The 72,089-nt window shown below is 45.9% G+C and overlaps 2 protein-coding genes across 3 annotated transcripts; both read left to right on the top strand.

Annotated features, from left to right (window-relative positions):
- Positions 1-35,350: 35,350 nt before the first annotated feature.
- arglu1a (arginine and glutamate rich 1a) lies at positions 35,351-42,767 on the top strand. 2 transcript variants are annotated; one of them, XM_034109763.2, is made up of 4 exons: positions 35,351-35,957; positions 37,593-37,851; positions 40,646-40,729; positions 41,348-42,767. In XM_034109763.2, exons 1-4 carry the CDS (start codon positions 35,638-35,640, stop codon positions 41,510-41,512), a joined length of 828 nt encoding a protein of 275 aa, XP_033965654.1. In that variant the 5' UTR covers positions 35,351-35,637; the 3' UTR covers positions 41,513-42,767. The 2 variants fall into 2 exon arrangements, with proteins under 2 accessions (XP_033965654.1, XP_033965655.1); XM_034109764.2 differs by having other exon boundaries at positions 35,356-35,957; positions 37,626-37,851.
- Positions 42,768-45,739: 2,972 nt separating this feature from the next.
- On the top strand, positions 45,740-70,790 carry efnb2a (ephrin-B2a). The gene is made up of 6 exons (XM_034110122.2): positions 45,740-45,833; positions 45,958-46,532; positions 57,167-57,450; positions 66,881-66,973; positions 68,110-68,220; positions 70,258-70,790. Exons 2-6 carry the CDS (start codon positions 46,420-46,422, stop codon positions 70,662-70,664), a joined length of 1,008 nt encoding a protein of 335 aa, XP_033966013.1. The 5' UTR covers positions 45,740-45,833; positions 45,958-46,419; the 3' UTR covers positions 70,665-70,790.
- Positions 70,791-72,089: the final 1,299 nt, after the last annotated feature.

Raw genomic sequence — 72,089 nt, 5'->3', positions numbered from 1 at the left:
TAGATTCTGATTAATTTGGACATTCCCGAGGTTCAATCATTTTCACTAACAGACCGTTGCTTAGGGGGAGGATGAAGGGACCAAGTTCAGTCATATCAATCCACAGGAAGAAGTCCAGTAAATGTATTGTCAGCTGTGGACAACAAACGTTAGTTTTCATCCATCAGGAAACACCATGAAGTAGGAAGTAGTATAAAGTAAACAGGAACATGGTATTGGCTCTGGCATTGTTTACAGACTTGGACAGCTATAAAACATCTTGATCAGTGCTGGCGTCATTCTAAGTTACGTTGCTGTCGCCGCAGTTATAAGAAATATGATCAGTTTTTAATCAATAACATAATTTAATATCAACAATATGTCAATATGTTTTTTCTTTTTAGTATGTACCCATGTAATACGCGGGATAATGTGCGGTGAGGCAGTCATGGAAAAAGAACACCGACCGCATCGGAATGCTGCTCACCATGTCGATCTTACCCTATTATCTGCTGAGCTGAAGACGTTTTTTATTTTCATTAGCTTTGTGTCTTTTGTCAGAGCACAACCAAGCCCCCAGGAAGTGCGCCGGACTCTGTGCCCAAAATTCGTTGTGTCCAAACGGCGGTACTGCAACTTCCGTATCAGTCCGTGACGTCACCCGGCCCAAAAATACTTTTTCCCATTGACTAACATGGGGAAAGAGACGTCTATAAATCAGCAGATAAAACTAAATAAACTACCCAGTATGAACTATTTTATAGCCCTTATTAGAATCATTAAGTGCTTAACGTTGTAAAATGCACTAAAAGCCGAATCTAGATTTATTTTCTCTCTCCATTCATTCTAGTGAGCCGAGAGTGGGAGCTCGGGGGGCGGGGCTTAAGGGGCGCATGCTCTGTGAGCGCACATACGGTTCTTCTGCTCTGACAGCCAGGCATGATGGGTAATCTGTGACGTTTCGCTCTCTCAAAAGTTGGGCCATCCATGAGCACAACAGATAGACCTGTTTTCTTCTCATTTATTTAGCAGATGAAGCACGGCCTGCTGCTAAGGCAGCAACGTAGGCGGTGAAAGTAAACAAATCTCTTAATTATTCAAATTAAACTTTTTTCCCAAGAGCCTTTTCTTTTTTGGATTTGGAATTCATAGCTAGCATGGGACTCACCGCTATTTAAGTTTGGCAACATGTACAGGATAATTCTTTCTAGATTTCCAATAATATACTCCAACGGCACTTATCTGGTGTTACGATGCCGTTTTAAACACATTGCACGGTCATTTTTTGCTGGTTTTGAATCAGCCAAGTCAACAAGGTTGTTTTCCTTCCACCATTAGGGTGCTATAATATCCGTACTTACACTGCTACAGTATGCCAAGCTATTGATGAGCAACACAGGTTTGACAACAGTTTCCTTTTTTTATCAAGACAATGCCGACAAAAGGTAAGCATTGAAAAATGAATGACATTTATTTCATGATGAACCCTAAACACATCCTAAAACTAGGATTCAAGCTTTATTTGCTAAGCTAATTGCTAGCCCCCGTGAATGCTAAATTCAACTAAATCCCCAAAATGCTAATGTGTTGTGTTGGCCTGTCTTTGTGGCCAATAGAAAACATGGCCACCCACCTTGAGGAAGAGCAGTGCCTGGTCACGGTGAGCCTCTGAGGGGATGCAGATGTGAGCTGCTGGCTCTCGGAGTGTTATCTCAGCAGCCTCCGTGTTGTGACAGAGGACAGTGTCTGTCTTTCTGCAGGGACAGGACATACCATCCCACACAGAGCGGGGGTGTAATCACAGAGAGGTCAAAGCAGGGTTCTGTGATTGGGGAGCACTCTTTAGTGTTTGTCTAGTAAATGTGGCTGGTTAATTGTTTGTGAGGAGGTCACTGCCAGGTTGTGAAAACAGGACATTTTTGGAGGAAAGTAACGCTGTGCTGATCAAGCAATATGATGGCACAGGAGGAAGGAGGGTTTAGGTAGGCCTTCTCTTTTGCCATTTAATAGAACTCCGGAGTATGCCCAGGGAATCAGGTTTGAGAATTTCCCGGAGTCTCTCTTTCACACATGTGGCACACAACCGGAGATGATCTGTATCAGAAGCTTTCTCACTTGCTAAAATACCCGTTCTGGTTTGGTTTGCATTGGTGTGCAGAACCTCAACATGACACGGTCACATTGCCACCTTGTAATTGGACATTAACAACAAGTGCCTTCATGTAAATGACTGTTCTTCCTCACCCTCGGATGTTGTTTTTCTTCTGGGGTCCCCCATGGATGTATGCAGAGAACTGGATACAGTGTCGTAGGTGTGACATCGTTCATTTCTATGAGAGTTGCTTGGAGGCTCACAAGCGGAAAAGGCCAATGGAGTGACTGTAGATTCAGAAAATACCCAGATCATCCGATTTCCCCCTAAGCCCCGCCTCCATTCTCCTGCTCTTGGCTCAGTCAAATGAATGGAGACGGAATTTAAGGTTTTTAAAAAATTACATAACGGACGATGTAGTACCACTGTTTGGCCACTACAGCCATTCCAAAATTGGATTCAACTTCGTGGGGGTTTCACCCAAGTCGCACAGAAGAATTCTACAGAGAATCAGCTGCATGACACAGACTTAGGGAGCTGCAGGGCAATGTGAGGTCAGAGTGATTCGAACATTTGCACTATCACACACAGCTCCTACGGGTAAATGCTCGATCATTTCAGGGTTATAATGCATGGGTGAAAGGGGCTTTAGGATTGTGTGTGGGTGTGTGTGTGTGTGTGTGTGTTTGTGTGTGTGCAGGTATGAGGATGTGTCGTGATGAATGCTCTCTTTATCCTGATCAGTCTTCCTCTCTGGACAGCAGATTGATCCGCCTCTCTATCGATTGCAGCTACTTCTCCTCTGCTTGTCCTCCCTTACCCACAAATCCCTCCTTCTTGCATCATCCGTCACCTGTTCACACTTTCCCACTCTTCTCACAATTTCTACCTTCATCTCTCTTTATCCCTTTCTTGCTGTTCTGATTTGCTGATTTGGTATTATTTTTCCCACGCATATTTCTCTTTTCCCCCTCATTACTCTCTCATATCTCTTTTTCTTGTCTGCCTTCATCCCTTTCTATTCATCTCTGCCCACCTTAGTTTCTCAGCGCAGCCTGAAGTCAGATGATTGAGCAGGAAAACCTCCATCGCCAACTCTAAGGAAATCAATAATGTGACTGAATTCCAGTTGATGTGAATAAAGGCAGCTCTGTGTTCAAGCTTCAGAGGAAGATTCCAACGTCATTTAAAGTTAACATCTTTTAGTATTTCATCAGTTTCCAATAATGACTAAGTCTAATGAGAACTAGAAATCACCAGCTAAGAGTTAAGGCAGCAGCTCACATCTAATGTGTGCAGTCTTGGTAAAGCAGTTCATCCTGAAGTTTAGAACCAATCATTGGCAATGCTGTCAGAAGAGAGGGAACATGTGCAGCTCCAATTTTATGAAACGGAAAGGAGTACCTAAATAAATCGAATTAACTTTAAGTGTACCCTACACAGCTCTTCCTTTGTCATTGCAATTTCTCAACCGTATTACTTCTGTAGTCTTACACATTAAAGGGGCCCTGTTGTGCTTTCTAGGGTTTCCCCTTCCTGTAGTGTGTTGTCTAGGTTTTACTGCATGTAAATGTTCTGCAGGGTGAAATGTGAAAGTGTCCTCCAGAAGGAGTTTCTCTCCTCCACACTCCGTCTGAAACGCCTCCATTGGAGTCCTTTGTTTACTTCTGTAACAGAGTGGCATCATGTTGTAACACTCCATCTTCTATTGGCTCGTGCGACAACAGATTGTACATGGTTTGCTCAGGGCCGGCACATTTCCGACTCATCCCTAAGCGGTTGACCAATCACAACAAAGCTGGCCAGCTAACCAATCAGAGCAGACTCTGGTAGAGGTGCTGCAGTAGTAAAATAATGAGCTTTTTGAACATTAAAGCATGGAGACATGTCCCAGTCGAGGCACGGACAATTAGCATAATTAACCTCTTTAGCCGCAGATCAGCGCTTAAAAACTTCTGACCAAACAGCGACTGCGTTTGCAAAGATCGATTTGTTGTTGTTGTCCTCTATGAAAGCTCAGCTAGCCTCAGTGACAGATACCGGCTGATATGTGACACATTGATCTCTCAGGGCTTCAGGACAAAGGCCCGTCAGTGGTTTGCCGGGGCAGGAAGTGCTTTGGACTAAAGCAGCAGCTGGTAAACAGTGAGGCTTTACTGTTCTCTGCTAGAGAGAAAGTACACACTGCGTGCAGAAGTTAAACTCAACTTCACACACTAGCTGCAAGAGTTCACAAGTGCAGCCACCTGAGGGACTGGCCGGCTGACCCTGCTATCAGAGAGGTCCGTGATCGATGTTTAGAAAGTGGCAGCAAGAAAATAAACTAACCTAATGCAACTGCGTACTATGGACAGAGCGCAGGCGTTCCTCCTCCTCCTCCTCCTCCTCCTCCTCCTCCTCCTCCTCCTCCTCCTCCTCCTCCTCCTCCTCTTCGGACGTGTAATTAGCTAAAGCTTTATTGTTTAATGATATCAGACAATGATACTACAGATTATTCAATTATTAATTAAATATTTCGTTTTGTTATTGCATTCATTTGTATAGTACTGTATCATGTCTGTATCACCTTTTGTTTCATTTGTATTTTCTTTGGTTTTACGCGCTCGGAAACAATAAATAAATTAAACTAGAGCGCAACCACAAAGTATACAAAATAACACATATGAAGTCAGGCAACACTTACCAGGCACAGCGTGATGCTGTTTACTCTTACCACGACCAGCCGTTGCTGTTATTGACTGTTTTGAAGAGCAGCTAGTCTTCGTGTTGTTGTCCTTCTTCTATTACAGCAGCTATCGGGTAAATCAATATATTGGATACACAGGCTGCAATGACTATTACAAGTAAGATCATAATGAAAAAAGGCCTTGAGTAAACGGTAGGCTAAGCGCCGGTGGCCGGTGGGAGGGGTATGAGAATCCCACCAGCACTGAGAGGGTCCAGGGACCACGCAGCGGACATGAGGCTTTAGACCCTCACACTAATGACTGGGCGTAGAGGTGAGGAGGAGTGAGAGGAGATACAATACACACACACATTCTCTGTGTGTGAGTGACAGAAACAGATGTTGGTTCGTCCAAGGGGAACCCCCTGCAGTGATGGGTGTGGGGTCTCCTCTGGTGGTCGCCATCACCACTGGACACAAGTAGTCACTTCAAACAAATAGAAAACTGGTACACAAACACAGAGCTGCACACACACCTGATTCCCTGCCCAGTCATTAGTAAAGGCTGGTCCGAATGTATCAGGCCACAAGTTATGGTTCAGTACGAGGTGGCTGTGAATACGGCTGGGGGGGTGAGGTCAGGTTCTGCTCCTCTTTGAAGATGCATGATGCCAGGCCAGATGGCAGTACCCAATAGCAGGTACTGAGTGCTGCCGGCCGTGACCACACTGCGTGATTCTAATGATGGATAATGCGATAATGCGATGTTGAAAGTGTGTGGCATCTCCACTGCATCGCTAATGAGGCTACGGCACATGTTAGCATTTCCCACTGCTGGACCGTGTGATGGTGACAGCAGGTAAGAACACTTGTGAATTCTTGAGTTGAGTCCCCTATCAGAACTACAAATCGCTTGAGTTGGAATTCAAATGAGTGGTGCAGAAAATAGTCTGAAACCCTGAAAAGACTAAGTATGCTACCAGTTCCTGTTCCCAACGTTTTTTGTTAACGTATTTGTGGTTAAAATCCTGTTACAATATATATATATATATATATATATATATATATAACTGGAGGATGAAACCCTCTTTAATTGTCACACATGCAGAGCACAGCACACACAGTGACATGTAACCTCTGCATTTAACCCATCCTAGTATTAGGAGCAGTTCATACTCCAGTTGTGAATGTCCAAAGCTTCTATTACCTCATTCACACCAACGCAACTCCGGTTCAAGCTCCGTGCTAGAGCTTTTCAGGTTCAGAACCGGTTCTTCGGTTTCCGCTTTTCACACTGCCCAGAGTCCGACTGGTGCCGCGTCATTGCGTCATCGTTTGCGTCATAACGTAACCATTTGCGTGCCTGCTTCATAAAGCCAAAGCGCGCGGAAACCCCTCACAGCTCACACCGACAACAACAACAACAACAACAACAATGGCCGATTGTGCTCCAGCTTCCTCTGCACCTCTTCGGAAGACCAGATTCCCAGTAGGTAGCTGGTCTCTTCAGTGGACCACTGCTGCTTGTTAAGTTTCTCCATCGTTGTGTACAAACTGGATACAACGCTGGCTTTTTGTTGTTGTTCAGGAGTTGACCCCGCCCCTTCCCTTGCCTCGACGTAAGCGTGACGTATGTGGTGCTTTTGCTCTGTCCGGAAGAAATTTGGTGCTTGAAACGAACCGGATTCCGGAGCTAAGAGGCTGCTCCGCTGCGGTGTGAACAGGAAAACCCGGTGCTTTTCAAGCTCCAGCTCCGAACCGGCCCTGAGACAGCGTTGGTGTGAATGAGGTATGAGTGTCACATTAGCTGTATTAAAGGTCCCATGTCATGGCCATTTCTACTGATCATAATTCCATTGTTCAGGTCTACTAAAATAGATTTATAATAATAATATTGGGAGGGATGCAACCCTCTTTTAATGGTCACACATGCAGAGCACACAGTGAACTGCTTTTAACCCATCCTAGGACCAGGAGTCTAGTACTAGGAGCAGTGGGCAGCGATTGCACAGCGTCCGGGGAGATTATATTGTTCAATTTTCCAAACTCACATTGGTTTCTCGTACAGCATCTCTGTAAAGTATGTGTATTCACCGGTATTCACTCTGTCCTGTGAGCCCACTGTGCTCTGATTGGTCGGGACGTTGAGAGGCAGCAGATCGCAGCAACGAGCCTCTCGGCGATACAGCGAGAACAAGCTAAACTCATCCTGAGCACACACAAACACTCACAGCCGAAGTAAAAACAATAAGTGTGGCTTGATATTGAGTAAGAAAAAGGTTTATAACGCTGTGAGAACGGGTCTGCGGAGAGCATTTCTCCGCCATCCCAACTCTCCCGCTGGTCCAAACAAAGTAGGAACAGCATCGTTCTTCAGCCCTACGCTGTACATATCCGGCATGAATCCTGAAAGGTTTGGGAAGCTTTGTTTCGTGAAAGGCTGGCAGAGGGTGTGGCCTCTGGGTATCCCCACGTCAGAGTACACAGGAAGAAAATGTTTTACTCCCTACAGGGTGTACTTTGAGGGGTTGTGACTCTGCAGACCGTTTACATGCATACAAACCTTCACAACTCACAAGGGGACGGTAATAACCGGAAAAAGCATGACATGGACCTTAAGCTTATCTGTGGTGACGTGCAACTCTGATGTAGTTATTTCATAGCCTAACGTTAGTTTTTACTTGTGTGGAAAGTGGTGTTAATGTATGGAGAATATCCTGCTGAACAAAAAGTGGTATCATAAACATGTATTTGCCACAGAGCTTATTTTCTGCAGAAAATCCTGTCAGATGATTTACAATAATAACTACTGGCCAGTTTGGTTGGTTGGTTTCATTAATTACTCAAATGGAAAACACTTTCAGTCAGCACAACGCTAAACTAGTTTGTAGAGGTGTGTAGAGGGACTCAGCAGTGTTTACTAGCCTTCTAGCTGTGGCCATGTATTTACAAACACCTTCTCTTTGAGGGGTCCAACAGGACTAGGGGCGGTGAAACTGAGAACTACTGGTCTGTGAAAATACTTTTTACTGCAGTATACTTCGCAGGTGGGTGCTCCAAAATTATATTGACTCCGAACGCATGCTCACAAAGATCTTAGTTTCCACTTGTAGTTCTTTATTCCATGTCCCTCGAGGCAGAGTCTGGTACCTGCTGGACGTCCTTAGCAGGTATGTACCAGCCATCATTATCAGGCGGTCCGTCAGAGTGTTAATGACAGGGCGCTTGTTAACTGCTGGTTTCACACCTGTGGAATGTTCCGGCTGGGCCAGATAAGGCTTTATCTGCCGGGGCTGCGGGGGGGGGGCGGGCACCGGACACTCCCCAGGGGCTGCGCTGCTAACCTGGGACATGAAAGTGGCTCAAGGGTCAGCAGGAGGTCACATACTGGAGTACGCAACATGAATATGTGCGGGTCGTCTTATAGTTAAACAAGACACCAACCTGGGGGGCCGGGAGGAAACAGTTGAAGACCACAGCAGATAGCAGTGACAAGGCAGCAAAGATAATGATAAGAACAATAATAACGATGAGAATAATAATAATATTTAGAAGCTTTAATTGTATAGCACTTTTCATTCACCAGGTGCAGCTGAAAGTGCTTTAACAACATGGCACACATTAAAACAGAGAACAAGAAATTCACTTCAGGTCAGCATAGCAACACAGAGTTTAATGAGGAGGTAAAAGGTATGAAACAATTATAAATACAATTAAATCCATAATGACCCCTCAGTAAAATTAGGGGAGACATAAGAAGAATAGATACAATACTTTTTTTTAAAAGAAAAAAGTATCAAATATATATTAGTTAATAAGGCAGATGAAAATGGTTGTCACCAAATCATATTGCATCTCCATTCATACTTGCAAAACAAACCAAAACAACAATGAACTAAGTGTTTCCAAAGATGTTTGGATTCTGGGGTATTTTGTAGCTCAAATCAAATGAAAAAACGAATCTGAAAAGATGTGTCTTCAGCTGGCGTTTATGTCCACAACAAGATGGCAGAATGGAAGTTTTCAGTGTGTTGGAAATAAAAGGACTTCTTGAGGACCTGCTGATTCTGAGGCACGGCTGAGAGACGGAGACAGCTGTCCCAGACCTGGCATGCTGGTACCACCTAGCAAGAGGCTACGCCAGGTCACCGCCAGCAGAGACACACACTCACACACTCCAGATGGTGGAAGTGTATTTACAGTAGCTGCCTGCGTTCCAGGGAGACTTAGCTCGCTAATGACATAACTTTGTGTTTGTGTTTGCCAAGAGTGTACAACAAGAAGTGGCCAAATATGCATTTTCGATCAAAGGCATGATGTGGTTTTTATTTGATTAAGACTTAAAGTGATAAATGGCCACATTTGTTTGGGAGACATTTGTCATTTTTCAACATTATGTTTTTGTGAAGGCAGGGTAGTTGTACTGCATACATGAGGAGATTGACTCTGTGTAAAAGTGTGTATGTCGAGTTCATAAGGAGTTCTGAGGGTTGATTCATAGGAGGCTGTGTGTGTTTGTGTTTGTGTGTGTGTGTGTGTGTGTGTGTAGAGCTGCAACGATTAGTCGTCTTTGGATTAATCCGTCAACAAAAGCCATTATGGACACCTGTTAAAGATGGAAAAAGATGAATCAATCACAAGCAACGTTCATGAAAATACTGTTTTTGGCCTCTTAAATATGTACTTTTTTTGTTTTGTATAAGTTAGCAAATATCAGCAGCAGATACGTCTAGTATAAAAATAATGATGGTTGCAGCCCTTAAACAGTGTAGATGGAGATGTGGATTATTCATCTGTGTGCGTCTGAGAGTGTGTACGTGTTGGTGTGACAGCGCTAAACCCCAGAGGGTGTCGTGGTTTTTTCCCTGGGTGTCATAAGGCCACTGGGCGTTCCCAAATCAGGCTAGTACACATAATGAGCAGCTGTCACAGCACTCATCCAGCTCAATACAGCTGTCAGTCACAGCAGCATAAAGTAAGAAAAGGATATATGGAGGGGGAGGTTTGGTTTTCAGAGTGTGTGTGTGCCGGGAGTAGAGGTGAGGTCTTTGGATAAAAGTGACTAATACAATTCTTGCGGCAAGCTCCTGGGGAGGCACTGGGCACCTCTGAGGACTCGTGGGAGAGGTCTAGTGGCAGCGTGTGAGAAACCGATGCGAGGTCTGAGGCACAAGAGTTGATTTGTCAGTGGTTCTTTCTGTGGGAAATATGTAAAGCAGACATTTCTGAAATGACTGTACACCACACAGCAAGTTTGAAATGTTCCAGCTTGTACCCAGCCACTGCAGTCTCTCAATAACAGGGTTTTAAGGCATTTCCAGGGAAGGATGCACTTCCATTGCCTTTAGCATACATCTTGGTCTGTATTTCAGCGTAATGCAGTCAGAGAGAGCCACAAAGCGCACACACACGCTGCATGAGAGAGAGCGCTGTGAGCTGGAAAGTCATGATATCGAGGATTGACAATGTTTGCCAACGTACCAGAGCACAAGCACTGTGATCTAGTAATTTATCTAAAGAAAAGACATTCATTTAATATTTCTTTAAATGCTATTGAGTCCAAACTAGTGAACAAATAAAGATTAAAACCACATTTAGGTTGAAATGTCTAAAAAGGCTTGATTTTATGTATAAAAAAGTGTATTGACTTCAAAGGTGTAACAGATGTCATGTTTAAAATAGATTTTCCAGAAATTGGGCAAAAAAATATTTGACATAACAACACAAATACTATGAGTTGTAAACATCTATATTAGTGATGTTACCGAGAACCGAGTCGTACTTGGTGAGAGCCGTTCTTTTTATCGATGGTTCACTGCCTGCCATAACTCCACTCGCCTTTACGGGAACTTGCTTTCCTGAATGCACATTTGCCGTAGATCAGCGGTTTTCGCAGCGTGAGAAAAAAATATAACGAGAAACAGTGAAATCTAGCTCGTTAACTTCAGCTAACTGTATGTGACACTATTATTATTATGCTCCAGTAATGACACGAGGCTGAGGTCTTGATTTAAATACGGGGTTTATTCTTGTGGGACCTATTCCAACCCGTGAGAACTGGGTTGTAAGACAGAAAAATATAAAAGCTAAACAATAAATAAATATGGAATATATACATATGTCATCACTGTTAATACCGCTAAATAAAACAATAAATGGCACACATATCCCACACAGCATGTAGCACAAGCTAACAATAGCATGTAGCACAAGCTAGCGCATAGCATACATATAACCTGCAGCTCAACCACACACATTCAGACAAACAACCAGCGCAAAAACGTACCTCGTAGGCTGCTAGTCATCTAGAGGGGCTGATATCTTTAACTGCATTTTTCCTTAGTTTCCTTAGATTGTCTTTACATTCTGCGTTGCTCTGCAGTTGCGACTATCAAGTGCGTCGACTAAACAAACAGGTGTAACACAAAATACCGCAGATTAGTTCCGCCTCTATTAATGTTGCACATAAAAGATAGGAACCACAAATACAACGTGGAACAAAATAAACAACAAGTGAAGACAGTTACACTCACCTTCCCACACTTTCAAAACCCCTGCCGTAGACGATGGCATAATGCACGCTGCTTCAGTCGTAGTTTGGCTGGCTAAGAGATGTAGCAAGTTATAAATGTTTCTGTGAGTAAAAGTAGATTCCTGGCATTACAGTCAATCATTATCCCGGTGATTATTTTGCAGATAAACCTATTAAAAATCCTTAAAAGAAAAACGGCTCTTTTGAACAGGTCTCGGAAAAAAATGGAGCCATAGAATCCGGCTCCCTTCAAAGAGCCGTAATTCCTATCACTAATCTATATCTGCTGGGATCTAATGCTTTGAGCTGCATTCACATGATTCACCATTAAATCAGTAAATGTTGCCCTTTGTGCACTATTGCCCCTTTCACATCAATGCGGTTCCAGGGCCGGTTCGGAGCTTGAGCCTGACAAGCACCGGTTTTTCCTGTTCACACCGCAGCGGAGCCGGCTCTTTTCCCCGAAAACCAATTCTTACCAAGCTCGAAAATTGTCTCATACGTCACGCTTACGTTGGAGGGGGGCGAGATTAACCTGAGTTTATGGCGAGTAGGGCAAATAAAAGTTGTAACAAGCAGTAGCGCTGAGCAAAGTGACTAGAACGCAACTGCACACTTGTAAAAAAAACACACGTTATAAGGTCAGGCAACACTAACCAGGCTTCGTATGATTCTGTTTATTTGTACCTTACTTTGACCATCTGTTCACTGTTATTGATCATTGACTGTGGAGAGCAGTCAGAAGTTTTGCTTTGTATTATAGCAGTTATCGGATGGAATTAATACATGGACTATGTATAGGTAAGTAGAATCATAATGAAAAATACGCCTGTAGAAAACGGCTTATTCCACAATAGGATAGCAACAAGTAGTCAAGATTGTCAGTTTAGCTTCGGTTGCTATGCTAACATCACCCATTTTATACCAGAGAAACTTTCATAACAGCGTTGTGATGCCAAACAGCGTAAATTCAGACTGAAACACATTCACTTAAGGGGAATTGGGGATATGTATCAGCTGTGTGACAGTCAGACAGTGAATACTTTAAAGCGGCCACTGCCGGGAGCTAACGGGAGAATAAACTCCTGTGGAAGAGCAGCCAGCACTGCAGCGGTCGGTAAATGCCGCTGTAACACATTAATAAACAATGAACCAAGGCACTCTGGAGAAAAGTATAAGGTTGGAGAAGTCGTTATTTAATTTAATCTGGCTTCGTATGATTAAAATCAACACGATCATCGACCATACGTAGTCCCTCATTGTTGTTGTTGTTGTTGTTGTGAGTGCCGATGGGGAGAAAATAAGCGACGTAAACGGTGACATCATGACGCAGCAGACGCAGCACCAGTCGGGCTCTGGGCGGTGTGAACAAAACGGGGCTCAAAAGAAAAACCGGTTCCGAACCAGAAGAGCGCAAGCACGGAGCTAGAACGGGAGCTGCGTTGGTGTGAAAGGGGCATATGAGGTTGGGCGCAGAGCAACGCCGTGATAACAGTTATTTAGTTAGTTAGTTAATTATGTTTCTACGGTTAAGCCCCCATGCTAACTTGCGGTGCTTCATAGAGCTGTCATCCGATTGGTTGCGTGTCAAAAGGTCTGCGGTAAAAGAGGTCAGAATTGAACTAATTTGAACTTAAGCGCAGCACTGGACCACAATTTCAAGTGCGATGCCGGAGGATAGCACTTTCACCGCATCGCTGTCCCCATAGAAACACAACGTCAGCGCAAAACAGTTTCACCGCGTAACATGTTAATGCAGCTTAGCATGCTGATATTGCTTTTTCTCTCTTCAGTAGAGGCCCCGTTTTTTAATGGAGGTTTTAAATATATAGTAACAGCAAATAAAATGTTGTGCTTGTCAGACAGTGTGCAGGTTATTTTCGTTGACCTGAGAGCAGCTGTTACTGTGAACCTGTCCCTCAATACTTTTACGTAGGAGTGAACATGGATAACTTTGCAAACATGAGAATTCACCTACTTTCCCTAACATCAAACATCCTCTTCTACGAATTCTCCGGAGTACTGTTTTTACAGATCTACGCTTTTCCTTTCCTCTTCCAATTAACAGTCTTACGCGAGCAGGATGGGCGCAGAAAGGAGGCGCGGGTTTAGGAGATTTTACCCTCAGAGTCAGGGGTCAGCTGAGTTTAGCTGCGCCCTGGAGAGGGAGCGAGTGTTTTACCAGAGTCTGATGAAAGAAGCCACCTCTTGCAGGAGAGCCTCGCTCATATTGAATAAGAATTAGGGCGGGGGCCCATCCACCTCTATTGTCTTGATAAAAGAAAAGCTTGTCTTTCATGTGCTGCAGTTAGCAGGCCTCTGGGTCTGCTGCTATCAACCTGCTGATCTCTGTGCTGCTGCAGGGAGGGACTTTGAAATGCTGTAGCTGCATGCTACTGATACGATAATTACCATCAAACTGAGCTCTGTCCGAGTAAAGACTTGACAGGAAACCTTCATGCTAAACTTTCATTGTGCCTTTTGATGGATTATCACTCAAACGTATTAACACGGCCCCTGGTAGACCACCACACACGCAACAACTCACTATATAATAATAACAACAACAACACTGTTTTGCAATCAGAATCGGAATTCCTCAGAGTCAGAGATAATTTATTCGTCCATATGCACAGTCAGCTGTAACTAAGTTTATTTCTGTGGGACTAATAAAGAAATTCTGATTCTGACTAAGTGAATTTTCCCTCACACGTAATGCCTCTTTTAACTCAGCCTGCAGATTGCTGACAGTTCCCCAAGCTCCGTGTTTCCATTTGTCCCTGTGTTCCTGCTCCTCTCTCTGCACACGTATGGAACTCATTAAGTCTTTCTCTCCACCCATGTTTCCCAAAACACACCAGCGTCACGGTCCCCTTATCAAATTAGTCCTCGCATTTCTTTAACCTGCTGGGAGCACAAGATGAGTGGAATACTGCATTAGGACAATTCATGTGGGGTCACTGAATAACTGCCAAAGTGATTTTCAATTGCTTTCCTGTGATTGTCTCAATGCTTAGCACTTGCATTGTCTTCTTCTTTCAGAAGCACCACCCATCTGGCAGACAGGCAGGTTAAAACAAACAGGCAGAATGCTGCAAACACAGTGAGCATGACGACCACAGTTTATTCACTTGTTTTTGGGTGTTCTTTCCTGCGTCTCGTTAGCCTACCTCCTCCTGAACTAGTGTCTGGGGCCCACCAACAACTCTTAGTTTGCCTTCAGATTGTGTTGTGCAGGGGGAGTCCGAGTATGTATGATACCTCAACAGCTAGATAGACTGAAAAACTCAATTGTATTATGTCAACAAATTTCACATAACTGTATTCGGTTAGTTGACAATAGTAATATTAAAATGAACCTAATATTTGGTTGACATACTACTACATATATTTAAAGTCAACGGTTCAGCTTTTTCAGTGTAGATAGGTAAGGCATTTTACAAAAATGAAAGACATTCAGACAAAGGCATAGATAGATAGATAGATAGATAGATAGATAGATTGATGGATAGATTGATGGATAGATTGATGGATAGATTGATGTATAGATTGATGGATAGATAGATGGATAGATAGATGGATAGATGGATAGATGGATAGATGGATGGATGGTGTCACGATTCTCATGTTATGTCACGTTTGTAGTTTTGTATGTTTGGGTGTTTGCTGTCATGTTTTCCTCCTGGGTTATTGTCTGGTCCTTCTCCCTGTGTTTTTACTCCTGTCGTTAGTTTCCCTGGTGTGTCTAGTTGTCTGATTGTGTTCACCTGTCGCCTTTGTGTTTCTCCTCCCCTGCCCGGCTGTTTCTCGTCTCGTGATTACCCCTCCCTGTATTTAGTCTTGTCTCTTCCTGTGTTCAGTGTTGGTTCGTCTTTTGTTGGTGAATGAGTTCACCGGTGAGTGTTCTGTTTTGTCTGTATTAGTTTCATTATCCTTGAAATAAAGGTTTATCAGAGTTATCTGCATTTGGGTCCTGCTTCCTACACACACCGTGACAGTATGAACCAACCAGAAATGGACCCAGCAGATGATCCTTTTGAGGTGGAACTACAACATTTTTCCTTTTATTTGGCTTGCTGCTATGATTGGTGGAAGGGAGCGTCCAGTGTTCTGCAGAAGGAGGCCGCTCTGGTAGAGGCACACCGGTTGGCTATGGAGAAACCAGACTTGGTGAAATTCTTACCTGGCTGGATTTTGAACTTCCTCTGGGTGTGTGATTTCCAGCCTGCTGACTACAAACGTCTCTGTGTGTTCCATCTGGAGTCAACCCATGCTTCTGCCCCAGTTCCTGCTCCTGTCCAGGAGTCGTATTCTGGAACTCGTCTGGCTTATGGAGGTCCACGGAGTATTCAGGCGGCTGCTAAGAGAAGGAGTCGCAAGGCCAAGCTAGCAGCCCGAGCCCCAAGAGCCATGGTTCCAGCCCCAGTCCTGGCCCCAGCAACCATGGTTCCAGCCCTGGTTCCAGCCCCAGAAGCCATGGTTCCCGCAACAGAACCGGCCGACACAGCCATGGTTCCGGCCTCAGTTCCGGCCCCAGCAGCCATGGTTCCGGCTTCAGTACCGGCCCCAGAAGCCATGGGCCCGACTCCAGTTTCGGCTACAGGGCTGGCTCCCCAGCCGACTCCAGCACCTCGTCTCCTGCTGGCTCTCCAGCCGACGCCAGCTCCCCGAGTTTTGTCGGCGTACCAGACGACTCCAGCACCTCGTCTCCTGTTGGCTCTCCAGCCGATGCCAGCTCCCCGTGTCCTGTCGGTGTACCGACCAACACAAGTCCCCTCTCAAGTTCCCTCTCAATTCCCCTCTCGACTTCCCTCTCAAGTCTCCTCTCGAGTTCCCTCTCAAGTCACCTCCTGAGTTCCCTCTCTAGTCCCCTCCCGAGTTCCCTCTCCAGTCTCTTCTCCATTCACCTCTCGAGTCCCCTCTCAAGTCTCTTCTCAAGTCCCCTCTCGAGTTCCCATTCAAGACACTTCTCAAGTCACCTCTCGAGTTCTCTCTCGAGTTCCCTCTCGAGTCCCCTCTCGAGTCACCTCTCGAGTCCTCTCTCAAGTCTCTTCTCCAGTCCCCTCTCAAGTCTCTTCTCCAGTCCCCTCTCAAGTCTCCTCTCAAGTTCCTACCCGAGTCCCCTCTCGAGTCCCCTCTCGAGTCCCCTCTCTCGAGTCCCCTCTCGAGTCCCCTCTCTCGAGTTCCCTCTCGAGTCCCCTCTCTCCAGTTCCCTCTCGAGTCCCCTCTCTCCAGTTCCCTCTCGAGTCATCTCTGCAGTTCCCTCTCGAGTCACCTCCCGAGTTCCCTCTCGAGTCACCTCCCGAGTTCCCTCTCGAGTCCCCTCTCGAGTCCCCTCTCAAGTCTCTTCTCCAGTTACCTCTCGAGTCCCCTCTCAAGTCACCTCTCGAGTTCCCATTCAAGACACTTCTCAAGTCACCTCTCGAGTTCCCTCTCAAGTCACCTCTCGAGTTCCCTCAAGTCCCCTCTTGAATCACCTCTCGAGTTCCCTCTCAAGTCCCCTCTCAAGTCTCCTCTCGAGTTCCCTATCAAGTCCCCTCAAGTCTCCGTTCAAGTTCCCGCTCAAGATCCCTCTCAAGTCATCTCTCAAGTCGACTCAAGTTTTCTCTCGAGTCTCCACTCAAGTCCCTACTCGTGTGCCGTGGGAGGTTCCGCTGGGGGTCCTGCCAACCCTATATCCTGTGCCGTTGGAGGCCCCGCCGACTACTCTTCTGCCGGGGGTCCTGCCAGCCCTATGTCCTGTGCCGTTGGAGGCCCCGCCGACTACTCTTCTGCCGGGGGTCCTGCCAGCCCTATGTCCTGTGCCGTTGGAGGCCCCGCCGACTACTCTTCTGCCAGGGGTCCTGCCAGCCCTATGTCCTGTGCCGTTGGAGGTCCCGCCGGGGGTCCTGCCAACCCTATGTCCTGTGCCGTTGGAGGTCCCGACGACTGCTCTCCTGCCGGGGGTCCTGCCAACCCTGTGTCCTGTCCCGTTGGGGGTCCCGCCGACGACTCTTCTGCCGGGGGTCCTGCCAGCCCTATGTCCTGTTCCGTTGGAGGACCCGCTGAGAGTCCTGGCAATCCAATGTCTTGTTCCGTTAGAGGTCCCGTCGTTACCTGTCTAGCCAGGGGGTCCTGCCAACTCCTGGTCCTCTTCCGTGGGGGATCCTGCCGAAGCCTGTCCCACCGGCTCTGGTTTCTGTCTGGCCGACACCGGGTCCTGCCCGGCCTCCGGAGCTTTCTGGTCTTCGCCCTCGAGCCTGGCCCTCTGAGAGCTGCGGTCTTCGCCCTCGAGCCCGGCCCCCTGAGAGCTGCGGTCTTCGCCCTCGAGCCCGGCCCCCTGAGAGCCGTGGTCTTCGCCTTCGAGCCCAGCCCCCTGAGTGCTGCGGTCTTCGGCCTTGAGCCCGGCCCCCTGAGAGCTGCGGTCTTCGGCCTCGAGCCCGGCCCCTTGAGAGCCGTGGTCTTCGCCCTCGAGCCTGGCCCCCTGAGTGCCACGGTCTTCACCCTCATGCTCGGCCCCCTGACTCTTCCTGCCGCTGCCTTCGCCCTCATGCTCGGCCCCCTGAGTTTGCCCGCTGTGGTCTTCGCCCCTCCATGGACTCTACCTTGCCCCCGGGCCGTCTGCCCGAGACCCCCACCTTGGACTTTGCCTTGCCCCCGGGCTGTCCGCCCGAGATCCCTTCCGGGCCCTCCACTATGCTCCTGGGCTGTCAGCCCAAAACCCGTCCTCCAGACCCCCTCCACCCACCCTGGTGGCCCTAGTGCTGTTTCTCGTCTCGTGATTACCCCGCCCTGTATTTAGTCTTGTCTCTTTCTGTGTTCAGTGTTGGTTCGTCTTTTGTTGGTGACTGAGTTCACCGGTGAGTGTTCTGTTTTGTCTGTTAATTTCATTATCCTTGAAATAAAGGTTTATCAGAGTTATCTGCATTTGGGTCCTGCTTCCTACACACATCGTGACAGATGGATAGATAGACAATCACTTTTAAGTAGCAGATAAAACAATCAATAATAAATGACAATGACAGACATAACTAGGCAGATGATCAATATGCAATGAGCATCCATCATCTGATATTGGAAAGCAGTTAATACCACAGTGAGCTTTAGAATATAAATGTTTCCGACAGTCTGTCTGAATGACACCTTCTGCTTCCTACTCATTGTCGGGATCTGTCCTGCAGTGGCTCAGTCCGTAGGGGCTTGGACTGTGAGCCGTAGGATCGCCGGTTCAAGTCCCCGACCAGACCTAAATATGGAGTGTGGACTGCTACTTGGAGAGGTCCCTGTTCACCTCCTGGGCCCTGCCGTGGTGCCCTTAAGCAAGGCACCAGACAACACCCCCCCACTCCCATTGCTCCTCGGGCGCTGTACAATAGCTGCCAACGGACTCCTGGTACTAGGATGGGTTAAAAGCAGAGAACACATTTCACTGTGTGTGCTCTGTGTGCCATTAAAGAGGGTTTCATCCCTCCGATACTATCTGTCAACAAGGGTCCATGTGGACCCCTTTTCCCGTAGCCCAACATTTATGATTCACCAAAAAACATGTGACTAGCTCCATCAAAATCACTCCTGTCGACCCAGAAACACCTTTTGAGGGTTATACAATGTTATAAGCTTTCAGATATGTTACATAACGTCAGGATTGTTACCTCGACGGGTTATTGAGCTATTGGCGAGGGGCGTCTAGGCTTAATGTTATAGGCGCATAGTACCCCCCCCCCCCCCCCCCTTGGAATAGGTATGATTCTGAAATCTATATCAAAGCTAGTTAGCAGGCTGTCCCTCTCATAATGTTGCATAGTCAGCAGTTTGTTGTTCAGGGGGATTCGTGTATCGTTTTGAGCTGGTAGCATCAGGGACGAGGATGAGGTAATGAAAAATCAACATTCATCTCACATCCGACTGTTGTTGAAAGGGCGAATATTTTGTTTGTCTTTTTTTTAGCAGGATAACATAAAACCTACGAGCACAATTTTCTTGAAACTTGGTGAAATTGGGTGGCTGATCGAGAACCAGATACATTTTGGTGTGGACCCTAATCACAGCATGAATCACGTATCATGTTTCTCTATTGGGCAGAGGTCCGCAAGTTACCTTCTAGTTTATGATCTTTATACTTGATAATTATTGTTTTTTGTTATTTGTATCAATTTCCATTACGCTAGAAATTATCCTCAAGATATATTACATTTTTAAGTAACAAAGGTGTGTAAAAGTGTGTGCGGTTCGACATGTGGAAATAGCTGACCAAAAGTGACAGTCTCATTTCATATTTCATGATCACTTCAAGCACATAGGATGGATTAGTGGGATCATTTGTGTTTGTAACATTTACAGCTCTGGAAAAAGGTGAAGGGCCACGGATAGGTGTCAAAATATACAGGAGACAAATGGCTCTGGGACCTGGCCGCTCCATTCTGGTCCCGCAGAGGTCAACACAGCACCGGTGGGGTGTCCTCAACAAGTGAACCCGCCTGTGAACGGGCTTCCTCCAGAGCACAAGGCCTCCATACAGTGGGGGCCTCCTACTGTTAGCCGAGGGCCCGGCAGCAGCGCTCAGGGAGGCTACTGTTTCTGCCACTGTCAGTGAGATGGATGAGGGGGGAAACACAGAGAGAGGGAGAATCCATTTAGGCCCAGTGACACCTTAGCCTGTGTTGGACACAAAATCTCCCAACCCCCCCAACCTCACTTTCACTCGCACAATGAACATATGGTGTCCCGAACACTTAAACACACATGTGAAAGAAATGGTATTACCGCTGACGATGACGACCAAATTACATTTGTCACCCTCTCACATGGGGATAGAGAGTGCTCTGCGCACAGGAGGAGAGGGGGGGGGGCACATGTGTGCTCACACGTGTGCGGCACAAAGGTCGGAATTCTGCACAAAAGAGCAAAGGGATGACACCACACTGTGCCGCAGACAGGCAGGGTGATGGATATGATGGATCAATCACCCTGCCTGTTTAATCAGGACATCAGTCACCAAAGTGGATGGTGGGGTGATGGGTGAGGCGGGAGAGGAGGTTGGGGTGAGAGGGGAGGGCGGGGGAGACCTGGAGGCTCTTTATTAGCACATTTAACCCCTGATAGGACCCTTTATGGGTTGATTGAATAGTGATGCTATATATTTAAATGGGAACAAGCACATGCTGGTCTTCAGAGTGCAGCGCCGTAAACACAGCGGGAGGGAAAAGAAGAGGAAAGGACTCTACAAAGCATGTAGAGAAACAAAGCATGTCAGCGAAGAGATTATGGCTGTTTTAAAAAGAAAATCCACATCATAGTACAACCATGTGAAGTAATGACTTGTTAGGATATGATTTGAAGTTTGAGGTTTCACATTTGCAACAGCTGCTAACTGCTAACTAACAGTAGTGTGAACCCCTTAGTGTTAATCAGTGAGCATTAGATTAAATAATGTACTCTCATCAATAGGTGGCTTAATGAGTCATTATACCGCAGCGTTTCATTCGATGATTCAGTTCCACTATTTGCCCTGCCGATGCACAGAAAGATCTCGTACAGCAGTGCTACTGGCTGTGAGGTTTGACTAGCTGTTGCCATGCCTCACAACGACCTTCCACTGGGCCGAACAATTGCAATTGAACACACAGTTTGACTGTATTAGTCATATAGAAAGGTGTGGCGCGTGGGTGTGCCATGCAAAGCTTAGTTTAGCTTTTAAAATGTGTTATATTAGCATGCTAACGTTTGCTTGTTACAACTCAACTCAAACTGCGGCGGAGGCAGATGGGAATGAATTACTTTAGCAGGTATGTTGAACTAAAAGAAGAGTTGTTAGGATTCATCTGGGCACCACAAATGTCTGTACAACATGTCGTGGATTTATGACATGGCTGGACTGCAGAGCTGCACCTGGACCACTTTTACAGCACAGTGGGCCTCTGCATGAATCTAAGGTACATATTTGAACTTAAACTGTGTGTGCTTCTCACTTGTTGTTAGGTAGATTTGAGTTAGAGTCTACAACAAAAACAAGCCAATATACACAAAAGCCAACTCACATTTGTGCTGTCAACAGTGGATATGAAGATGAACACATTTTGTTTATTCATGTAATCCTTTAGGAAATATGATAAGGTCCAGCCTGTTTGACATCAACAAGGTTCATAAAAATAATTATTTTTTTTATCTCTGCAGAAGTGTTTCAGCCTAAGGGGACATTTTCTTACTTTCTTCTATATTCCTTCTGTTGTCTGAGCTAAATGTTATTTACACATTTTCCTATAGTAACTGCAAATTGCCTGTCACGTAAATTAAAGTTAAGATCAAACGCAATTCATCACCATGCTCTGTCTGCACATGCCTCATGAACCCCCTTCGGATCTTTTTATTCAACACTTTTGCTTAGATGGGTGGTGCTTCTGAAAAAAGCAGACAATGTGAGTGCTACGCATTGAGACAATCACAGGAAAGCAATTGAAAATCACTTTGGCAGTTAGTGACCCCCACATGAATTGTCCTCAAGCAGTATTGCACTCATCTGAAAAAATAAAATAACAGAAAAGATGCTCAATGATTCTGTCAACATTGTGTTCCTGTCATAGCATGAACGCACGATGTAGTGCTAATGTCCTGCAGGTAGGATAGGTGTTAGACATGGTTTCAAAGTTCTAATTTCATACAAAGAATATCGAAAAGTTGCATTTTCCAATGCAGTTTTGTTTTATCATTCTATCTGTAACTTTTTGATTAAAAACACATTTAACGTTGGTATCCAAAGCAATTTACAACAAGTGCAATAAACCAGACAATTAAAAGTTTACAACAAGAAAACACTGGTATATGCCCAACTCATAGGTGCTGGTGCGAAATGAGCTATAAACTGTATATATATTTATAGCATTCTTTTGTTGGTGCAAATAAAAATAAAGTTACAAGTGAAACAAGAGGGTTTCAGTCTGCAACAGACAATGTGTAGACTTTCAGCTGTCCTGATATCCATGGGGAGCTCCTTCCACCATTTTGTTGCCAGGATAGCAAACAAAGCAAACAGTATTTCTGTTGAGAGGTTCCTGGGTCCCACCAAGCCCAAAGGAAGAGCGGCGGACTTTGAATAGAATTTTCGTAGTGTCAAAATTGTGGAGTCTTCCGTGTCATATGGCCCAAATAGACTTTACGCCTTTAACTTACATTGGGAAGGAGACATCTGTAAATCAGCAGATGTTTTTTTATTATTAAACAAATTAAACTACCCCGTACGAATACTTGTAGCCCATATTTAAATCTTTAGGCACTAAAAGTTGTTAAATGCGCTGCAAGCCAAATCCAGAGTTATTTTCTTTCTCCATTCGCAAGTGAGCGCACTCTTTGGGCAGTTGCTGCAGTGTATGGTTTAACAATGTCCTGGATGTAAGAAGGACCTGATCCCTTCCCCGCATGATAGGCCAGTCCCAGTGTCTTGAAGCAGATTCAGGCAGCCACTGCGGAGGAGTTCTGTAGTGTGAGAACTTAGCACACCTTTGTACTTTATTATCCTCCCAGCATTCTACTACACCCAGGCCCAGAGAGCATTTATTTCTGTGTGTGGCCTCCTGGCAAGAGTCTCGGTCAGTCTCTGATCACCGTCCCAGCAGCCTCTTCAGCAGCCAAGCCCAACACACTCTGTGAAATCAGCCTAACCCCACCAGGAGAGCACTAATGACAGCTAACACCATCAGACAACAGCCAACACATTACCCCTGGCTCTCTGTCTCTCACACACACACACACACACACACACACACACACACACCACACACACACACACACACACACACACACACACACACACACCACACACACACACACACACACACACACACACACACACACACACACACACACACACACACACACACACACACACACACACACACACACACACACACCACACACACACACACCACACACCACACACACACACACACACACACACACACACACACACACACACACACCTAGCACATCTCCAGTAGATGTTTGGCCCTTGCCTGGCTCATTGAAGGGAATGTGGTAGCTGTGTGTTTTCACAGCCTTTCATTCTCCAGATTACACCTTTACCACGGAGCCGAGAGGCGGGCTTTGGGAGCAATGTCACCAGATTATAGGGATACAAAACAAATGGTAACTAGTCCCTTAGAGTTACATAAAAAACATAATCAGATTACTGGTGTATTTTTAAATGGCTCTCAGGATTACAAAACATTTAAAAATAAAGGTCGATATATTATAGGTACATACTGCCTTAATGTTCTTTTTGGTTTTCACTATGGCTACTTTCATTCTTCTTTTTTAAATATCTTTTTTATGCAGTTGGTGGACACATTTAAGACAAATTCAAACTAAAACACCATTTGTAAACTATTCTATAGGCCAAGCCAATGATTTTATTTGATATTATATATCTTGGTTTCTTATTTTTTAAGGTTATATTGTTCTGTTATATTACATAATATACATTAATAAAATCAATTTTATTGACATTTCTTGTTTTTATTTGGACTGCATTTGATTTTGAAGTAATCCAAAAGTAACGGAAAGTAATCAGGTTACATAACTTTTCAATTGTGATACTCAGATTAGGTTACTGATTACATTTATTCTACATGTAACTAGTAATTGTAGTAGAATACATTTGTAAAGTAACACTCCCAACCCTGCTGAGACCACGTTTACACGGAGACAAAACGGGTTGTATCCGCTACAGTTCTCTATCGTATGGACGGTTCGTCCACACGAGGCCGTAACTGAACCGCGGAAACTGAGCCCTCAAACGGTAACGGGTCACGGTAGATCTGCGGACGAAACGCTCGGGGGGCCTTAACGGCTCCGTGTGTACACGTCCTATACGATTCATATCCTGATAACGAAGACGACCATAGCCCCCGCCTCTCCCCACCTCTCCTTGCTTCACCACCCCCCTTCACCCGCGTCATTGCTGATGTGTTTTTCGCCAACAACCTCTGCTTGCTCACTGCTGTAGTTCTCTCTCTCTCTCTCTCTTCCTCTCTCTCTCTCTCTCTCTCTCTCTCTCTCTCTCTCTCTCTCTCTCTCTCTCTCTCTCTCTCTCTCTCTCTCTCTCTCTCTCTCTCTCTCTCTCTCCTCTCCTCTCTCTCTCTCTCTCTCGTCTCTCTCTCCTCTCTCTCTCTCTCTACTCTCTGCTCTCTGCTCTCTCTCTCTCTGTTGGTGCACAAATGCGCTTTTTTTCAAATGATCCGGTGCTCTTTTTTGGCGGGGGGTGCACACCAGTTATGTGCAGCCCTGGATATGTTGCTATGATGTTTAGAGCATAGGTATCAACTGGTATTGCTAACAAGGCCAACAACTTTCCTGCAAGCCTCCATCTTTGTATGACTTGTAATACTGGAACACAGTCAACTTGAATGTGACGTCACTCTCAGTTCCAACCTCCCACTTAAAATGTGAATGGATCGCAGCATGAGTCATGCTGTATTCAAAAGCCATGAGCTGCACCTTCCCATGCCAGATGTTGGCGTCATGTTAAGACATGAGTGTTGAGGAAACATATGAATCTGTAAAAAGAACAGTCCTGGTTGAGTAAGACCTTGGCTTGTTCCTCTCCGCCGGTTTCTTCAGCTTTCACACACTGGCGTCTCGGCGTCACTCCGTCACCGTGACCCCGGTCTCCAGGAAACATCCATTGTTACAGTGGGGAACAGTGGCAAGCAGGGACTGAGTGTGTGTTGGTGGCAGGAGGAGGTGATGGATCTGTCTCCCTTCCTGTTTCTCAGGAGAGTTCTTTTTTCCCATGAAACACACGCTCTAATGCGGGGGTGTAAACATAATGGCCTGCAGGCCAAAACCGGCCCGCCAGAGGGTCCAATCCCGCAAAATGACTTTGCAGCGGGCAAAGATTACAGAGAAGAGATTAACTGCAATTTTCACAACTTTTATGTATTTTGTATTCATGTTATAAAGGCAGGGGGGTTACTTATGGCCCGTCCACACAGCGGCGTGCGTTGTCGCTTGCTGGCGGGCGTGTTTGAAACTCGACCAACAACCAATCACATGAATCTCCCGCCCCTGACACACAAGCAGCGGTTTGATTGGCTAGAACTTGTACTGGCATATGATTCGATTGGCTGACGCTTCTGCCAAGGTGTCAAAAGTTGAACATTGCTCAACTTTTGCAGAGAGCCACGCCAGCAACGCTCCGCGTCGCTTCCCACAATGCATTTTGGCGAAAAGTGACGTCACCCCATTCAAAGTGAATGGTGAAGCTTTCAACGCACGCCGCTGTGTGGACGGGCCGTTAACCTTCCTCCTAAATAGTTCCCACTTGAGTTTGTATGGTGGTGTGTCAGTGCAGGTGGTCAGGATTACTACACAGCTGTGGAAATTAATGTTAAATAATTTTGATCTTAAAGTAAAATACAATATCGTTCCCTTCAAGATACCTGTGACTTATGGCGCATTTCCACTACAGCGCGGAGCTCGCTTTAAGCGTGCCGTGCCCGGACCGTTTTTGGTTGCGTTTCAACTTGGCATAGTTCTGGCTAGCGGGTACTATTTCACAGTTTTCTGACCCCATAAAATCGAGGTTCTTTCCGGGCCAACAACCAGACTGAGTCGGGCTGAGTATGCTAAACTAGAGAGAGAATCGCTGGCAAGGGGGCTACAACTACAACAAGATGAACATATTTGACCGTGATTTAATTGTAATACACGTTTCAAAATGATGCCGAAGTAACAACATACTGATACCGGTTAGTAAAAACCATGAATTAATGCTTTGACAAGTCTGCAGACAGCCTTTTTAAATGTGTGTTTACTGAATGGAGCTTGGCTAAGCTAACGTTGTATATGCTCCGACCGTCCACACTCACAACGGCCTATACAGACATAAATAAACCAGTGACTGTATTCTCCATGACACAGGCAGTCTGTGGTTTGTACTTGTTTAACTTTTGTCTAGTTTCTGAACAGATATGAGGAGCTATGAGCTCTGAGTGCTAACAGCTAACGGCTGTGTTGTTTTTCTGTGGTTCTCATTGAAGATGACGTCACGGCTCCGCCTACACTGCGTTACTATAGTTACTGCCCCAGCTGCTAAACTGTAATGGAAACACGTGAGTGAGCCTAACCCCCCGTATCCACCGGGTCCGTCTGCGCCGTGCTGCACATTTAACTATAGGTAGCCTACTTACTTTCTTGTAGAAGTACAAATGTCCAGGATGTCCGAATCAATAACAAAACTGCGAGCCTGCACGCACGACGCTACGCTTCTGAAACGCTTCTGGGGCGCGTCCGGTGGGTTATGGCGCTAGAGGAGGTCGGACCAAAACCGCGGCGCAGCAATTGCACTTATTATTTTAAAGAAATAACAGGTTGTTCAAAATGTTAGGTAAAAACTGAGTTTATTAAATGTGAACATTTTCAAATGAAATAGAGGGAACAATTTGGAGTTGTAGTTAATTTTAGATTATTATGCTATGATTTTACTGGTCCGGCCCACTATTTGGCCCCTGAACGAAAATGAGTTTGATACCCCTGCTCTAATGCCACGCTTTCTCTGCGCACGCTGTGGGAGAAAATTGGGCGCAATAAGAAATACAGGAGTGAGAAGAAAGCAAATCTCATTCTCATTGGACTATATTCCCCCCTGTTTTGACATAAAACTGCAGTCTCCACAGCAGAGGTGGTGCACGGTCCAGATCATGTTCCCTTCAAATCCTTTCATACGTCTTTTCAGCTGAGCAAACACCGCCCTTCCCTTCTCGATCACTCACAGTTTTTAATTTCAGCTCATAATTGCTCTGATACCTAAACTTTGCTCATTTGAGTTGTGAATAGCAGGGAAGGGAGGGAGGGGGAGGGAGGGAGGGAGGGAAGGGAGGGACCCGGAGAGAAGCAGACCGCTTGTCTCAGATGAAGATAGAGACAAGAGCTTAACCAGATCAGCTTCCCCGCCTGCCAATACTTCAAACCCCACCTTTGACCTCTCCGTTTGGCCTGTGAGAATCACCTGTCCTCCTCTCTCTCTTCTCGCCCGGCCCTCCAGAGAAAGATGATCCTCGGAGCTGACCACCGCTTGTCACAAATCCCTGGTGGTGACAGCCAAGTTCCCTCGGAGTCTTTTGTCACAGGGGTCATCTCTGAAGCTCCTCTAACACTTAATTACATCTCTTAAGGGGAAAGGGGACATGGCTGTCACGTGCCAGGCGGACTTGAGCCCTTCACTGGACTTGACACAAACAAATGGTCAGGAGGAAGACATTAGGCATATGGTGCACGCGGTGAATGGGGACCTCTTTTAAGGGTTAGTGATTTTGAATTGAGCGAATCTTCAGGATGGCTGTGTCTTGAGTAATGGTCAGGGAGTGGACATCTGGTCAGTGGCTCAGTGAGGGCTGTTGAGGTCACACGCTAAGGAAATTCAAATCGGACAGCAGAAGAAGAAGAAGATAGTCCCTGTGTAAAATATTGCATTTCACCTTTGACTATTTGAACATTAATGGTTGTAAGTTCTTCTCAGATGGTTGCAGGGCAGATAACACAGCTTCACAACAAACCTCTTGGTCAAGCCGATACAACTACATAAACCTCTGTTTCCACATATCATCTTTATCCGGCAAAAAGTCAGACATTGAGCAGAGCCTTATTCTAGCATTTTATCAAAAAGACACTCCCAGCAGTTTAAAAAAAAAGTCTTTGACAGCAGTATAAATAGCCACTTCTTGTATCAAACTAGCATCGCCGACCATTTTTGTATTATGTATTTGTTAGTATCTATAGTATTTAATTAGGATGCTTGCTCCCACACTTTGTATGAATGAGCTTCAGTGTGACAGCTGTAGAGCGAGGAGGATGATCCACGTATGGCGATAAAAGTCACACACTCGTCACCAGCAGCAACGACCAGGCCGATCAGCTCCCACAAACAGGATTTTCAGTATGTGGTCGAAAACAAGGTTCTTCTTCATTTTCAATTATTTCCAGCACTTTTCTTAAAAGTTTAAATATTTTCAAGTGCCTGGAAAAGGCACACAAAAAGAAGAAGATGCGATATGGACACAGGCCCTAAGACAAGTCCGTGGCCACGACACCGACAGACAATCCTTTGACTTTAGTGTTGTTGTTGTTGTTGGTGTTTGTTCCAGCAGTATAACTGATATAACAGGCACCATGGTTGAAGTATGCTCCATGGTTTGACTGGGGCTGCAGGATTTGTTTCACTAGACAATGTATTTTAATTGCCACACCTAATAATGGGCCCGAAGAGCACCAAAGCTACGTTGTCGTTTTTAACTACAGCCATTAACATCATTGATGAGCCTGTTTTGGATGGGATCCAAATTGTACGAGTGGATAACACAACACATTACATTACTTTTTACAATGAGAGACCTGATCTGACAGGGATCTAAGGAGTCAGACCTTAACCTAACCCCAGATACCAGTTTCCCACACAGAGCACACACACGGCAGTCTGGTGGCCACAGACAAGCTGCCGTCAACAAGTCATTCCTGTCATTGTTCCTGGACTTCTCTTCCTCTCATTTAAAAGAGAGTACAGTTTCATCCTGCGATGATAATGACGTATGGTGGTAATAGAATGATTATGACACTGTGTATATACACTCAGGGTTTAGACCTATGAACGTGCAGACGCAAAGGAACAAGAAAAACAGCGGCTGGTTAAAGAAAAGAAAAACGTGAACCGACTTTGACAGTTAAATTACATACATGTACTGGGCGGTGGTGGCGAAGTCCATAGGGACTTGGCTTGGCAACTGGAAGGTCACCAGTTCAAGTCCCGGAAAGACCAAGTGCTACCGAGGTGTCCCTGAGCAAGGCACCGTTCCTTACACTGCTCCCCGGGCGCCGTAGATAATGGCTGCCCACTGCTCCTAACACTAGGGTGGGTCAAATGCAGAGAAACCGTTTCGTTACATGTCATACTGTGTAATGACAATAAGTTGAATCTATCTATCTATCTAGAAGGAGTATGTGGGAACGCAAATGTCCGAGGCATTTGGCCCATACATCAAATGCACTAAGTATTAAGTCCTGCTGAGCCCAAGTCCAAATCCAGCAACTCTTTCTCTGGGGAATTCATTGCCAGTGAGTGGGCGTGGTTATGACGTTTATATTGCCGCTATCAAACCGGAAGATAACCAACATCAGAGGCTGAAGGAAGAAGGGTCCTTTTCACAAAGCCTCCAACAAAAATGTCAAACAGGTGAGACAACAAGATTAAGGCTTTTCTGTCAGTAAGGGCTGACTCCAAACATATTCAGAAATGTTCAAGGAACGACAATAGTGTGAGAAGGCTTCTGACGCAGCTTCTCATGTTGTGTCCTACATGTGTTTAACTCCACACACTATCATGAGGAAGGTGCTTATGTTAATCATGAATGGACCATCTCTTCAGGAAGTGTGTATATAATCAGCATCCCAATGACTTTAGCTGTGTCTAAATGAAATGAAAAATAGAGGACATGTTCCATACAGGTGCGATTATCCCTGACTCACTCCATAGAGTCTCTAATGATGCAGAGCGGGCATAGTGTGTTTCCTGCTATTCTCCTCTCCTCCGACCTGTTGACTATACCTCCTCCCCTCCTCTCCTTACATCCTCAATATCTTCACTCTCCTACAATCTCCACCTTCACCGCCCTCCCCCTTTATTCTCAATCCTCTCCTCACCTCTCCCATACCCAGCCTGAGGTGAAAGAAGCGTTCTCATTCAGGGCAGGAGGGGGGGTGGGGGAGCTTGCTTTCAGGTCTCCCTCCTCAATGGCCCTTTATGCCAGGACCCCTGGGCCATCAACATGACAATGTGACAATGTGGCGGGGCTTTTTAAAAGAGATCCTGTGTGTGTTAAGTGTTTTTCCCCCTGAAGAGCGACCACGGGGCAGGGTCAGGGGGCCTGAAAAGTGCTCGTGAAAGAAAGGGGCCATCTTTGATCACAAAATGTGAAAGGGATGGACTTTTTGATTAACTTTAGCCGGGGGAGCCGGGTTCTGCTTCTTTGGGTTTTGGATAGTAAATCTGACTTCTAAGGATAATGTATAGTTCTTCAAAATAATTCAAACTGAAATGTAGAATTGTAAGAAAAACTTTCGAAACACAAGTCAGAAGTTCTTAGAAAGGATTAAAGACTTTCAGTGTGTGGAAAACGCTTTAAAAGAGTTTGGTATTTGGTGAACTGTGATATCTTCCAAACCCATACATTCCTCTCTGAAGCTGTGGGCGTCATAATAATGATGTTGACTAAGACTACTGAGGTTTATCTGCATTTATGAATGTCAATGGGGTCAGTGGAAGCTCCCCTCAGCAGCATACATCTTCTTTCAAACCGCATGCAGCGGTGGATGCATGAAACAGGAAGTGGTGTTATCCCATTGTATACTTCCTAATGAAATGAGTGATGGTCTGAATACCTCAAATCAACAGTAGTTCAGATAGTCAGTAGACCAGCTTTAAATGTCCCTCTCACCAGGCAGCGTGTTGGCAGACCGGGAATCTCCGTGGGTCTTCTGCCTCCCATCTCACGCCATGTTGCTGAGAAATGTTTATTTGTACATTATGAGTTGTTGGTTTATTATTCTCACTTTACAAGATGAAAATAAACCAGTCAGATTGGAACATTTTCCTTTTTCATTTAGTTGCCCAATAATTCTGCACACGTAGATATTCTCCTATAATGGCAAAACCTCACTTTTACTTTCTAAATATTGAGACTTGAGGTTTATTAACATCGTGGATTGACCGAGAGTACTGTAGTTCAATAATAAAATGAATCCTCAAAAATACGACTTGCTTAATAATTCGGAACGCGGTGTATGAATTAGCTTAATGTATTAAATACTAAAGTACTAGGTACCTATTCTGTAAACTTATGTACAGTACTTGAGTAAATGTACTGAGTTACTTTGCACCTCTGCTCACGATAGCTTGTTGACTATTGTCTCAGTTACAGTGTGTACTAGTCCTCTTTACATCTCCTTGACCTCACACACAGCTGCTCAGCAGTGAGATCTGGGACCCGGTCAGTCACCATCTTGCTAACACGTCTCCCACCAAAGACAGAGCTGGTGCTCCCGTGACACAGACACCTTTAAGCTTTGACTGACATGCGATCATAAGTGACATATCCAAATGGTTTCCCTGAGATCACCTCAGCAAGGAATCCTTTCAATAGGGCTTAGAGGAATATGAAACCTGCTCTTTAGGCTCTCTGGAACTCTCTCACAACTCCTTCTTCCCGCTCATGTTGTTGCCTCTCTTTCAACACTCACCACAAACCACCCATGAGCAGACAGACACATTCTTTCATTCACACGCCGACTGCTCCTCCAGCTCGGCTTCTCTTATCCCCAGCGGAGTCGCAGTGGAACTCTTGTCCTCTCCACCTCCACGAAACACTTTCTATTACTCATCAAAATGAGCGTTAAGCACCACTCTCTTCCCGTTACACAAGCGGACAACAAGACATCCTTGCCTCTTTAATGCTGATTCCTTTCATCTGCGGGAACAGCATTTGTGGATCATTAAAATAAAACATAACTATAAGTTACAGAAGATTGATTCTTTGGCTTTGAGCAGAGGAATTGAGGGAGGGAGTGAGGGATAAAGTATAATAAATAAAGTATATCAAAGGGAGTGCAGGCGGGGGGGCTGTTCCTGGAGAGATGAACCAAGACTTGCCCTCAAGATCTGGCACTAAAACACAGTTGTATTTCTGTAATGGTGCTCCAGCTTTTTCTCCCAATACATGGATGAATGCAGCCTTCCTCGACACACAAGCCTTTTCATCTGAGTGCATGGGAGTGACTCCTCTGACAACTGTTATCAGTTCACAATAACTAAAAGTATTCTTGGTCCACGATCAAAGCTGCACACGGCAACACTCCGTGTGAACAAAAGACTTCTTTCTACTAAAATTAGATTCAGAGATGCAGGAAGTTTCAGGTAATTAGAAAAGGACAAAATAAATCTTCCTGAAGTTGGATCACTTTCATTTTTAGCTTGAGTTGTGTGACCTTTGTAAAGCTGATTCACTGGGCTTTTGAGTTATGTGTTTTTAAATTTAGTAATGACAGTTTATTTCGAGCACAGCACTCCAGGGAGAGTTATCACAATGGCCTCATTTTGCCAGAGTGGGATGGCAGTCTTTTAGTGTGGGATTGTGTCGTTGTCAAGTTGTGTTTTATGTTCTCCCTCGTTCTGTCTGCTGGTTGGCTATCTGATGTTCCTGTGGCTATATTTACAAGATCTGATAAAAGCATCGCTTTAACCTCTGATAACGCATGAAAACAACATTTAAAAATGGACACAGGAAAAGTTAAATATAGGTCAAATAGGGACAACAATTCAAAGCTGTGTAGTGCCACTCTGCTTGCTTTGAGAAGTAGCAGGAGAGCATTTAAACCATTACAGTTTACACTTCTACCTTGATTTGACTCAACAACTGCAGGCGGTGAGCCAGCTCAAGATTAAAGAAAAATGGAAGCGACTTAGCTTTCACTTTTCTCTCTGGCGTTTTTCATCCGAAGACATTAGTGCTATTGAGTTGTATATTTTTTGGTTTTTGTTTCACGGTTCTGCCACGAGCTCACAAGACAGTTTTGGGTACGACAACGTGGGGATGACAGGTGTTAATCTTTTGATATTGGAGTCAAAATAATTCATACAACACTGATGCAGTAGAGCTGGAAGAATTTGTGGAATGTAGTGAAGTACATTTACTCAAGTATGTTTTAAAGTACAATATTGAGGTACTTTCCTTGAGTATTTTGAATTTATGCTACTTTGACTACTTTTAAGAAGCCAATATTGTACGTTTACTCTTTACGTTTCACTATTCATTTGACAGCTTTAGTTACTAGTAACTTTAAAAATGCAGATTTCTAGCTTAAACAATTAAGTGGTTAATAAACATTGTCAAATAATGATTGGTTAAAATATCCAGCAGCAGTATATAAAGTAATTAAATGAGCTCCACCTTTACAAACTGTGATGAACACATTAATGCATCAATAATCCTAATCCACTAGGCCCTATATGACGGGCCGTTAAAAGTACTTTTACTTATATTTTGGTGCAAATTCTTTTGTGCTTTAACTTAAGTAAGATTTTGTATGCCAGACTTTTACTTATAACAGAGTCATTTAAAATGTGGTTATGGCTGGATGCAGGTTATACCATTTTCTAATCAAAGTGACTAATTTACTTAATTTAATTTAATTTAAAGACTTGATTTGAATAGTATCTGAGTATCTCTGTCAGAAATCATGAATAAACTGCATGAACTGTAAGCAGCCCATTAAGATGACATGTTACTGTACATGGTCGATCCTGTCTACAATGGTGTGTTCCTTTGACATTCAATTCAATTTTCAATTCAAAACCTTTATTTATCCAGGTAAAATCCCATTGAGATCAATGTTCTCTTTTTCAAGGGAGACCTGACTTCAACATCTGATAAAAGATACATTCAGGGCCGGACTGGGACAATAAGTCAGGCCGGGAATTATACACCCAGCCAGGCCACTACCAGTTTTTTGTGCCATTTTGCTGGATTTATTTGTCAATTTTTACAGCGTTGCTGCCCGTAGTGATAGCCCTCTAAATCTACTACCCAAAAATAAACATATGGACATGGGTTACTATTTTTAAAAATGTGCAAATCTAAATTTTAGGAACCTATGTGAACATATTTTAAGTGGGGGTGGACCTCAAATCCTATAGGGGGGTCCGGGGGCATGACCCCCCGGTAAGATTTGTTTTTTAAATGTTGGACTTAAATGCATCAATCTGGTGCATTTTGAGGGGGAAATAAAGAGACTACACCCATATGAAACATAACTGTATACATTTAAATAATCATAAAAACATGACCATAACCAATAACATACCATATCCAATATGAAAAAACATTGAAACTTGTTTATTTATTTGTTTTTGGTTCATTTATAGTTGTGAGTGTGTGTGCTCCTGAACCAGCCTCACCTGTCTCCCTCCTCTCCCCCTGCTCCTCTTTGAGGCAGAAGCAAAGACTAGTTTTAGCTCTCAACAAGTTTTAATAGTTTATCTTGCCTTTTTTCACCTAGTTAACGTTTTTTTTTTTATTATTCATGCATATTTTACTAATCACTCCCCCCTCAAATGGAAATATGTGTTTACATAAATGGTGATCAAACCCTTTGAGACCCACAGAGATAACTTAGACTAAGTTAACTATCTAAACACTCAGAGAGTCCTTTACCTCACCTGAGCTGTAGTTATCAGTCTCTCAGTCTGACTGGAGAGGACTCTCCAACCACCTTGTTGTTGAAAAAGCTCCTGATATCCGTTAGCGCAGCTAGCACCAGATGCTAACAACAACAATAGGCCTACATGTAACCGTTGCGCGCGCTTTATCTCACTCGCTCGCGCCACACATACACTAACACACACCCCCCCGAGCTTGAATGACACAAAGAGACCAATCAAGGGCATTAGTATGATCTGTATGAAAGTGGCCATGTCGGCAGGCCACATCATGTAGACAGCTAGTCACCCTCTGTGAGGCAGAGTCAGACCCACATTTGCGCAGCGTTGCGTTCACAATATATACATTAACAAAAAAATCCTCAGGCCAGCAGGCCACTTAACAGGCCAGGCCATCGGGAAACCTCCCGGTCCTCCCGATGGCCAGTCCGGAAACCTCCCGGTCCTCCCGATGGCCAGTCCGGGCCTGGATACATTACATGCTTCTATTTGTGCAACCACTTTGATAACTTGAGAGCACACAATAAGTAGCCTACTTCAAGACCACACATTTAGTAATTATTTTGAGGGTAAAAACGTTTTAATTATGTACAATATCATTGACAGTTCAAATAAAGTGTAACTTTGACTTTGCAGTACAAACAACCCAAAACTGCACTATGTGAGAAAATGAAAACAAACTGGCTTTCGGTTATTCATGTATAGAAAGTAATTATTACTGTTGAACACAAAGGCTTTATAGACGCCAATTGTTCAATAATTTATAAACGTAACATGTTCTAAATATCTGTATGTTGACAAAGTTAAGGCAACTCAGGGCTCTGTACATTGATTTAGGATTTCACCTGACTGGGTTCTCCCGAAACCCACCGGAAAATACCGAAAGCCGTGGTGCCTGCTGGGAAACGGAATAGTCGACAATCCGCCATCTTTCTTTACAGAGAGTTAGTAGGGCAAATAACAACCAGTTTAAATGATTATTTCTCCAGAATTTAATCATTGAAGCAATTTTACTTGGTACCTCGCTGTAAGCAATACGTTTGAAAAGGAGCTCGTGCAACAGGATTCGCAGTATTGCCTACATATCAGGCACAAGGCACCGTAGTTTGGTGTAACGCTAAGCGGAGCTGGTCAAGATGGGCCGATCTCGGAGCCGCAGCTCGTCCCGCTCCAAACACTCCAAAAGCAGCAAGCACAGCAAGAAACGGAGCCGGTCCAGAGACAGGGAGAGGTCCAAGAAGCGGTCCAAGTCCCGGGAAGCGAAAAGGAACCGTCGCAGAGAATCTCGTTCTCGATCCCGGTCCACCACAGCCCCAGCCCGCAGAGAAAGACCAGCCACGCCGCCGGAGCGCATCGATATCTTCGGTAGGACGCTGAGCAAGAGAAACGCTCTGGACGAGAAGCAGAGGAAAGAGGAGGAGGAGAGAAGGGCAGAAATGGAGAGGCAGAGGAAGATGTAAGTATATTTTAATGAAAGACTCTGTAAATCGAACGTAAAATGAACTGCAATATGTGCTAAGCTAAATGCTAGGCTAGCTCCATTCAGTTGTATGGATAGCGTCAGCTCTTTGCACTAGCATGCTAGCAGCCAAAGCATGCTAGCTAGGCTCCACAGGCCCTGAGCACACACACACGCACACACATTATTATCCCTGTCAGGGAAGAAAGCAACGCAGGGGCCAGCTCACCTTTTCAGCCTGGCTGCACTTGAAGTTAAGTTTAACTTTAAGATTATTCCCATGTTATAATGGCAGCCATGTTGTTGCACTATGCTTATCATTATTACACTCTTCATAGTGTCAATGAGGACATTTCAACTTTGTTGTAAGTATTACTGTCAGTACAACAGGTCACTGGTCCTTAATCTAATGCATGATGCTGTGCAGTTAGTCAACCAACAGTTTTAAAATGTGGTAATTGTCTTACTCATTAATGAGCAGCTATATCAACCTGGTCTTAATGTAACTGCACTTGTGCTTTACATTAACCTCTGAATGTGTTATGGATCATTATCTGACACAAGTGATTTTTCGTACCTTTTTTACCTTAACCTCCCCTATGGTACTCATTGGTTATTGAGAATGACATCAATGCATACATTAACATGGACATACTAGTTTGCTGCAGTCTAACATGGAGTTGCACAAAGGAAAACAATTGACTTGGCTGTCAATACATGTACCAATAAACCCCTTGACCCTTCACATAGACTGCGCTTCTCTGTGTTAAAACACTGGCGCGTTTGCCACACATAATGACCATAGCTAGTCTTCTTGTCTGCTGGCAGGTTCTATCTGTCTGACAGGAAAGCTGCTGTTGTGAATGTGTGTGGTAGCCAGAGGCGCACAGACACCTGAGATCCCAGCCTCTGCCCAACACCTGGCCTCCTGAGTGGCTCTTTCATTAACCCCTGGTCACAAGGCCACTTTTCCTGGTATACACATGTAAATATCCTGACACCGACACTTGGGAGATAAGGAAGGACTTGGGCCTGGAACGGTCTCTGGTTTCCCAGTGGTTGACAAAATGAAATAAGATCCAGGCAGGGTGGGCTGTGTGTTTACAGTGGGGCCAGGAGCGATGTGACGACACACATCCACTCCTAATAGCTTCCTGTTAATTGGAGAATGAAAGAACAATTTCCAATAGGTTAACAGGATGATCCTCCATCTGCATCAACCCACTGTAGCCATTTGAGTGGAAAAACAACACTAGACTAAGCATTATAAAGTAATATATACATATCCTGAGCTCTGTGCCTTCACTACTTCACACCATTCTTCCATTACATTTCCCATATTCATCTTTTATGACAATGAGCAGTTTTTCATTGCCATCACTACACTGTAGCTACTTCCTTATGACAATAAATACTTCAACATGTGAAGATATATTGCATTGATACAACTTCACACTGCTGCAGATATCATTTTCTAAATCATTTTTAAAAAGCCAAGATACTTAAATGTGTGTTGGTGACTCACTCCCTTGTTTTGTTCTCAGTGTAGTAGAATGTGTTTCTTTGGCAGGGCAGCACGTGAGCCTTATGATAAATCCCTGCATCCTTCCCTCTGTGATCCCGCTCTCATAGCTCCTCTCATCTGTTTCCCTCTCCGTCCTCCAGCCGGCAGCAGGAGATCGAGGAGAAGCTGATCGAGGAGGAGACGGCGCGGCGGGTGGAGGAGCTGGTAGCCAAGAGGGTGGAGGAGGAGCTGGAGAAGCGAAAGGACGAGATTGAGCGGGAGGTGCTGCGGCGCGTGGAGGAGGCAAAGCGCATCATGGAGCGTCAGCTGCTGGAGGAGCTGGAGAGACAGCGGCAGGCAGAGCTCACGGCCCAGAAGGCCAGAGAGGTAACGCTCGGTCGTTTGGAACGCAGCCCCTCCATTCCCTACATACCTTCCCCAGTCAGCTGGTCTCACTGTTGCCTTTCTCCAGGACATGCGTGATCTAGCCATGGTACAAGTTTCACTGCAGGGAGGGTACATGCACAGCCTGCAGGGACTTCATGTAGCAAAAGCGTTACTAATAAATCTAATTCATTGTCAATTTAACTTGTCAAAATTGTTATTTCTTACACATTTAAATATGTCGGATAAGAAAATGTGCATGAACTTACGTGCACAAGGCTTACAATTATTTAAAGTAATACAACTACAACATGTACACACATTCACATCCTTTTTCTTGCCGTCACTAGGAGTATGGGACGTGTGGTTCTCACAGCCAGAGTTATGCTGGAAATGGGCAGTTTAGACTTAAAGTATAATTGCCTGTTTTCTACACATGGGGCAATGTAAATGGCGTCTCAAGAGAGTCTCCTTAACTTACCAGTGAGAGTTTTGCCATGGCGCGGTTACAAAAATTAACTGATTTCATTATTTCATTCCCCCCCCGGTTCTGTTTTTTGAGCTCTCTATTTTAAGACCACCGGCTCTGAACATTTTTTGCCATTTGAAACTTACCAAATACCTACAAGTTTTGAGAAACTCTATTAATAGGCTTCAGTTTGATTTCTATGAGTTTTCCTAATGTCCTGTAACACTTTTTATGATGAACCCTTTTCGGGCTTTTTGAAGTGAGTACAGCCCCCCTGCTTCTCCCTTTCCTTTGGAGAGTGAAGCTGTCTGACGGAGCCTGTCCACTGCCGCCCCAGGCTTCATTAAAAAAGGGGCTTTGTTTATACTACAGTAATAATGTATTGTGTATGAGAAGGGCGGCTAAAGCCTAGTGACCCTGACTCACAGGGAGCAGCCAGTGGCTCGGGAGTAATCGGGTGAGAAATGTAGTCCTAGCAAGCCTCCTTCACCCAGGACTTATTGGGTCAGCCCCGTGCCCCCTTACGCAGCGTCCACACGGCGCCGTGCGTTGAAGCTTGCCAGCGGGCGTGTTTGAAGCTAGACCAACAACCAATCACATGAATATCCCGCCCCGGACACACAAGCACGCAGTTTAATTGGCTAGAGCTTGTACTGGCATATGGTTTGATTGGCTGACGCTTCCGTCGAAGCTTCAAAAGTTGAACATTGCTCAACTTTTTTTAGCGAGCAAAGCGAAGCGACACTCCCACAATGCATTTCGGCAAAGTGTGACGTCACCCCATTCAAAGTGAAGGGGCAGAAGCGTTGAAGCTTCAACGCACGCCGCCGTGTGGCCGTGCCGCTACGTGTCTGAATGTCCCACTCTCAGACCGACACCGTGTAACTCACAGGACCGGGAGACGGGCCCTTTTATAACCAGCGTGTAGAGTATTCAGCTGAAGGCTCCTGAGTTTTAAAAACACAAGTGGAGATTTCCTATCTGCTACGCTGACATTTCAAACCCAATTTGATGTGTAGAAATGTTAATCCCATTTGTTAATTCAGACCGTTTGTCCTGTGCAGGTGTTATGCTTACCCCCCCCCCCACCTTCTCTTTAACGATCCTTCTCCTGGGATTCTTCTGTTAGACGCCACCTGCTCTTGGATACACAATGACGGACATTTCCTGTTTTGACTATCTGTGGTCTAACCTTTTTTTAATCTGTTAATATATATATATTTTCCTAATCATTTTAATTGGAAGAGCTTTCTCTCTAGCAAAGCCAATGTACTGTGTTTTGTACTCATGACTTCTCCTATAGGGTTTGCTGCTACATTTTGAGACTGTTACTTAAATACATTTGTGTTGTTTTTATTTTGGAAACACAACAACTCAGCGTCTTCCTAACTAGCACTTGACCCCCGAGCTGGCCTGCAGCCTTCAGCTCACCGTGACTCGTGTCCTGTACTGTAAGTGTACCGTGGACCCCCGCTTTGTACTGTCCTCTCCTGTGGGGCCGCCGCACAGAACGGATAACCCCTTAAACAGAATGAGCTGTGGCTGCAGGCAAAGGCTGAGCAGTACAGAGATCAGTTATAAAGAGGAGTGCCGCCGGCGCAGTATGGCAGAGTCCCCCCCATACCTACCTACCCACCCACCCACCCGCCCCAGGAGCGCTTCTCTGCCTCTGCAGGGGCCACACAGTCCGGACGAGACAGTAAATATTCAACTGTTTAATGCCGAATGCTTTCACCAGTTGTGTAGGTACACAGGCAAGGAAAAAGCGTAGGTATACGTGCATCGGTGAGCCAAAACTATTCCCTCCTTTATTTGTATCCTTTTTTCTCATGCTTATAATGACGTTAAATCTATTTTCCTCTAGATTGTGTTGTCTGTCAGTTATATGTTTATTTTTACAAGTGTGATGAGTGGGACCCCCCCCCCCCCCCCTTCTATTTTTTTTTTTTAATTCTTGTGTACATTTTAGGATAGTTCAGCGAATGAGCTTTAATTATTCCTTAAAGGGTAGGGGAGGGAAAAGTAGTTGCCGGTGAATTCCCCCCCCCCCCCCCCAGTTTCTATATGCGTTTTGACCCCTCTTTGTATTTTTTAAGAATTCGGGCTGACTGCAGAGAATGCCACAGTGTGGTATGTGCGAGAGGCTAAACAAACTTCTCTGTGGTGCAATGACTTTGTGTGTGTGCTGGTATGTGTGACAATTAGAGGGTGTGTGTGTGTGTGTGTGTGTGTGTGTGTGTGTGTGTGTGTGTGTGTGTGTGTGTGCATAAAGTGCTCTGTGGCTGTAGCCTGTTCGTGCGCTAACATGGCACCGTGTCACCCGTCTAGGAGGAAGAAAAATCTAAGCGGGAGGAGCTGGAAAAAATCCTGGAGGAGAATAACCGCAAGATCGCCGACGCTCAGGCCAAACTGGTACGCCCTGCTACTTCCTGTCTCGTTTTCATACATTTATTCCATTTGCCTAAAATTCATAACCCTCAATTTAGTTGTTTTGCATGCCGCCTTCCTCACATACGGAAACACTCATCGCTTTAATGTCCTCAGAAGACCTGGAAGCCATGTTCGTATATTTAAAACAAAAAAACAGGGATTTTCTTAAAAACATGTATTGATACCCACAAATGTGACCGTCCTGATCACAGCCAATGATACGTGTGCCTTCTTACGTGCAGAAGGAAGTGGCAAAAGACTTAACGTATAATTGAGTCTCATAACTTGCCAGTGTGAGTTTTGCCATTGCACGGTTACAAAAATGTACTGACTCATTGATTCAATTATTTTCTCCTGGTTCCGTATTCTTTTACTTTTCATATTTCCTAACGTCTTAGTCAATATGTTATAAAGAGCTCTCCTTTTTTAAGACTGGACATTTTTTGGCAATTAAAACTGTTCCTAATCTTATTTAGGTTTTAGTTTGAGTTAATTAGTAAACCCTTCTTTTCTATTATTACCGTGGTTGAAACCCCGATGCCAGCAGTGTCTCGTTGTGACCTTGTCTGACCCCTGTTGTGTGTTCCTCTCCGTCCGCAGGCCGAGGAGCAGTTGCGTATTGTAGAGGAGCAGAGAAAGATTCACGAGGAGCGCATGAAGCTGGAGCAGGACCGTCAAAAGCAGCAGAAGGAGGAGCAGAAAATCATCCTGGGCAAGGGCAAGTCCAGGCCCAAGCTGTCCTTCTCCCTCAAGGCCACGGAATGAGACTGCTCCCAACCTCCATGACCCCCATTGTCATCGATCGCCCCCCGCTCCTCCTCCTCCTCTGCGGAACGCTCGCTTCGTTTTGGAAGCGCCGAAAGGAGGACGGCCGAGGAACGGGCCGCATCCCTGTGCTTGTCGCTGTGAAAGACCCCACTACCTTGAAGAGGAGGCAGCTCTTCATCCAAGAAGGACCCGACTGCTTCCTCCACCCTTCCCCTCCCCCACCGCACAGATGAATCCTGTTTGTGCTTTTTTTTTGTACTTGTAGGGACCTTTTGATGTAGAATGCTTTAACATGCCCCCGTTCAGTCTTAACAGCGAGCACCTGTGCGCTCCTCTCTACGTGTGTCCACAGCCAGCAGCCTACTATAGAACTCCAGTCCCCCGTTTAGAAGAGTATGTGTGACTTTGTGTACTTCAGTCTCCTGTAAACCGCTCGTGTGCAGCTTGGGAGTTGGCCTGCTGTTCTCCGTGTCATCTGAAGCACGCGGTGTGACCGATCACAGTGAACTTCCCGTCCAGCTGACTGCGGCGTGTCTTCCACGGTCCTTCCTTCCCCGTGAGCGCCGTTCACAGAACGCTCTTTTCTTTCTGCTCCCGCTCCGTCTGCCATGTTTATCATTTGTTTCCCTAACATGACAGCAGCATGTCGACCTGAGAGGAAATGTGTTAGGTGTGAAGTCGCTGCAGGTTAACGCAGCCCGACTCCCAAGCTGCCCACGACCGATCCTTACAACAGGACGTGTGTGTCGTCCACGGTGAAAGGGGGCCTGTGGGTAAAGGCAGGGGAGAGTGCATTTCCTGTATGATGTAACTTTATTAGCCTTGCTGTGATGTGCTGACTCCTCCCCCTCCTCCTCCCCCAAATTCAGATTGTGTTAGGAAGTTGATCACAAAAGTCACAGTAATACTTGAGTTTTGCATTTTGAGAATTTGAGAACAGCCGAGCATACAGTCCCTTCATTAATGACAGTTTTGTAGATGAAATTAAAATTGGCAATGCGCCTCGCTTGGTAAGTCTTGATTCGTTTAGGATGGACAAGTTCAGGTAAGAGCAGGTTTACGGTCAGCAGCAGTGTGAGTGTGACGGCGAATGTGTGTGTGTGTTTGTTTGTTTGTGTGTGTGACTGGCAGGCAGGCTGACCTAAGGTGGGTATATAAAGACTTTTTGTTATTTTGTGGGACTTGGAATTTGTCATGTAATTTCCCCCAAATGTCAAGGGACTGAACAGTTCAATAAATCCATTGAATGCCACTCGTGTGTCTGTGTGATGATGTGAAGAAGTTTAAAGGAAACGCTCCTCAACTTCCATTTGACTTTTTATTGAGTTCTCGCTCACACATAAGTTAATTAAAAGCACTTTACACTACCGTTTTAAAGAAGTAGTATTTCAGACTGGCACATTTTAATGACATTACACCGGCTTTGTTTCGCACTACGATCCATTTCCACCCTTGAGCTGAGCGATACATCAAGTTAACAAACCCTGTAACAGCAGCTGGATTCAGACGGGCTGCTGATGGAGATCATGCTTCTCATATTCAACATGGCAAATCACCTCAACACGTACTACTGTGTTTGGGAGCAGTTTGCTTAAAGTCTCAACGAATGTATCCATATATATATATAAGTATGTATATATATATGTATATATAATTTATCTTTAACGATTTGTTTAAAGTGCCTCTATTTAAGCGAATAAGTTGAAAGGGTGAGACGGAGGGATTCGTCCTCCGGCACGGGCCGATCACGAAAAGTGCATGTCAAGCAATAACGGATTGAGAGGTGAGTATTTAAACTCGGGTTACTTTGTTTATTTGAATCAGAGGAGCAAACGAACCTAATATTATTTTAATTGCTTACTAATTGGTGACTCCTGCCAACCGTTTTCTGTAGTTTAGAGAGACCCAGCACAGTCCACAGTCCGACACCAGCGGACCCCGGTGCCACGGAACACACGGGGCTCACCGCGGCCTCTCACGGACTGTTTCTGATTGATACAAGTCATTTAATTAATACATGGTAGCCTACATTTAGTTAGTTTAAAAAAAGATCTACAGCTGGTTTAGAGAACATTTCCCCCACAAACTAAATTAAAAGAGAAACAAATGAGTATAGGCTACTTGGAGATAAATCAATGTTTAAAAAAAGTTTCCAAGCTGAATATAGAAAGTAAACAAAGAAGTGTCAGGTTATGCTATTGATGTCGGGCTATTCATTTTTACAATTTTTTCTTAAGTTGTTTTAAATGTTCTTTTAAAGGCAAGCTGAGCTTCCCGAAACTTGTTTCGCGTCTGTTTGAATACCTAGCGGCCTGTCTGTCTGCAGGACAATTTCCATTTGATTATCTTTGAACAATGTTGGAACAACAATAGTTAAAGTCCTGTCCAAAGTGCTTTCCTGTTTGCAAGTGTCAACCTCAGAGATTCACGGTGAAGTAAGTGTGTGTGTGTGTGTGTGTGTGTGTGTGTGTGTGTGTGCGTGCGTGCGTGTGCGCGCGCGTGTGTGTTTTCAGGAAAGACGTTCCACAGCTCATTGCCCGTCGGGCTGAGGGACTTGTTTTAAAGGCAGGAAGGAAGAGATTTAAAAATAAAGAAACTCAAAACTTCCTCTGCGCTGTCATCCACAATTTTTCAAACAACACATTTGATGACAAGCCATAATTTACATGACATATAAAGGTAAGAATATGTTGAAATTACCTTAAGAGATGCGTTACTTCAGACGACAGAAGAGGCACATATTTACTCAAATTAAATCAATGATTATAGCTTCAAGAACGGGCATATTAGTTATTTTTTTATTCAGCCACTTTTAAACCTTGGTGTGTAAGAAAACAAAAACACAACTATCAAGCTCTCACGGTTATAAAATACTATCTTTAAAATATGTAGACTCTCTAAATGGCATTGTTTTATTTCGGTCAATGAGTACACATCCTACAGCCTATGTTAGAGAACTGCATGGGCCCGTTCGCAGAGCCGCGTGCCAGTCTTGTTAATCTAATATAGTTGCCTTTGCCTCTCGCATAATTAAATTAATGAGATGTTCACGCTGCTGCAATAAACACAGTCTGCGGTGAATATCAGCCGGACGATCAGCAAACAGCCGCAATCCACAGCGGCCGCCTGGAGAAAGCCTGATCGAATTAAATCGTTAAACAGTGTCAAAACTTCACACGGTGCCTTCAGGGACCTGTAATCTACGACTGCAGAGGTGTGTGAGTGCTCATCAAATTAGAGGCCATTGACTAAAAGTAGAGTGTTTGTAGAAAGTGTCAATGTGTGCCGTCTCAATTATGCTTTGAAATAACTTTAAAACAACCTTTTAATTGTTCGGAAACCCTGTGCAGGACATCTTATAATGTAGGCCTAAATAATGTGGCGGTCAAGGAAAAACTCCTGTAAATACTTTTCTTCTAAAAAGTTTAAATAGCCTAAAGTGGATTTCTCTTTAAAATAACGTGGGCTTGATGATAAAATAGCTCTTAATTAGAATAGGGCCAGGCACTTCATCGTTTGATGTTGTACTTTTTTAAACATCAATACAAGCAGTGCTGTTATTTTTAATTACATTTAAATGTCAAAAATAACACATTTCTATTGTTTTCTGTATTTCCTCATCTGTCTCAGAGATGTTTTTCCCGCTAGTGGGCGCTCGTGCCCTTCGGAAGAGCTCGCGCTGCAGTGCTCTGATGGAGACACGCGCAGCACTGTGGCTCCATACATGGCTGTGCGCGAGCCTTATGGGACCCAATGTTGTCTCTTTGTTTTCATTATGGGACTATTTACAGAAACTATAAACACTTTATGCGTTGTTTGAGAGCCCATATGCTTTTATAAGAAGTACACATATGATTGCTGTTCTGTAGTGTTAGCTATGTTTTAATCGAAGTGAAATGCACCTTAATATTGTTTTTGTGTATTATTGGACTACCTAATATGCTTTGACACTTTTATGATGTCATAATTAGACACAAGTGACATTTTCAGATTGATATTCATCCACCTGCTAGTTAACTAGGCCTACGTAGGATTCGGCTGTATTTCCTCCACATTTCGCTCACCACTAGTCACCGTGCTGAACCAGTTGTCGCGCTTGACTGACAGTAGGGCTCCTACTGAATTCCCCGCCGTTGGGACCAATCAGCGGCGGCGGGGGCGGGGCCTGCTACACCAAATATTCCCAGTCTCGGCAGCTCGCAGTTACTTTCCATCCAGGTTTTGGAGCAGCACTAGGCATCATCGCTACGCTGTGTGCGGCCGTGTGGAGGACGATATCTGCAGGACCGAGCCGCGGCACTTGTTGGGGGAACCTCTAGTATGAGAACTTCCATTACAGCTCCTTTGATTTCTTTCATTCTCATATTTTACCATTTTTTTCATTTTGACCATCCGACCTCATTGTTTTGCCCTTCTCATTTTTCTGCTGCTGTCACCCACAGTTTGTAGCTCACCACCACCACCACCACCACCACCAGCAGCAGCAGCAGCATCTGAAGGGGAATATCTCTCCATTCCAGCCCCAGCCTCTCTGTCCTTTTCTCTGCTGCTGATTTGGATTTTGGCGTGCACCGCTGGACTATTACGCAGGGGGATTTATATTTTTATTGATTTCCATCTGCCGCCTGGCCCTATACTTTTTTTTCTCTGTGAGGGATGTATTACAGCGCGGAGAAGTGTGCGCTCTGAACAGGGGAGAATATACACCCGCTGCCGCTGAATGAACTACTGCCGTGCGCCTTTGCTTTTTGGAGCTCCTCTGGAGATGCTCTGATCTGGATTTGCGCATCTCCTCTGAATCGGGATATAAGCTGAAGAAATTGCCACGGTCAGCCTTTTTTTCTGGAGCGCTTGATTTGTTTTTTGTGGACATATTCGAGAAGGATTGTGCGCGCAGGCTAACCATGGGGGACTCGATGTGGAGATATTATTTTGGAGTTTTGTTTATTGCCTTCAAAGTGGACTTGTGCCGGGCGATCATCCTGGAGTCCATCTACTGGAACACAACAAATACCAAGTAAGTGGAACACAAGCCGCGCGAGCTGCTGCTGGCCCCCGCGGTGCCGAGCGCTCTCCCGTGTGTCTGCGCATTTCGTGCCAGACTCGGTTGAAAAATCATGCAATTGAATGTTGCTTTCCCCGCCGCCCATTGCCTATATGGGTAAAATAGCACGAGTTAACATGGGGTAGTTAAACATAAGCCACTCTTACATTCAGCATACATTAAGTGAAACAAAGAGCTCTCATAGGAGCGTGATTTTAAATGTAAATGATTATTTGCCTCTTCCTCACAATACTTTCCCACGACAACGATCTGTTGAAATCGAGACTCGATTACATTTTTTTGGTCAGAAATAAAAACTGTTTATAGTGGGTCGTGAGTATGCCGAGTTTCCCACAGAACCTTAATGAACTGTAAAACATCTCACATCGATCCGTGCCCGCTCTGCAGCTTCACTCCGGAGTTCCGAGAGGCATCGGGGTTAGGATACTAAGACACGCTTTACCATACAGGATACACACATCACCCTAAACGCCTGTCAAGATAAAGAAAACTGTATTTAGCTCTGAGTATGGCGTTACATCTAATCAGGTAGATTTACTGTGTGGGAATATTTACGCGCAGTGGACAGGGCCCGCTCGGTCGCGCGTAATGGAGGCAGCACACACACACATACACACGGCTCGGTAGTGTGTGCGATCCATCGGTTATTCTTTGTTTATTGGCATATTTCTTTTATATTTGTTGTTTGGATTTTGATAGTTTTAAGACAATTAATTGTGAAGGTAACTTTACGCATCGCTTCCTTGGTCAATAACAACTTGGACTACTATAATTCATATCTGACTGTAACAGGTCTGAATCAATTAAAAATAGCAGAGCTTTGAAGCTGCACTGAACTAATTAGCAGGCCTGTGTATTCATGCGGTTGAGTTTCCACTGGATAAAATATTGGATATTATTTTTACCCCCAGTATTGAAGATAATATAAATATGAGATTGGAGAGGAATGGGTCCTCGTTGTGCTTTACGTGACGGGGTGGCGACTTCATGGAGCAGCCGGGGCGCCCCGCCGGGCCCCTGGAGCTCTGGTGACGGTGTCCAACACGTTGTGTGGGTACAATTAAATAATGAATTGAGCAAAGTATATTATAAGGTGACGCACACCCTTTTAATATACCGCCGTGCGCATGCTTATGGCTCTATACACCCAGACATTCTCACTGTCGGTCAGAATCCTGCATGTAGAAGTGTCGGGTTTGACATTTCAGGATGTCTCATACACTTGTGAGTATATATTCAGAAAATAGTGCATTAGCTATGACCATTGCTGTGTAGATTAATATGAATGAAAGCAAACAAACACGGGCTCCACTTATTCTCCGCCTGTTCCCCAATCTAAAATAATCTAAACACTCCATGTGCCTCCTGAATATTCCAACAGGCCCAGAGAGGCGGTTAAAGTCTTTTATTCGAATAAAAAGATGTGTTCCTCCTCCTCTACACCCCTGCTCTCAGCCCGGCGGGGGGCGCCCCTCTTTGTGGCCGCTTCGTCACGGCCAAACTCCAACTCGCTTAATAATTCAGCTTTTGGCTCCGATACAGCCCAGAAAGCCCCTCTCTGCTTCCCTTCTCACAAATGCACACAATGGAGACGTTATGATCGTCTAACAGGTGTCTATTGTTGCATGACCTGCAGGCTGACTGCTGGACATGAACACTAACTTGTGCGCACTGGGGCCACGTCTGCGCCATGTATTCGAGTGGAGGGTCTGCGGGACACACTGATCTGTGTTCTGCATGAAGCACTCGGCCTTCGAGCCTCTTGACTGCCTCCGCCATCTGTGTCCCGCCGTGTCTGAATCCCATCGGTGACGCACTCAGTATACTTTATCTCATTGTTAGACAGACAGGCAGGTTTTAAAGGTTCATTTCGTTTTTGGTTTTCACTCCTATACTTCAGCCCACATGGCTCTGTGCGGCCGTGTGTTATATAGTGACTTCTTTGTTGTTCTGCTGTGGAGCCATTTGATGACCATTTGGCCTTATTAGAGAGACAGTGAGACACAACACCCCACATTGATTTCAGCAGGAACATTTGCTTGAATCCGACGTGTCGCGAGATCTCAGTGTGAAGCCAATGCAAAGTAGTTCACAGCAAATGTGCTTTTTTAAATGTCATGCTGTGTTTTTTTGCTTCCTGGCAAAGGTTGTTTTCTCTCGGGATCAACTCATTTTGTGCTTTTAGAACTCGTCTCGGAGAACTCCTCCATGTTGGAGCTGCAGCTCGTGTGTCATTCCACTCTTGCTTTCGTAAAAGGAGGCCAGAACCCAAAAGGGGAGCACGGTCCAGCCTCAGGGAGAGTGTTCAGGCCCGGGCCGCCACCAATGCAGAGGGCATTCCACGGAGTTAGTGTGTGCCTGCGCGCATTCTTTCGTGCTGTCTGGGTGGGGAGGAGTGCGGAGGGAAAGGGCCAGAGGGATATCATTGTTTGACCACTCACCTCTTCCTGTGGAGCTAACACTGGGTTGGAGCACGGCACAGGGGGGACAATAGCTTCAGTTGGTAGTTCAAGTGCTCTGGCTGCAATACAACTCAGCTTTTTCTCAACATATTTGTGACATTTCAAATAAAGTTATATTATTATTACTCATTAGAACAGGGGTCAAACTCATGTTAGTTCAGGGGCCACATTCAGCCTAATTTGATCGCAAGTTGTCCGGACCAGTAACATCACAGCACAATATCCTTTAAATAACCACAACTCCAAATTCTTCCCTTTGTTTTAGTGCAAAAAAGTACATTCTGAAAATGTTCACTTTGAATTAACTTTGTTTCTAGCAAACTGACAAAGAAAAACGTGTGGAAATACAACATTTGTATGCCTTAGTTTATTATTTACACATGTACATGACAACTTCCAGATCACGCTGTATTTACAAAGGTACTGCACATTTAGTCAGCGGTCTCTGGATGTGATGATTTTACATTCATTTCCACAGCTGTGCAGTAATCCTCCTGACCATCCTCCTGACACACCACCATATAAACTAAAGTATAACTATAAAAGCTTAAGTTAATTGACTATATTTGTAAATATACAATGTATACATGAAAGTTGTGAAAATTGCAGTTAATGTATTTTTACACTTTGCGCCCCTGCATTAGAAAAAGTAAGAAAGTTAGTTACAGTTTGAGATTAAGAAGCCGCTCATTCCCCACACAGCTACAGTGTGATGAATAACTCCCCGAGTGTATCATCCCCTCTTCACTGCTCGTTGAACGTCCTCATGCCTGCCCGTGTGCCCCCCCCCTGGTCACAGAGAACCCCCGTGCGTGAATATGTTTCTGCAGCAGGTCAGCAGAACGCTCCAGAACCTCTGCGCGTTCCTCCAGCTCGTCCTCCTCTTTGACTAGTCAAGGAAGGATGGATAATTCAGTCTAATGCCTTTGTGTGTGTCGGCCGGGGAGAGGATAAAGAAACAGCCCGGCTCTCTAACACACTGTGTGTACTAAGTGTGCGTGGAAGATAAAACCCACCACGGGGCCCGCGGCTGTGTCGATTAAACCTTATTGTTGTTTGCGCCTTACTACTTTATTGCCCTTGTGCATGAACCTACTACTACGGGGAAAAACAATGACCCCACCACCACCCCCCCCCCACCCTTCTGAATCTCACACACACAGACACACACACACACACACACACACACACACACACACACACACACACACACACACACACACACACACACACGGTAATCCATGTTGTAGTTGGGAGGGAGAAACAAAAGCGAGGCCTGCTTTACATGGTTTATGTAAAAAGGAGCGCTCCCTCTCCTCCACTGCAGTTCATTAAGAGATTACACAGAAGCCCCCAAAGGCCCTTTGTGACCGGGCAGTGACGGGGGCACCTCTGTGGGTCCTATTTGTGAATGCACAGGGGGGCTGTGTGGTGGTAGGGGGGGGATGCATAGAGATGCAGGTCCATCATGAATGACTGACGAGGCCTTGTGCTGAATGTAATGTCGCCCCCCCCCCTCTTCCTCGAACTACCCCTCCTCTCCAAAGCCACGCAGTCGCTCTGATTTGTCCTGTCTTCCTTTTTCCAGAGATAGAAGGATCAGTTGCTTTAATGTAGCCTCATCGATCAGGCGGGGGGGTCAAATGGAAGCAGCAGTGCACTTTAATACATATATTGTCAACAGATTTCACATAACTGTATTAGCATTCATATTAAGTTTAAATAACAAATATTAGGTTCAACTTAATATTATTGCTTTCAACTGACCTACTACAGGACATTTGACGTCATAATACATTTCATTAAAGTCAATTTCTTCAGTGAAATCCTGCACATCCAGGGTGAGGGTTAGGTGAGAAGGCTTTTGTATAACGATTCCTGTCCAGTGATGATTCAGATTGTGTAATAAAAAGAACAGGAAGTGAAGGAATATGAAAGAGAGGGAGATAGCGTCGGGCCCTGGGGGCGGCCAGGGTAATTATGTCTAGGCCTGCTCTGAACCCATAGGCCTGGATTACTGGATGAAAGGTAGCGAGACAGAACCAGAGAGAGGGCAAGGAGAGGGGGGGGGCGACAGGCGTCCTAAAAGACCCTCGTCCCCCCCTCGGCCGACAGAGGGCGAAAGCCGGGGCACGGTGAAGAATGGCGGCTGGATTAACCCTCACTCGGCCTCTTTGTCTGCCGCCTTAATGAGTCCTTGCGTTGCAGCTGGGATTCCGAGTCAAACAGTTGCTCTTGATCTGTAGTCAAATACACACACACACACACACACACACACACACACACACACACACACACACACACACACACACACACACACACACACACACACACACACACACACACACACACACACACACACACACACACACACACACACACCTCCATCATATAACTTTGGGGCCACAGGAAGAGAAACGGAGGGGAGAACGTACCGGAGGATTACAACCGGGGGAGACCACCGTGGCTGTTTTGTCACAAATCCTAGGAGATGTTTAAATAAAAAAGGCTGTTTGAGAGACGGGGAGGGAATGAAGGGGAGATGTGCAGTGACAGGGGGGGGGGGGGGGGGGACAGAGAGAGAGAAGGAAGGAGAGATCTAACTTAGTCTTGTTGTTGTCTTTTTGACTGCAGCGGTCATAACCTCAGGAAGTAGGAGTACAGTCCTCCTGCTGCTTCTTTCCGTTGCCCCACACACACACACACACACACACACACACACACACACACACACACACACACACACACACACACACACACACACACACACACACACACACACACACACACACACACACACACACACACACACACACACACACACACACACACACACACACACACACGAACAGACAGTTGAAGGTGGAGAGGGCTGCAGGACTCTGCACCTGTGTCTCAGGCCGCGGGTTTGACATTTCACTTCTTAAATGCTTTTAAAGTATCCTCAACCCTGAAATGCACAGCTCCATATTTCACAAAAGATAATATTATCCATGCGAATGTGAAAGTCATGTTCACAAAGGCAGCCATGGACCTCCGCTAAAGAGCAATCACAGTCCATGCTTTTAAAAGCCCGTTCCAAGAAAAGCTGCGAGGGCTTTTTGTTCGGAGAAAATTGCAGCTGTCTGATTTGACCGTTTCATTATGAAAAGCCTCTCAATAGTATAAAAGCCTTTCTTTCTGACGGGGGCTGAGAGGGGAGAGGCACCTGTGGCTGGTGGGGTGAGAGGTGAGCTGGGGGGGGGGGGCAGGTGGAGGGATACACTGTGATCAGAGGACGTGGAAGTCAACTTAGCAGCAACACACAATCATTTAATTCAATGTTCACTATCTAACCAGTTATTTGTATTTAGTTGATGTTGGACTGACGGACTGTTTTAAAGTAAGAGAGTTTTATATATTCATTGCATTCTACCCAGTCTATCAACATGTGTGTGACCCGTTCACAGGGAATGCACGTGTTTAAAGACACTGCGGTGTAATGGCAGACCTCTGTGAGATAAAGGCTCGTTGCTTCAGGAATATTTATGAAGGGGGGAGTTTACTAAAGAATGCTTTTTAGGGGAGGGGGCAAGTGTGCCTTAAAGCAGGGTGGGGGTCAAAGGCATTAACAATCATGAGATGGGGGTCAGGTTCCCATATGTTTCCAGCCCATCCCTGCTATCTGCAGTATGTGCAGCCTGACCTTGTGTACCTGCTGTTAGCTTCTGATGGTGCCATTGGCCAGGTGTCATCGCACAGCTCAGGGCGGGGGGAGGGGGGGCTGATGAATGAGGGTCCATCGGGACATTCTCCCTGTCTCTGGGTTTTCTCTGAGACCATCCAGCATAGCGCATATTTGCCCTCAATCAGCCTCCTGGCAGCTCCTCTTTAAAACCCCACTCAAACGGCTGTATTGGTCTTTGTCAGCAGTTATTGAATGCTTTCATTATTAGCTCTGTACATCAGCTGGCGTACACACAGGAGTGCAGAGAGGATGCTCTTGTTCCCCCCCCTGGCTAAGGTGGATCTCAGTTTTGAAAAGAACAGGCGAGAGCCATTATGCTACCGTATCGGTTGTTCTGACAGGAAATCTCCCTGTGTTGTTTTTGTGTGTGTGTGTGTCATGCAGCTAGGCTGGTGTGTTGGCTTTGTGTACACTTCGTCATGTTTTTTAACTAGTCACCCACGTGTAGCAGTGATAGCATTCATGCTAGCAGAGCAGCAGTTCCCTGGTATTGTCAGGAAGGTGACATGTGTCATGGGAAAGATTATTGATGATGACTCACTTGTTCACTATGTGTGCTTGTGCAGAAGGTGTTGGCCTGGGCGTGTGTCACATTTGACCTTTTCAAGTTTAAAACATTTTCTCTTTTAGGGAGTTGAAAATAATTCTTTATATAAAATAGTGTACCAACATAATCAGTATTGTAACTAATGATAACACCCCTAATTTAGTTTGTGTCCGACAGGTTACTATTCTAATAAAGGAGAACAATAACACAGATGACTCATGTGATGGAATCTATAAGTGTACTCAAGTACTGTACTTAAGTACAATTTTGAGGTACTTTACATTTTCTGCTACATTGTACTTCTACTTCAAAATATTGTGCTTTTACAAAAGAAAAATCCCACTTACAGTTACTTTTTACATAAATAACATGTTTGTATGATATACATTTTCCTACTTCACTATCACTTCTAACATAATAACCTGAACGCTCAGGACTGACACCGAGCGGCAAACTCTGGGGAAGAGCCGGGACGCCAATACGGAAGTGCCACACACTGCAGTTCATCTAGTGGCCAGTAGGAGCAGGCTGCAGAAGGGAGCAATTTCCATAGACTCCCATGTTAAAATGCCCAACTTTACAGCAGAAATAAACATGTTTACATCGTGATTCAAAAAACCATATTCTCTGTATAGTTAGATTCCCCGTTCATGACTACTTTGTGGGGGGTGTATTTTTTGTCAACTCATCTGTTTAATTAATATTAAGCTTTAAAGTTATGCATAAATTAGGGCGTGGTCACTTTGATGGACACGTACATGCCTCACTGTCTGCTAACAGCAACTTGTCCACTCTGCTAGGCTACAACCACAGAGGCTACAACGTTAGTTAGTCATAGTACTGTACTTGACCCTTTAGCTTTAGCCGTGTTCGTGGTGATTGTGCCTTTTAGGGAATATTGTTACAAATACCAGAAAATTAAAATGTTGTGCTGTGTGCTTGAATGTACTAACAGAACTTCCAAGAAGTCTAAAATGATAATATTATACATGTTAACCCCGTTCGCAGGTGTTTGTGTGCTTGGTAGCTTAGCTTGCTACTTATTAGCCAGCTAAGGATGTAACCCTTTATACATACATATACATTTTAGTTTATGATTCAGCCTCGGGTAAGACTTCTATAGTGTATGGCTATGACGCCCATAATGCTAAACGGGAGCAAATGTTAAAAGGGGACCCAATTATCCCAGTGGTGGCCGCCGGAGCTAACGGAGCCGCAGGGGGCTAGCTCCAGCCGGCGTCCCGGAGCTAGCCCAATGCAGCTCCGTTAGGTCCGGGCGGTGGAATCCGTCTTTTCTTAATGTGTGAATGACAAGCATTAAGAATAACAAAATATAGATAATTCTCTTGCAGATTGTCTCATTTGATTATGAATGTAATGTTTATATAGGGGAACGACACTGTTAGCAGTAACTTGGTATGCCTGTATTTCATACAGCTTAGCTTCTTAGCCTGAGCTAGCTCTGTTTACTTCCAGTTCGGAGGCAGCAGGTCCCGCCTCGGCTCCGCCTCTTTGCCCTTATTTGGAGCAGGCGGGATTAGACTCTGACGTCACAGTCGAGCCGTTAGTGGCCGACTCCGCCTACTAAGGGCTTCACGGCAACTCTGCAGAACCCTATGGGTGACGTCACGGACACTACGTCCATTTATATATACAGTAGTCTATGACTGACACACATGGATCCTGATGTGCAAAGCATGATGGGAAAGGGCGATAAAGGAGGATAGACATCTGCTGTTGTGTTGTCCTTACCGAGTACTGAAGCACTTTTAGATGAACCTCGCTAGATAAATAAAGGCCACCACGTGCTGTGCTACACACACATGCTAATGTGCACACACACACATGCACGCATGCTTTCACCGCTGTATAAACACACTAGCACGCATGAGTGAGTGCCTGCAGTCGTGCTCACACGTACACACAAGGTTAATGCACACCTTCAGCTCCACAGTGTGTGCATAGAAGTGAAGCTCCCCATTAGGCTTTTCTGAGGACCTTTCCTCTCTCTGGGCTCTAGTTCTCGCCCCCGCCCTCCCCCCCCACACACACTCACATGATAAGATGATGCCAGATGGCGCTGCGATGCATGGACATACATTCCCCATCTCTGGGTCCGTCACTGGACACACTGTGCCACCGCTGAGTGCGTCCCCAGGGGGCAGAAAATATTCACTCGGCCTAGTTAGCCGCCGCGCTTGCACGTTGTTAGCTTGCGGCGCGTGTGTGTGTAACCAACTCGTGCGCGAGCTCAAGCCGGAAGCAAGGAAGATGATGCATGCTGTTGCTGGAGGAAGGAGAAATAATGTGTGTGACTATCAAGAGTGTGTGACAGAGATGAGAGAAAAAACATGCTTCTATCATAGCTAGCATCCCAGGCTTGTTTATATATAAAACCGATTAAGGGTTGGATTTCTCCCCCCGCTATTTCATTTAGTGCTCTTTGTTAATTATGAATCGACTGTGCCTTGCCACCCGTCCCCTGTGTGGAGGCTCCCTGCCGCCCTGCGGTGGCTCTCTTTGTAGTCAGAAAAAAAAAGAAGCGAGTAAAAGCCTCACGCTGCAGAGCAGGAGAGTGTGCTGTTTGCAGTCTCATTGCTCTAATGAGAGGATCTTATCGGCCCTAATGTGGTTTATTCCAGGAGAAGAAGCCAGTTCGAGGCGCCACGCAGCCCACACTTAAACATTTGTTTTACAGTATGTGTTTATGTATGGCTGGATGGAGATTTGTGAGGGAAATAAATAAACAAACCTCATCAATTATCAGAAGGTACAACTTGTAAATAATTAAGGGTCATTTATCAAGCATTATATGTCAAACCTCTGCTGGCTCCACCCGCTCAAATGGGACAGTTTGATGATGCTCTCTCCTTTATACAATTGTAAAGATAGAGTTGAACTGTTTTTCAGACAAAACAAGCCTTGGTTAGATATAGAACCAAGGAACGGACAATAGATGAAACTTTTAAATACTTTTGCTGTTTATAAATCTGCACAATGTAATTTTTGATCAGTTAATTGTTCAATGGGGTGATTTCTTCTTCTCCCCCACCAGACACATACATGGAATCTATGGTCTATGGAATCGACACAATAAACCAAAATGGTTCCCATAGATATCCCCATCATCTTCAGTTAGTATGTGCGATGCATTCCTGTGTATTTACTTGCAGCTCTAAAAAGCCTCCAGGGCCTCCACGGTTAACACTTCAAATTGTATTCAAGCGTGGGGGCAAATTGGTTTAGCAGATAAATACAAGGTTTCACCTCCAACTGGAGCTCCAACTGTGTGAGTGTGTGTGCAATCATGCTGCGGGGGCTTTCAGCGCTCGGAGACTAAATGGCGGCATTATTTTACTTTTGGGAAGAATTTAGGGAAATACAACTGCACTCCCAAACAAAGCCCTGCAGTCCATGTGTGTTCCTGCAGCTCTTCCTGTTTATGATGTTGCCTCACCCAGTCCGGGATTTTACATTTTCTGTTTTGTATGCCAACGCCGTTTCTGCCTTTTCCCTGGCATCCGGGAAGCCTTCTCCTCATTTATCCGGTTCATCATTCCGTCGCTGTCACAATGCTGAAGAAAAAGCTGCGATTTCATCCTCAGATACGGGGTCACTTTGCACCGCATGCACACGTATACACACATCCCACCATTATCCGTCATCATCTAAAATGAATGGACCCAATCAGTAATTACCACATCAATAATTAAGCTGACTTCTCTTTTTTTGTTGAAAGAGATGGAGAGAGGCTCAATGGCAAACACTCCAATCAGCAATGCATAATGGATGAGTTATCATCAGTTTCTCTGCAGCCTACTAATATCCTCTTTCCCTCCTCTCCTTTCAGATTTGTGCCGAGCCAAGGCGTGGTGCTGTACCCCCAGATCGGGGATAAGTTGGACATTGTGTGCCCCCGTTCGGAAGCCGGGATGAATGATCCCGTGGAGTATTTCAAGGTGTACATGGTGGCCCGGGACCAGCAGGACAGCTGCACCATCACCAAGTCCGACACGCCGCTCCTCAACTGTGTCAAGCCCGACCAGGACGTCAAGTTCACCCTCAAGTTCCAGGAGTTCAGCCCCAACCTGTGGGGCTTGGAGTTCTTCAGAGGGAAGGATTACTACATCATCTGTAAGTACATGTCTCTGCCTGAGGGGGCAATAAATTAGGCTTTGCATAATTGAAGGGGAAAACAGCCTGGAACAGTTTGGCAAGGTCAAAGAACCCGGTGTTAGTGACGCACTGGATTTATGGTGGACTTTGTTGTGGGGTTTTCTGTTTCTGGTGGATAACTGGTCAAAGACAGGGTGGGATTAGTCTGGGTGTACTGCTTTCAACACTCAGGGTTGTAGCATCAGGCGTTTGATCAGTCTCTGTGGTTGATGGACACTGAGATTTACAGGAAGTAAACCGAAGTACATGAGCCTTGGGTTCAGGGGAAAGTCGCCAATGCTTAATTGGCTATCCTGTATGATTACAATCCTTTTTTTATTGAGCACATACGTAAACATTTTAGGTCCATCTCAAGGTATGCTCAAAGTCCATTCAAGGGAATTCTGTTCTTCTTAAAGATGTTCCTTATGGAATTTGCTTCTGGCATAAATGAAGCCTGGAGAAAGATCCAAATGGGAGCATTAAAGCCAGACCATTCCAAGTTGTAGGAAAAACTTTGCCCGTCAGAGAGTGAATGTTTAACGCGCTCAGACCGCAGCGCTCACTCTGTCATGGTGCAGGTGCGGCTGATTGCCTGTGATGTACTAACGTCGCCCTGGGAGGGAATTGTGATCGGGTTTTAGCGACGGCCCCCTGGTTGGAAACATGGGAGGTGGACTGAACCATCTGTGTGGCGCTGATAGGGGGTGTGCCGCAGATAGGACCATCTGTGAGGCTCTGCCACGGCCATCTGTGAGCTGTCACAGTCGAAGGAGGCCATCTTTTTGAGTGAGGAGAAGGAAGCGGGGAAGAAAAGAGAATTGAGGGAGGAGGAAAGAGGAGGAGGAGGAAATACTGACTCCAAACAGTCTGCGGGAACAGGAAGTTGAATTCAGCAAAACAAATGGTACACACGGTAATTGTATTGTACGCTACATGTCCCACTTTAAACCGTGCGCAGAAGCAGACTCCTGTGGAGGTAAGGTTCCTCTGCGCTCCACAGAAGTCCCGCAGAGAGATCAGTCAAACAGCTGTGAGAGAAACCACAGACGCATTATTCTCAGTCAGTCCGACCTCAGTTAGTTTCAAACTACACAAGCAAAAGGCTGCTGTCACCAATGTGTCATAGCTGCAGGATATTTGCATGGGGGGGGGGGGCTGCTCCTGCTGTGTAAGAGTCTAACAGCTGCTTTTGTGGTCTTGCAGGTAAGACAAGTAGCTATGTTGGAGCAGTCTGTGTGTGTGTGTGTGTGTGTGTGTCTGTCTGTCTGTCTGTCTGTCTGTCTGTCTGTCTGTCTGTCTGTCTGTCTGTCTGTCTGTCTGTCTGTCTGTCTGTCTGTGTGTGTGTGTGTGCTAGGACTACAAAGGCTTCTGAGCCAGACACCATCGCCCTCCGCTCCTCTCCCTCCCAAACGCTGCAGTTAATTATTGATGAGCTGGTGTTTGCTCTCTCTGGTTCTCCCGGCGCTCTGCCTGCGCTCCTGCGGCTGAACGTGATCGCACTGTGGTGGATCGCAATCAGAAGACAGGGTTACGTTCGGGTTAATGAAGAACATGTCTAAGAAAAAGCAGCGCGGGTACATTTAGGGGTGCACGGGTGAGGGCAAGCACACACTGATAACACCCTGTTCCAGGAGGCTGGAGATGGAGCAGCGTCCCTGTGCACACACAGCTGTCGCGGTGCATCCAGTCGTTTTCACTTTGCATCGATAGAAGCTATTTCTCTCCGTGGCACAGCTTTAGCACACCACAATATTCAATCTCCCAGCGCCTCACGTTGAAAACCTCTCATCTCCATCGACATGCCGAGTCGACACGTTGGAACAGAAAGAGCTGTGCAGAAGTTCAATTCGGAACTTTAAAAGAAGGGTCGGAAAATTCAAATGTTGCACTTCTGGCAAATTCCCTTTTCCATCGACATTCACACCCCCCCTCTCCGTCATCCCGCCTTGCTTCACATCTACCCACAATGCTAATGTGTGGCCCAAAGAGGGGAGAGGGAGCTGTTTCTCCAGCGGCATATGTCACGTTTTGCTATTAATTGCCTCTCCTTGGCCGGCTCCGGCTCTGGCTCCGGCTCTGGCTCCGGCTCTGGCTCCGGCTCTGGCTCCGGCTCTGGCTCCGGCTCTGGCTCCAGCTCTGCAGCTTTGGAACAGCCCTCTGCAGCTGCATTGTGGCCATCACTGGATCTGTGTGTGTGTGTGTGTGTGTGTGTGTGTGTGTGTGTGTGTGTGTGTGTGTGTGTGTGTGTGTGTGTGTGTGTGTGTGTGTGTGTGTGTGTGTGTGTGTGTGTGTGTGTGTGTGTGTGTGTGTGTGTGTGTGTGTGTGTGTGTGTGTGTGTGTGTGGAATCAGTCTGATTGTGGTTGTTTCTACCTTGCAGTGAGCCAATGTGTGCATCTCTGCCTATGACTGCGTGTGTCTCCGTGGCAGAAGGGAATACAAGATACATATTGGCCTGACTTGCCCTGTGCAGCTCCACCTCAAAGCATCTCCATCTTCTGTGTGTGTGCTTGTCCGACCCCCCCTCCAGTAGTCCTGTCCGAGATCCATCAGTGTGACACAGCCTCAGAAAGTTCACGGCGAGGAATTCATTAGTCTTTTGGAGTGAGCACTCGATACGTAATTAATTAACCGGCGTTTAATCCTCCATTACTTCTCACAATGGCCAAGGCCCCCACATCAATGCTGCGGATCTGAGTCTCAACCAATTGGATTAGCGCTGCCTTGCATTGAGTATTGTGCCAAGGCTAGACCTAGATTAGATGAGTATTTCACACACACACACACGCACACGCACACGCACACGCACACACACACACACACACACACATCAAACCCATCCATTGAAGCAATCAGGCCTCACTACTTGCCTGTCTCTTCCTGTACTATCATAAAGAGAAGACAGACGGGCAAGAAAAAGACGGTTACGTGTGTGCGTGCGTGCGCGCGCGCGTGTGTGTGGGTGTGGCTTTGCAAACTGCATATTGTGAGTTTGCGTGCACAGCTGTATATCTGCAGATTTCTGTCACTGTGATACACGTGGGCGCGTTTGTGTATGTTGTGCATGCGCGTGTACTTCGGTGTGCCTTTTGAAAGCACAATGCTGCTCCAGTGGAGAGCAGATGAGTTTGATGTGATTGTTTGCGGCAGCACGGCCTGCAGGCGAGGACGTAGTGAGCTGGATGATTACATGAGCTAAAGAGGGAGAGAGAGAGGGGTCGAGGAGGGGGAAAAGAGAAAGGAATGAATACGGAGGGAAAGGGGGCAGAAAGAGTGACGACAGCGAAAGAGAGCTAACGAGAGCCAAAGGGAACGGGGCAGAGGAAGAAACGACGAGCTAAAGAGGGCAGGAGAAGGACAAGCTGAATTTACAGTCGGAGCACACGAGGACATTTCATCAAGATTGTAATCAACCTTTGCCTCAGTCGCAACCGAAACATAGTCCCGTCTTGATTCCCTGCTGATTGTCGTGTGATCTGTGAGAGGGACATTCCTCTCATGAAATCAACATGCCATTTTAAAATGCGCTTTCATGCATTTTCTGATTTGTCTGATTCAGACAATCCGTTCTTAATTCAGCCCAATACATCCAGGCGGCTGTGTTAGATTGTTGGGGACCGTGTTATCATTACGATAAAGGGAGACAGGATTATTATACTCTTCTAAAAACTCTCAGACATGCTAAATCATAATGTAACCACTGCTGAAATGATGGAGTGAAGTGTTTTTAAATGATGGATTTTAAATGTTGGTTATTGGTTTTTGGACAGCTTTGATTATCCGGGGCGACCCAGCTTTGCCCTGGCCTGTTTCTGAGGGTCACCGGGGTCCTGAAATGCGGAGGCGCCTCTGTCAGAGGTGATTAGGGCACACGGTGATGAGGGGTATTAACCAGCCCGTAACCCCAGCGCTGTGGCGACAGCTCCGCAGCAACACGATGGATGGCAATTAATGCTCAGAGTTTAGATCATAGCTGCCTTTGTCTCTTCTCTTCCTCTTTTCTTTCTGAGGAAACATCCTCACTCTGTCCATCCAATCATTCTCTAATTCTCTGGCTGTGTGCAATACCTCTCTTCCTCCCTCTCTTGCCTCTGCAGTCTCTTGTTGCCATGCCTCAGCTCTGTTCCATTATGAGGGAAAGGCATTGTCTTTATGCAGAAGCTCATTGTGTATTAATTAAACCCACAGAATTGAGCAATTTAAGCGAAGCCCGCTTTCAAAGTCTATTTTTCAAGCTTTTCAAGCCTCTGTATGAGATATTATCATTTCCTATTTGAACGCTGTGAAAATGCTTCGTTCTTAAAATGCCATAAAAAGGTCATAACGTTTTCCCACCACAAATTAAATCATATACTTTACTATTTCAAAGAACAAAAAAAGACACAACCTCATGTGTGCTATGTTAGCTCAACTACCCTTTGCCAATCTGAAACTAGCTCTAAATGCTAGCACAGCTATCTGTAGCATTTGTCATGCTAGTTACAAGAAATGAAAGCATATGCTTAACTATTTTAAATAAAAAAAATGCTAACACCTCTCTATGAGTGCTATGTTAGCTCAGTTACCCTTTGCCAATCTGAAACTAGCTCTAAATTAGGGTGACCATATTTTGATTTCCAAAAAAGAGGACATGCTGCCCCCAGCCTCGAGATACTTGATGATACTCAACGTTTATTCAAAGATGCCTTATTGTTTTAAAGTATGCCTCCTCTGTATGGATATAAAATTATTATTTATATTATTTTACTGTATATAACACAATAATATCTCTCTATAACCAAAGACACACCAAAATAATAGCTCTCTTTTCAAGTCTTACTGGACAACCATAAATAACAAAATATATGAAATAGTAGAAAATAGAAAATCCAGCTTTAACAAATAATCTCTTTGTATCTTGTCAATGTAAACAATAAAACAGTAACCTCACAAAGATACTAATCCAATTATTTTAAAAGTGCACTATGCAGTTTTGGATTTCACATTTGCATAATTGCCATTAGTGAACATAACATAACATTTGATTACCTAAATCAAACCAAACACATTTTGAGGCACCATGAACCAAATATAAGCCTACTTTAAATGTTTGTAAACACAATTCCAGGCCCCTTCATTGTAAACAACCACAGTGAAACGACAACTTTTCACATATTTCTAGCTTCTAGCTAACAGTTTTCTAGGGTCCCAATTTAAAATTAAAAGTTTAAAGTTTCTCTCCCACAGCTACATAGCTTTCTCTCTCTGCATAGCTGCATACTTCAATCTTCTTCATCCTGCTTTTCTTCTTCATCCTCCTTGTCTGCCCATCGATATTTAGCTGTGGAGCTGATCTTTCCCAGCAGTTTTCGGTTGCTCAACAAATCACTACGCTTGTGTGCCAGTAGTCCCTTAACTTTAAGGGACATGAAGTGGTTGCTCTTGCGTTCAAGAAGAATGGTGTGGATGCTGTTCATTATTTTCTTTACCTCCATAATGGAGTTCTTCTCCTTTTCCATGTCTTGAATGTGGGTGTGGAACGCAGACATGAGTGAGTGCATGTGCCACAGGTAGATCTCACTGAATTCGTTTTCAAAAAACTTCTTGATCACTATGGGTGGTTTTTGCTGAGACAGAAAGAATGCCTTTAAGGCTGGAAACATCTGTATCATCCTCTAAATGCCTGGGAACAATGACAGCCACCTTGTCTTGCTGTGAGAAAGCATCCTTCTGTATTCAATGTCAACAAAATCACAGTACTCTTCAGGCTCTCAGTGCGCACAGTGTAAATGTGGAAGTTACCCTTTGCCAATCTGAAACTAGCTCTAAATGCTAGCACAGATATCTGTAGCATTATCTTGCTAGTTACATGAGTAGAAAGCAGGAGCTCTGCATATTTACGTGGATTGCAGCACACTGCCTTTAAGACAGGGTGATTTTCCACTCTCTTCATTTGAGAAACAGCAGAAAATGAAGTTAGGTAGCGTAAATTAAATTAAGGAGGGTGAGGACGATTGGGAGTGGGGGGGACTGCCTTGATGTATGTTTACGGAGCAGGGGTGGGATTGTGGTTTGAGCAGCGGCGAGCCGTCAGGGCCCTCTAGGCCCTCTCTAAGATATTCTACCAAATAATATTTAAAAACATTAAAAATATATATATTTTAGTTATACGTTTTTTTTCACGAGGGAAGGGGTGGGGGTCAGAGGGTATACAAGTCACGGCTTGCCACTGGGTTTGAGCGTGCTTTTTTATTTATGCTAGTGCTAATGTCACAGGGGACTGTAACACACACACACAGGCTGGCTCAAAGTGGGGACACTCCCTCGACACACTTTTACCATTTGAAGCTATACAATGTGTGAGGTTAAAGTTGTGTGTGTGAGAGTGCTGGATAAATGTGTATATATGGAGTGGACCCACTCAAGCTGTCACTTTGGTCTCAAGCGGTACTTTGTCACAGGCGGTGAGTGATTCTTCCTGATGGCCTTTCCCCCGGCTGCGGAGTCTTGCATTAGTGCGTTAACGTGTTTGTGTGTATGGGAGCATGTGTCGTCTTCGGCCCCAACACGCCCATATCTACGTCCTAGTGAGAAAATAGACTGTGGAACTCACGGTGGAGATGGAGAGCAGAGTGAAGGAAAATCAGATGTTCTCTCTCATAGTTTCTCTCTGGGAGGTCACACAGTCTGAAGCAGTGGGTTAATCTTTCTCACTATTTTTCTCCTTCCCCCCCCCCCTTAAGTAAGTCTTATCTAAATGCGGCAATGCCAGCTATGTTGACTAAATCCATTTGTGAGGGTCTTGTATGACCCACCCCCCCTCCTCCAACGTGTTCCCCAGCATTATGGATTAGCTGGTTAACTCTAGCCAGCTAGTCTGTCAGCCTGGCCTCGTCTGGCTGGGCCGAGGAGGGCCAAGCCATTCAGCCTGAGCCCATTCAACAATCACATTCTGTTTCAATCCAAGTCAGGCTTTCTGGGACTGCAGCCTCGGCATAGTGAGTGTGTTCAACACTGCATCTAAAGGGGAAGGAGCATTTTTTTCTGGCTTCTCTTAAATGTCAAGAAAATGTTGCAGCCAAGCGGGTAGCTTTAAAAAAGTCTTGGCAAGGAAGATGTTTCTTTTTTCCTGTTGTGAGTGTTGATGGATGTGTTAAGCGATGTATAGGGAGCAGAGGGAAAGAACAAGGCAGGAATGAAGGAGGCGCCACAGACATAAACACACCTTCTGTTGAGCTCACAGCCATGTGAACTCCGACCTCTCAGGCTTGTGAGCGTGCATGCACCTCGACGCCTCAAAACGCACCGTGGCCGCGCTGATCGCTCCGCAAAGTAAACATCGTCGAGGTGGTTAATGACACCCTGCAGGATTGTTCATTTCACGTGTGTGTGCTAACAGGTTTATGAAATGAACACACACACATCATGCACGCACACACACCCAGGGCGCAGGAGCACAAGCCTTTAAGGAGCTTTGTCTGTAATGTGCTTTTCGGTCGCCACTGAGAAGCCATAGGTCAGCCAGAGAAGGAGACAGGGGGAGAGAGGAGACGAGGGAGGGAGGGAGGGAGTCCTTGTTAACATGCTCTTTGTGTCCGCTCCCATCACCATCTTATTGAAGCAAAGGGGTTTCGGATCAAAATGATTGGGAGCTGGGTGGAAAGGAAGGAGAAAAAGGAAAGGGGACAACATGGAGGAGGAGAAAGGAAAGGGGACAACATGGAGGAGGAGAAAGGAAAGCACATCTCCAGGTTTCCCCAGCACCTGCCTTGATGGAGAACGAAGGGGAACATAACATATGATACATACATTAAACAGTACATCATTTAAAACAGGGAACATCTAAAACGGTAGAAAACAGTTTGTCCAATTGAAACACTGACAAAGATAACCTTATGAATTAGAACGATGTTCTGAGGCATAGAAAGACATTGCGATTGAAATGGAATGTGTTTGAACTTGGCCGGTAACAGTCCCTCCATACAATCTACAAGACTTTCATTTAATCCTCTGTGAAATAAGAAAAGATGTGCAGGGGTAAAGGGGGTGCAGGGAAGAAGGCATGGCCGCCCTGGAGAGCTGGAAACTGGGGATGATGGGGTGTTGTTCTGGGAGGGTAAAGAGGAGGAGAGACTGGAGAGGAAGCAGAGGGGCGGGGAGGAGGTGTGGGGGGGGGGGGTCAGTATGGTGAATACGGGCCACTGCGGGCTGGCGGAAAGCCAAGCTGCTGAGCCCTGGCAGCTCGTTAGCCTCTGTGTTACTGACCTGATAGACCACAAGCCCCCGCCCTCCTCCCCCCACCCTGTGTCCTGCAGTTCTGCCCAGCAACCTCTGGGGGCAGCACAGATACAAAGCAGAGAGGCAGAGCAGCAGCTAATGGATTTAAAGCAGCTGATTGAGCTTTCTAGGGGGGGGGTATTTGAAAATGGCAAATAACTGTATTAGGTTAGTTGAAAGCAATACTTTTAACTTGATATTTAACATTAATGCTTCCATTTATCTAATCCCGTTATGTGAGAGCTGTTGACTACATTTCATTCAATTCAACATTTCAGTGTTTTCAGTGTCTAGGTTTATTTTATCAGAGTGCAGTTTCACATCATCTGCTCACCGGGCCCGTTTCGTTCCTCCTGTCACGTGTGGGCCGTCCTGCACCCCCTCGAGATCCCCGGCCCCCAGACATCTGCCCCTGTCCCTTAAACGCGGTGTTTAGTGGAGCACTGCTGTTCTGTCCTCTGTTTATGTGCTTTTGTAGCTCTTTTAAGTGATTTCCATCCAAGGGCTATTGAGGCCTTTATCACCTCCCTCTGTTCCCTTCATTTCACCGCCGTCCTGGAAAAGTGCCCTATTTCTTATTATGTCTAACAATTCCTCATCCCCTCCTTTTAATATATGTTTTCAAGTCGTCAGCAGGTTCTCCCTCTTTACGCCTGGCAGCCAGTTTCAGATCTGAGCATTTGAGAGGCTTTTAAAAATCCCAAAGTGTGTTCTTTAATGAGCGGCTACCTCTCTCTGGAGTGTCGTTAGCGCAAATGCACGACGCACCGCCACATTTCCTGCGGCTTGCCAAAATGGACGCTGTCATGGCCGTCCCCGCGTTGCCTCCGTCCCTCCCCTCACCTCACCTCCCTTAACTGCCTCCTTCATGAGGCCCATCAGCACAGTTAGAGGTATTACAGTCAAAATGACTCATGCTAATTGACTTTGGGGACGAGGTGACGAACAGGTGAATTGTGATCTCATGAAAGGGGATATGACTCATGTCCTGCTCGGCAGAAGGCTTTCAGTGCCTCTGTGGTCTTTGGGAAATGGCTGTTTTCCCGAGATAGACTGAGGCAGACATAGCAACACCATTTCCCCCGCACTGCCTCTGTACAAGATGCTGGCAGTGACAGCTCACTCTGACCTCTCTCTCTTTGCCTCCTGCAGCTACATCTAACGGCACCATGGAGGGCCTCGACAACCAGGAGGGGGGAGTGTGCAAGACCAAGTCCATGAAGATAATCATGAAAGTGGGACAAAGTGAGTATTGTGTTATTGAATTACGGTTCACGAGTGCCTGCAGGCGTACGCATTCTGCCACAATGCAGCGCCGGTACATTGTGCACAACTGGGCAAGACTCTGAACATGCCCTAATAAGGTCATAGGAGGCTGTGCAGCATACAGCTCCATCGTCTCCATGACACCTGGGGCTGCGAGGGGGCAGGGGATGTAATCTAGCGGAAGCCTTATGCGCTCAAACACACACACACACACACACACACACACACACACACACACACACACACACACACACACACACACACACACACACACACACACACACACACACACACACACACACACACACACACACACACACACACACCATTGCGTATGCCTGCATGCACACAAGCACCAGAAGCATCTGCTGCTCTCCGCGCTCTAACTCGAAGGCTTTCTGCACACACATTGAGTTTCGAGGCGGTATGCTCATGAGTTATGACCCTGTACGCGGGACTCCCACACACACGCACAGCTCGCCCCACACCAGGTCGGACACTGTTCTTTATTATAGCGATAATATTCATAACTCAGTTGCTCGGCTGCCACCCACAGTGGTTATATCCCGGGGTTGGCCGGTCGTCAGCTCCAGTGCTGCTGCGAGTGGCTGAAGGTCAGGGAAGGAATGGCCGCTGCACTCGGAGGAAGGAGAGAACAGGTGCTGAGCAAGATCTGAGCCTCCTGTGTAGGAGCTGCCTGCCATCGGGGCTTTATTAAACGTAATGTTCTACTTAGTGTGGCTTCGGTACCGTTGGGCTTGGGTTCATCGCGGTGGTTCTAACAGCAGATGCTCAGGGAATTACTCGTGACTGTCTGCACAACACAGGTCCTGGTGGACGTGTGAGATACATTTAGAAGCAAATGGACCCATTGCAGAATCTAAAAACAACCATTAGCTACTCTTAATAGTCGATTACAGTCATGTCTGGGTCGTGAAGAGCCAAATGTACATTTGTTTCTAAGTGGATCTAGTCAAAGAAATGTACACTGTTAGGAATATATTGTTGTATATGTTCATACCAAGTTCCCTTTAGTGTGTTTCCCTGGGAGTTGCATGATTGAGATAAAGAACAACCTTAAAATGAAACTAAATTCTTATGTCTTTTTATTTCAGATCCCTCTGACCCTATTTCCCCCAAAGACAGCCCCACCAGAGTACCCTACTCTCCCAAGAACCCAGATGGCAAGGAGGCCTACAACCCCAACGAGGTGCTGGAAAAACCAGGTGAGGTCCCACACACACACGTGCATCTTTAATCCCAGGAAATTGGTAATTGAGTGAAGGACTTATCGAAACTATTTGACATTTAGTGCGTGCGTTTCTTTGGCCTAACGAAAAGCAGATAGCGGCAAGCAAGCGTGTGTGTGTGTGTGTGTGTGTCTGCGCGAGTCACTGAGGTGTGCATGTGAAAGTGAAGGAAAGAAAGGTCAGCAATTCATCAGCCAGTAATTGAATGTTGCCCATAAAAGTGATAGGCATCTCCGGCCTCTCGAGGACTCAAGGTGTCTCCCTGCTGCCTCGGTCCCGCCTTAACCCGCCGCGTAAGGGACATTTTCAGGGAAATGATCTGATCGTTGTCTGCCATCTTGTGAAACCACCTGCTCTCAGTACAGACGCACGCTTGTCTCTACAGCCAATCACAGCCCAGACGGCGTGCAGACCGCTCTTATCTCGGCCTATTATATTGCAGTAAGAAATCTCCAGGGAAGCAAATCTGACCGGCAATTTCCTCAGCGATCTGTGATTAGAAATAAAGAACAGGAAAGGCAAAGAGAACAAAAACACCTATATGTGGGTTTGGGAGGGCGACGTCCTCCATATCAAATGCAATGGCAATAAATTAGAGAAGACATTAACATATAGCTTCACCGACGGAATAATAAACAGAACAAAGGAACGTGTAGATGCACACTTAAAGAATTAGCCTTATAGAGAAAAGACAACATCTGATTTACATCGTCCTTTGCTCCCTAAACCTGCCTACATGAGCAGTCTCTCCTGGCTCACTAAGGGCGTGGCATCGCCTCAAATCTCACTGACGTGGACAGATCTGCCCCCCCCCCCCCCCCCGCCTGTTAAATCCATGCTGGCACCGCTCCCTGCCGACATCAGCACCTTGCTCTCTCCTTCTCCCGTCGTCTGCCTTGCTTTTTTAATGTCTCATCCCTCCACCCGAGCACATGGGCGTCAGAGTGCTGGGCAGTGCTTCTGAGGCAGCGTAATCCCCTTGTAAAACAACTGAAGGGTCTCTGCGTTGGGCTGCCTGCCATCACGTATCCATCCCCCCATACACCACCGCAGAAGCACTTTGAGGCCCTCAGGAGAGCAGGAACCAGACGGGGAGCCTCAGTAATCCCGCCTGCCCGGGGGACGTGGTCCAGCCCGGGAGAACGGAACACACCCGCCCCCCCAGGTGCTGGATGGGAACCAGAATGTCCATCGCAGGGAGTCAGAGCCCAGCTCGGCTTCCTCATTCATGTCCCCTGACGATCTCAAACATGTCTCTCTTATGTTCGTCCCTCTGAGGCTGCTAGCTAGTTACTTTTGATGCCTTTCAGAATGCAATTGATCTAAGTGCCTGTATCTATCTCAGCCATTGTATCTCCGATCAAACTGCGCTCGCCCGACTTTCAAGGTTGCAGTCTTCACCGCCTGAATTTGAATAGCCACCGATCGAATGTGACCTTTATACAAAAGCCCTCCGTAGGAAGGCTTCCCTCTCAGCCACGCTGCTGCCGGCCACCTTTTCTGTGGCCTGATGACAAGATGCTGAGGGATGAAAGGGAGCGGTCGAGAAAGCCTGTGGAAAGCAGCTTCCTTTTCTTAGAAGGAGTCAGTAAGCTCAAACTGAAACTTTTCCAAAGCGATCCAAAAATCATGCCGACTTCCAAACGTACCAAACATTTTCTCTCAAATTCTTTTCTTTGATGCGGCCAGGAGCTAGGTCTGTCAATCGTTGCTCCCTAAAAGCCCCTTTCTGTGGAGGTCACATGAATAGCTTGTGTGTGTGTGCGTGTGCATGTGTGTGTGTGTGTGTGTGTGTGGATGCAGAACGCTTCTGAGTAGACACAGCTGTTGTGCATTTGCGTCTGTTATTATTGACTTTCCTCACTTGTCGTTGTGAGTCAGCCAAGTGCTAAACCAGGAAAACCGGCCTAACGGCTAAGCATCCAAACTACTTTGAGTTCGCCCTGATGCATGTTGTGTTGATAGAAGTGCGTGTCCTCCCTGTACTCACCCTGGCTCCCCTCTGTCTCCCAGGTGTAGCACCCAGAGAAGGCACCGGCGACGACAGCGGCGGGAAGTCCTCGGGCGGCATCGCCTCTGACGCCGCCATCTTCGTGGCCATTGCTTCGGGCAGCGTCATCCTCATCATCATCATCATCATGCTGGTCCTTCTGCTGCTCAAGTACCGGCGGCGGCACCGCAAGCACTCGCCGCAGCACGCCACCACGCTGTCTCTGAGCACCCTGGCCACGCCCAAACGGGGCGGAGGGGGCGGGAACAATAACGGCTCGGAGCCCAGTGACATCATCATCCCCCTCAGGACTGCTGACAGCGTCTTCTGCCCGCACTACGAGAAGGTCAGCGGCGACTACGGCCACCCGGTCTACATCGTGCAGGAGATGCCGCCTCAGAGTCCGGCCAACATCTACTACAAGGTCTGAGGCGGACTTTTAAAGCAAGAGAAGAACTTGAACAATCCCGGGCAGAAAAGCGGGTTTTTAGTTGGCACCGCCGGCATGCCTGCAATCACTCTTTCTCCCTCCTCCTCCTCCTCCTCCTCCTCCTCCTCCTCCTCCTCCTCCTCCTCCTCCTCCTCCTCCTCCTCCTCCTCCTCCTCCTCCTCCTCCTCCTCCTCCTCCTCCTCCTCCTCCTCCTCGTCTCTGATGTTTTGTCACTACTTTTTCTTTATTGCTGATACCTTGTGGCTCCGGTTTGGTCCCAGTCGGTGCTGACGGGGCAGGTGGAGGGAGCCGGAGAGAAGGCTCCTGCCGCCCCTGCCCCCGCTCTCTGGGGGCTCTTGGGAAATGGAGGACAAATCTCTTTTTTTCCCTCGATGCTGCTCCCGGTTTTGTTTTGTGCACCGCAGCCAGCGTTTTAGAGGAACTGAGTGTTGAGGGGTCGGAAAGTGAAACGGATGCACAGCTTTTCCTCGGACAGAAGGACGGATGTATGGATTGGAAGGTTCGCTGGCAGGAAGTTTTGACACACATTTACGAGAGACTACTGCTTGGAAAAAGAGACAAAAACCAAGCGAGGAGGAGATGCACGAGAATCCGGGCTGACCATGAACTCACAAAACGGTCGCCCTCCCTTAATGCCCACTAGCCGGAGAGACTCTTTGCGTTCAGCAGTCGGACGAGGATTCTCACCCCGATTCCTCTCCGGGACTTTCCTGACTGACTCATGGAGATCGCCCAATCACCCTGCCACACACATGCTCACCATCACATAAACACACATTCACCCACACACACACAGACACACACAGACACACTGTCTCACCGGTGAACTGTTTGGGTTTACGTGTGGATTACACCATTCTCTCCTCATTCCCACGTATGTTTTTCAGAAAGTCACTTCTTCTTGATGAAGGTTTTAAGCAAGAGAAAGAAATTCCCTTTTGTATTGTACTGTCAACATTTACTGATCTTGTTTATGCTCGTATCTGGTTTCCATATGTGGATAGAGAGATGTGTTTCTTTTCCTTTGTCAAATCGTGTGTGACGTTCAAACACAAGTGACCCAACAGTTGGCCAGGAGTGGCCAGAGCAGGACAAGTGAGGATTACGCAGGCGCCCTCTTGCTAATGGGCGCCTGTCAGGTCTGCCCAGGTGGCTTCTGGGAAGAGTGGAGGCCTCTCGTATACATAGAGCAGCACTTTTAACCCCTTTCTGGTACCTCCACTCTTCACAGCAGTCACAGTGATGGCTAGAGATGGGAGAGCAGCTGTATCCCGTCAGATGTACTAGTGAGGGCTCGCCTCGTCTTCTCCAGAACCTGGGCTTTTCACACGGGAAAGTGTTAGGGGCAATAAGAAATCCAAAACCCGCCTTACTGACGTTTTTCACATGAGGTGAAGAAGAGGC

This window comes from Pseudochaenichthys georgianus, chromosome 21 (assembly GCF_902827115.2).
Source record: "Pseudochaenichthys georgianus chromosome 21, fPseGeo1.2, whole genome shotgun sequence".
Lineage (NCBI taxonomy): Eukaryota > Metazoa > Chordata > Actinopteri > Perciformes > Channichthyidae > Pseudochaenichthys > Pseudochaenichthys georgianus.
This window is presented reverse-complemented; position numbering and strand designations above follow the sequence as displayed.

Bases quoted from the DNA above. Each gene is read 5' to 3' on its own strand.
- efnb2a (XM_034110122.2), top strand. From the start codon at position 46,420: ATGGGGGACTCGATGTGGAGATATTATTTTGGAGTTTTGTTTATTGCC. The intron at 46,533-57,166 runs GTAAGTGGAACA...CTCTCCTTTCAG, and splicing joins TGGAACACAACAAATACCAA to ATTTGTGCCGAGCCAAGGCG. The intron at 68,221-70,257 runs GTGAGGTCCCAC...TCTGTCTCCCAG, and splicing joins CGAGGTGCTGGAAAAACCAG to GTGTAGCACCCAGAGAAGGC.
- arglu1a (XM_034109763.2), top strand. From the start codon at position 35,638: ATGGGCCGATCTCGGAGCCGCAGCTCGTCCCGCTCCAAACACTCCAAA. The intron at 35,958-37,592 runs GTAAGTATATTT...CCGCTCTCATAG, and splicing joins ATGGAGAGGCAGAGGAAGAT to CTCCTCTCATCTGTTTCCCT. The intron at 37,852-40,645 runs GTAACGCTCGGT...TCACCCGTCTAG, and splicing joins CGGCCCAGAAGGCCAGAGAG to GAGGAAGAAAAATCTAAGCG.